The 70431-nt window shown below is 37.3% G+C and overlaps 1 protein-coding gene and 2 long non-coding RNA genes across 3 annotated transcripts in view; all 3 read right to left on the reverse strand.

Annotated features, from left to right (window-relative positions):
- The window catches only part of LOC310726392, a 10816-nt gene extending 6059 nt beyond the window's left edge, over positions 1 to 4757 (reverse strand). Inside the window, exon 1 of the long non-coding RNA XR_014533715.1 lies at positions 4334 to 4757. This is a non-coding gene — a long non-coding RNA (uncharacterized lncRNA). The remainder of the gene's footprint in view (positions 1 to 4333) is intronic.
- An 8709-nt stretch (positions 4758 to 13466) lies between these two features.
- LOC310726950 lies at positions 13467 to 14848 on the reverse strand. Its single transcript, XR_014533895.1, has 2 exons — positions 14591 to 14848; positions 13467 to 13833 (listed from the first exon to the last, which is right to left on the reverse strand). It is a non-coding gene; the product is annotated as an uncharacterized lncRNA (long non-coding RNA).
- A 31859-nt stretch (positions 14849 to 46707) lies between these two features.
- kiss1ra (KISS1 receptor a) lies at positions 46708 to 57373 on the reverse strand. The gene is made up of 5 exons (XM_083542445.1): positions 57036 to 57373; positions 56343 to 56467; positions 49002 to 49137; positions 47984 to 48222; positions 46708 to 47752 (listed from the first exon to the last, which is right to left on the reverse strand). Exons 1-5 carry the CDS (start codon positions 57259 to 57261, stop codon positions 47378 to 47380), a joined length of 1101 nt encoding a protein of 366 aa, XP_083398571.1. The 5' UTR covers positions 57262 to 57373; the 3' UTR covers positions 46708 to 47377.
- Between the last annotated feature and the right edge of the window lie 13058 nt (positions 57374 to 70431).

A 70431-nucleotide genomic window follows, 5' to 3' on the forward strand; every position in this document is an offset into this window, starting at 1 on the left:
TTGGGTGCTACATTTTCCATTTACACAGAAGCGTAAAATTAGGATGTAACATCTGACATGCAAAGTTGGAAGCTCTTTGCTTTTGTTCACTTGACCTGAGCGATATATTCCAGTGCAAAGAGATGTCACAAAAATGACCAGCAATTAAGAACAACACTCTGTAGCTCCTTATATTTTTGTCTTAAATGCTGTTTACAAAACTGTTGCAGGTTCAGAAGAACAGAGTTTCTGCTGATATGGTTTCCTTTTTTAAAAAAAAAAAAACATTGGGGTATGCATCTGGATACATGACTGAACAAGCTCCCCTTACATCATGCCCTTGTCCTGGCACGGAGGAAGCATTTAAATGGACAAAGGCAGGGAGTGCATGATTGGAAGTGGGTGGGTGGGTGCGTTTTCCAGCCTGATGGTGCAGACAACATTGAGTCTGTGTCTGGTAAAGGGGGTAAAAGGGGGGATGGTGGCTAGACAACGTTGTGATGCAGACACGCAGTGATAATCAAACAGCTGAGTGAACAAGAATCTTAAAAAATCCCCACATTCTTATTTAGGAATAAAGGACAAGAAGTTTACTGCTGACCATAGTAAACACATAATCTTGAGTTACAGACACAGTACCCATTACTGAAGTTTCTCCCCTGTACATGTGCTTCCAGATCCATTATAATAATGAAAGTATTCTGGAAATAATCAGTGCTTGTCCAGAGGGCTGGGGGGGCTATGAGCCAGAATTCTGGTTCTATTATCATAGATATTGTGCTTTGCGGTTGTATCTACTAATCTCCAGGCTCTAAGAAAAACATGGGCAAAAGTCGATTCCTGTATTTAATATATTATGGTAGTGTGTGCATTTGACAATTAACAAAAAAAGTGAGGATTTGATTTTTATTGAAAACAGGCAGGTTTTTAGCTTGTTATTGAAGTGTAATACATCCAGCAAAATTATATATATATATATATATATATATATATATATATATATATATATATATATATATATATATATATATAGTACAATATAATGTGTTGATCATATTCAGTCAAGATCTCCATGTTCAAGAAAAATACCCAAGAACAGGTAATCACAGGAAACATAATAATGTGCTGAAATTATTTAATACAAAAACTGGACCCAAACTGTTCTTTTTTCTCTAAAAGGTCCTAGGGAAAGAAAGACGATAATTGCACAAAAGACTGCCCGTGTTCATCAAATTGCATTCACACAAAAAAAGCCATTTTTTAGCAAATGTTTAACAGGCATTTTGGCCCGGCTGCTTAATCAGGAAGTAGAACAACTTTGAAAATTATTTACTGTGTAGCACAGACTGGGGGGACTGTGCTGGAGATAAGGTACAATAGGAGGAAACAGCGAGAACGGGACTCGGACTAAATGCGAACTCTTTTCACATGATCAAAAACAGGTTCATGTAAAAAAAAAATAAAAAAATATTTGAAAGACAAAAAAAGCACATGGAAGACAGTGGAATTCTGTTATCAATGTTCTTGAGACATGCTTCAGTAGGATTCTAGGAAAGGATACTGATGTATTGATTAGAACTTAATGTTTGGCATGGCAAACTTCTCAGGATTTCATATTATTACAATAAAAGTGTTTTTACGTGCCAGTTTAATGTGGCCAACAGGGATAAAGTGGCCGAAGACCTTCTTTCTTAATGGTATTAAAATGTATAGGAAAAATTTATATATATATATATATATATATATATATATATATATATATATATATATATATATATATATATATATATATATATATATAAATATCACCCCTTTTATATGTGTGTGTAGTAAAGTCAACATCCATTTTTGTACACTGGTTTGCTTTCTCAATTTTTTAATTTATTGTCTTTTTTATTGATTTTTTTTTACAGAAATCGATGAGATCTAAAACATGATCTCACTTTGCCTAAAGCGAACTACTCAGTATAAAAATAAATTATAAATAAATTGCTAATTATCCATTCATTTTTGGATGCTTTTCTTATTCTTATTCATGGTGATTTGTGTTAATGTGGATGTTCATGATGTCATCTCCCCTTCTTATTTTATTAAAATTGTCTGTTATGCACAGTCATTTCCGCATTTCTGCTGACACACAAACTCACACACAAACTCACAAACTCACAAACTCACAAACTCACACACACACACACACACACACACACACACACACACACACACACACACACACACACACACACACACACTGCAAAATTCCCATTTGCAGTACAATTTCTCAGTAACTCAAATTTTAATCACAAATTGAATTGTGCAGAAGAATTGTATTTCCTTTTCATTTTTTTTTTATTTTATTTTATTTTATTGCCAAAAGAAACGTGATTTAAGATGCAAGATGAATGTAAGATTCAATAGCATCCTATATTTCTTTTTGCTTATTAGAGTCACGTTTTCAGTATGATATGAATACAGTTAGTGTGTTAGTGTGTTTTAAATTTTCCCTGCATGCACAGTCTATGGGTTCATCATAGTTTTGTTTAAACAATGATTTACAATATTTTTTTCACTATAGCAGAATTATTTTTATAAATAAATTTGTACTTTAGTAAAAAACTAATGAAATCAAAATAAAGAAAAAACTATGTAGAAGTAATTAAAATATATGAGTTTGAACTAAAACCTCTATAAAATTTGCACTCATTTAAGTGTTTAGTAAAACTTTCTGCATGACGCCATCTACAAAAAGAAAGACATCAGTGCTCGTACTAAGACATGTTCAAAAATCTAAATTTCACTGTAGATATATGGCATTATTAGCTAATATGTGCTTTAATCCGATTACAAATGTAATACAATGCATAGAACTCTTATTTTTATACATACTGTATCAAGAGATATTAAAATGTTTGGACAGACTCTATATGAGAGTGAAGACAAGACTTCAATTCTGTTATTGTTATAATAACATCAGTGATGTCAGGTGGAAAAGATGGCTACTTCCTCTGCCTTTGCCAGGACTTGGTGCAGGAGCACTGCACAGGTCATTCTCTAGGGCTCTCTCTTAAAAATATTCGGTTTGATTATTTGTCCACCTCTTCCAAAGTGGTTTATTTCAGGTGGTTTAATTTGGCAGCAAACACTCTCAACCTCAAGGTTGCTGTAAACGTGAGACAATTTGGGGCTGACGTTTGTTCCCATTGTTCATGTTCAGTCAGAACACAACGTTTGGCCTCAGGCTGGCAGTCCTCCATGCAAATGTGTTCCCCGTCCTTTACCTTTGTTTGCCAGTCAAAATCAAAAATGCATCCTTTTGTTTACTGCACTCATGCAAACCTCGCAAATCAGGAATGATTGCGCCACGTCCAATTTTGTCTGAGCAACAGAGTCACGGCATGGGGGGAGTGTGCATTCAGAGAGGGAAAATATGTTTCTAATAATTGTTTCATCGCCTGTTTGATTCCTTCCTTTTCTCCGGTGTAAATCTTCTTCCTCTATGCAACTACATGACTTTTCAATGTTTTTTTTTTGCATAATTAGGCTGATTTAAAAAAAAAAAAAAAAAAAATCTCTCTCAGCAGAGCTGGCGTAGATGTAGTATCATAAGTAGAGAAAAATAGCTTCTATCTCTGTTCTGCTTTCATCATTTCATGATGGTGGGAAATGAATCATTTGGATGACGTAGGGATAATAGCGCTACCGAGCATGTGCACAGTTTTTCCAAAACTATACTCACATATATCCAGCTCAGAACCATTATGTTGTTTTTAATGCATTCATTTTGGCACCTCAAAAAATCCCTTCGTTTTTTTTTTTTTTTACAAAGTGTAACTTAATTTATAGAACGATCTCGACATGAGTGCCATTTTTTGTGAGAACACGTTTCTCTGTTGTTTTGCGTGTAATTGCACTTCGAAGGCTTTTCGCTTTTCATAGCCTTTCTTTGCCAAAGACATTATTTAAGGCTATCGAAAACGACATTTTGGAAGACATTTAGTCAAAAAGTGTCCATTACGTATGAAGACTCTTGAGCCATCTTAAACATTAAAAAGTTTTTCCTTTTTTTTTTCAACCAAATTTGGGAAGCTGGTCATTTATGGTCTATTTTAACTGTAATCTTTGTTTATTTTTTATTTGTAAGCATTCTGTATAAAACTGAGATTGTGTATTTTTTAGAACCTAATTCAATATGAAATTCTTAACTGTGGTCACCACCAGCAATTGTATGTGTTTCTTTAAAAGCAAATCGCAAAGTGATTCCTTTTCATTCGCCCATTTTCACTGTACAACCCAGTTTTCCAGCGTAGATGCACCAAAAGTGTAATTCTAATAAATAATTCAAACTTTCTTTACTCACAACAGTATAACCAGCTTCAGTTGCATTCCAGCTGTCCTGAGAAGTTCCATATCCAGCCTGAAGAGCCTCCAGGCATGGAGCCTTATGATTTTTTTACTCCACTGCGAGTGTGAGCGCAGGCCGGGCCCTGAGCGATACTCTGCATCACGCTCCTCCTCTAGAACGACTCAAGAACTGAGACGAATGCACACAAATCATTCAGAAGTTTGTCTTTTCGAAAAAAACCACACCCATCTCAGTGCAGTAACAGAGAGAGAGAGAGAGAGAGAGAGAGAGAGAGAGAGAGAGAGAGAGGAGGGGTTAGGGTGTCTTTTTTTTCCTTAAATAACACCAGAGACAGAGGAGGAAGCATGTGTTTTCAACCTCGGCACAGGCCTCAAAGAGAAAGCAGGAGGCTGATTTTGAAAAAAATAAAAGCAAAAAAAAAAAAAACAGAAAATGATTCCGCTGGTCATTGCAGGATGTTTATTTAAATTACAGAAGGAGCCCTGGGTAAAAAGGCGTTTGTAGGTGTGATGTGACCCTGTTGAAGGAAACGCAGGCCTTAATCATGCGCTGAAATAAGAAATGCAAGGATTTGTTTTGGATTTTGTGTATATATTTTCTGTTCTGCCTGGGTGCAAGCTCAGGTTGATTATTAGGTTGGATTTACCGCCTCCAGAGTTTGTCTAAACATTTCAGAAACGACGTTTCTACTGAAAACAAAAACCCTTATACGTTCATCCCGCAGCTCGGAGGTTCATTCCAGGTCCTGTTCAAAAAATCAGACGGCCATGTTGTTCGAGCGGTCATATTGCGGTAACCTCGTTAGGATTTTTTCCAAGGAATTCAGTCATCATAATGCTGATTGAATATAAGACTGACTCACTGGGTGGATCAGCGTTTTATAGCTTTCTGTGGCAAAGTCCATGCATTTGCCTTAATGCCTAGGCTCGATCCCATATAATCACCAATCACAATAATTCCCTCTTAAATCACAGGTTGTTATCTGCTCCAGCGAGAGGATGTCATGGTAAATGAGAGAGCTTATATTTGAAGGCTGGTTTCTGTTTACCTCATAACAGTTTATGTTGCTGGGCAACCGGCCATTACATGATCGAATTAATTCGCGCAGTCTCAATCACTGCGAAATTCAATACCGGATATCCAGCGCAAATTCAACTCGTCTTGTGTACACTGATGGCTTTGCTCAGCTGATGCACTCACGATAGGATATTTGCTACCTGATGCTGATCGTATCCCAGTGCCATCATAGAAAAGGCCTATGATTTTAGGTTCTAGAAGGTGCCTGGAGAGCAGATCAGCTCCATTCAATTCAAAATACACTAACTCCTGGATATGGCTCTCAGTAATAAGGCTGCCTTTTTTCTTTTCTTTTTTTTTATGGGCTGAGAGGATGTGACACTCTTAACAGCCCCTGTGAGGGCCGTCTAACAAAGGAGGGGTCTACAGGCAAACTATAAAAGTGTTATTTAGTCTGGCCTGTTGCCTGGACTGCAAGTGAAAACAAAGTTGGCTCTCCCTATCAGACAGCCAGACAGGCAGTTCCATACAAACACTTTCACCTGTGACTCCCTGTGAAGGAAATCAGTGGTCAAGGAAGCGGGCTGTGTGTGTGTGTGTGTGTGTGTGTGTGTGTGTGTGTGTGTGTGTGTGTGTGTGTGTGTGTGTGTGTGTGTGTGTGTGTGTGCGTATGTGTATGTGTGTGTGTAGTTTGTCCATACAGTGTGTGTTTCCGTTTGCATTCAAATAAGAAAATTCTTGACGCTGAAAGAAAATGTGTTAATGCCTTCAGTTTGCGTGTTGTGTCCATTCTCAGTGAGAGAACAAGGACAAAGAAAAACAAACCGTGTGTGTGTGTGTATGTGTGTGTGTGTGTGTGTGTGTGTGTGTGTGTGTGTGTGTGTGTGTTTGTGTTTATGTGCTTGTGTGGAGTATGTATGCTGCATGTGTTTTCATTTGTGTTTATGTGCATGCCAGTGTGAATGAAAGAAACAGAGAGTGTGAAACTCTCCTGTGTGTGTGTGTGTGTGTGTGTGTGTGTGTGTGTGTGTGTGTGTGTGTGTGTGTGTGTGTGTGTGTGGGTGGGTGCATGTGAGTCATGCTGTATGGGAGACCCCACCCTGCGTGGGAGGGCAGTTGAGTCTGTCACTTGGCCTGTCCTTGGAAGAACTGCACACACAACAGCGCTCTTTGTTCTAATGTCAGTTGATAGGCTGCTATGTGCTTTTTCCCCTCACAAATACTTCACTTGCTGGACAAAAACTAGAAAAATAAAAGAAATTTCGATTAGTGACATAATTCTAGCAATCGAAATATACTACGTGACATCGTATGTCTATAACACACACGGCAAAAAAAAATTAAACCCTACCAAGAGCTATTATAGTAGCTTGATCATTTGAAGACGCAACAATCATACACCCATTTGGAATGATGCCGTGCATTTTGTCACATGGACTTCACTGCACAACTGCAGGAACCCTCTCTCGTTGATTCTGGCTTTCGTAATGCAAATATCAGTTTTAGTTGAGGTGGTCAGAGACCCCCAAACACAGACACTCAAAACTGATCCTGTTCCCAATTATAGTAGCGAATTCGATCTAGAAATGGTCTGACGTTTGTTTTTAGAGTTGTGGAACAGAAACGAAAATTCATTGAATAAAAAGCTGATGTTTGGTAACTTGACACCAGAGCAGTGGCAAAAATCAAGCCCACGTGCTCACATGCACCTCCTAATTTCCACTGAATGGGGTGGGGGGGATGTTAGCGTAGTTCTGCTTGAAGCTGCCAGTTTGGCTGTGTGCTCAGAATCACACATGCAGTTCACTTGATGTTCAGGCCAAGTGAAGCAGTCAGACCGTCTGCTTTTATGCCATTAGAGATGAGCCAGAAAGAGTCAGATTTTGGGCTAAAATGTTTGTGAATATTTTTTTTTTTTCTCAGTCAAATTTACACACACAACACGACACACACACACACACACACACACACACACACACACACACACACACACACACACACACACACACACACACACACACACACACATTCTCATGTTTAGGATCATTTTTGTTAGTACTCAGTTGATGCTAAGCCACACAGATGGATCGCAACAAGAAGGCATTGTTGTGCAGTGTTCAGAAAGGTAGGAATGAGATCTGGAAGAATTTATGCGTCTGGTCTAAACTGGCTAAGGTTATATTGACTCCATCTTAACCCTTCCAGGCTTCTGTTCAGGCCAATAAAACCCAATTTAAATTGTTACTCAAAGTGGAGTGATGCTAAAAATTGATCGCAATAACATGAAAACTATTGTGCTTGGCGCGTTTTCTTTGAGAACATGAAACATTTTTAAAACATTTTTTATTACATTTCCATTAGAGAGATCATGTTCTGCTCATTTACATCTGACAGAAAAGGAAATATTAAACGACTGGACTTTTTTTGAAAATATGAAACAGAACAGGTTATTGTAGTCACTGCCACAGTGCCTTTGCAATTTATTTATACCTTTGCATGTAGACACGCTCACAAGATGCAGACGTGCACTAGCCTGCCTATGGAATGGTGTGTGTATATGTGTGTGGGGTGAGGGGTCAATTAAATAAACTTTAATTGATTTATTGCTTTGTATAGCAATAAAAAAAAAAAAAGGTTGTCGATTGGAGAGACTTTAACGAGTTTATTTATTAATACTAATACTACTTATTTGTATTATTATTGCTGTTTTTGTTGTTATTATTATTATTATTATTATTATTATTATTATTATTATTACTCATTAATGCACTCAAAGTACATAAAAATTACATAAACTGCATGAATTACTTCTTTAATTTTTATTTAAAATTAAAACATACATGGATAGTCTAAAATTTTAGATTAGTCTTGAAATTTTCATGAAGAAAATCTAAAAATAATACTAATTCAAAAGCTAAAATAATATAAATAATAATATAATATAATATAACATTATATATTTGCCAAAGGATTGTATTACTACCACTGTATAATTCTAAATCTTCTTTTGTATCTCCAAGTACTGAAATACTTACTACATATACGTGTGTATATATCTATATATATTATTATTATTAGACATGCATATATATATATATATATATATATATATATATATATATATATATATATATATATATATATATATATATATATATATATATATATATACATACACACACACACACACACACACACACACACACACACACACACACACACACACACACACACACCATTTGTAAAAATGTCCAGCTCAGCAGGTTTAGGATTGCTGCTCCTCTGTCATGCCTACATAGCAAAATCCCCAGATGTGAACTAACAACTGTTTTGCTGAATTACCAACTACTGTGCACAAATCCAAGAGTGAATTCAACACTGAGAACTTTGCAGATAAACACTTAATCCCTTGGATTAAGACGGATCCGGATCCTGGTGCAAATCTCTTTGTGGATCTTCTATTTGAAAGATATTCCATTGCTTTTTCCATAACACCATCTGACTTCTAATATTCGAATATTACTAATGTTGCTTATTCTATGGACTTGCATAATATTGTCTATATAAGAGTATAGAAATTCTCAATGCTGATTTAGAATTTCCCAACCTGTACACTCAGGTAACTTTCCCAAAGAGAGCTGAGAAACACTTAAGGTTTGAGTATTATCTTTTTAAAAACAATATTAATCAGATGTTGACGTTCTTTCCAAAAAAACACCAGAGTTTCCCATCTATCTCCTATGCTTAGGGTTTGCACTAATACTATTAAGGGGGGAGCTCAGTGGTTAAGGCATTGGACTTTTGGATCCAAAAGGCAGTAAGTTTCAATCTCAGGACACCAATTTTCACCTTGTGGGCCCCGGCGCAAGGGCCCTAACCCCATAGCTGCAATGAATTAGATAATGTAAGTGTAAATCTCAGCATTTGTGAGTTTTTTTGTGGAATTGTCCTACATGTCTAAAGTTTATAAGTCACATACCCTTGGTTCTTTGTGCTTTTCACTTTTACCTGCCAGCATTGCACAAGTTAACCTTAACACGTCATCAATCATTTGTAATTACCCTTTTAGAGTGTAGTATTGCCTTTGACAGGCACTTATTCATTTATGCACCTGCATATCTGACAGGTTCTGTCAATTTAATAGTCATTACAGAACTAAGTAATGTGAGGCTTAGAGCCACACCCTCTGCAAGGATGTCTGCATTTGTCTCCTTTTGCATTGAGTGGAAACAAAATAGAGAAAGGAGTGAAAAAAAAAAAAATCGTTTGGATGTTTGTATTGAGACAAAGCTCTACAAATAGAGAATGTTTGATCTGATCTATGCAGCATAAATAAGATTGAGATCGAGCTTTGGGTTAAAGTGGTTTCCATGTGAACATGCTGGTATATAAAGACACCTGGATTGCAATTATTCAGTCATCAATACAGTCACGTGAAAGGTGAAAAGGTGAAAGGTGCTATTTGCTTGTCACAAGTACCGTACAGCACAGTGAAATTCTTTCTTCGTGGCAGTCTGGGATTGGCATAAATTAAATATAGAAGGAAAAGCAAAAAGACGGGAATGGCCAATTATACAGTACAGTAGACATCGGCAGGCAGTAATTTATGTGATCAGAATCACAGTGGCTGATTGTTTAAGTTTGCGCTGATTTGACCTCTGGCACTGTGAACCTCTCCAACTGTCATTGCATGCAATGGCACCCAGCATATTGATAATTTGAGCCTCAGTTGAACGGGAATGTCTGGCTGTTTACTTTGTGCATGGCTGTGTGTGTGTGTGTGTGTGTGTGTGTGTGTGTGTGTGTGTGTGTGAGAGAGTCACATCTTGTCATCAGTCTGCCAGACTGAACCGCATTGTAAACTCTTCTGGTATCAGGGCTAAATGCACTCAGCACCCTCACTGCATTAAAATAAATCAATAAATCTTCATTTCTTAAGGTGCTAAACAAACGTCATAGGTTTTTTGGCCTGCATGTTGGTATTCATATTAATCTATTTAATTACTTCTCTCTCTCTCTCTCTCTCTCTCTCTCTCTCTCTCTCTCTCTCTCTCTCTCTCTCTCTCTCTCTCTCTTTCTCTCTCTGTCTCTCTCTGTCTCTCTCTCTCACACACACACACACACACACACACACACACACACACACACACACACACACACACACACACACACACACACACACACACACACACACACACACAACTGTTGCTGAAGAGTCAATAGGATAAGGAGGATTTAATTAGGAAAATTATTATCATTCGACCTGCAGTTTGTAAATAAAACTCAGCCATGCAAATCTGCCTGTGTGCCGCGCATAACAACATGCGGAAACAATGACTACAAGCCAGAAGTAATCTTTTATTCACACTATATCCTACTGAAAAATACGAATGAATGTTTAAACTGCATGGGTGCTGGAACTTTTTCACTTTTCAGGGCAGTCTGAAATAATTTGACGTTTCTCTTGCAGAACCTTAAGGTTTAAGAAGATAAAAGCATGTCTCGTCAGTTGCGCAATAATACCTCTATGCACTTCACTGTCAGGCCAAACTAAAAGTGACTAATCAAGGAAAAATGCAAGTGCTATAAGCTACAGACAAACCAAACCAATTATTAATAATTCACAGAAAATGTTTTATTTTATTTTATCATCCTTGCAAATATATAACATACATTTATAGAATGAGGGTATATAATTGTAAGATAATTTCATAATAATTTTCAATGAGTCTTACATTTTACAGAATGCTTAAAGGTCTACTACAATTTCTCAGGACCGCTGGTTGCGTTTAATTATCTATCAATGCGCACCTCAACAATGATGGACTGTAATAAATGAACATTTGGTGCTATCCAGGTGAGGAAGTGTTTTCATTTGAGTCTGGTTCCTTTTAAAGTTTCTTTCTCATGCCATCTCAAGGAGTTTTTCCTTGCCCTAGTCGACTCTGGTTCGCGCATTAGAGACAATTTATAAGGAACACGCTTACAGTATGTATTCTTTTATTACTGCTTTATCTCTGTAAAGCTGCTTTGAGACAATGTTCATTGTTAAATGCGCTACACAAATACAAATTAATTGATTTGAATTTAATTAAACAGGTCATGCAAAAAAATAATAATAAAATAAATAAAAGAATAATAATAATAATAATAATAATAATAATGATGATAATAATAATAATAATAATAATAATAATAATAATTACTATTATTATTATCATCATTATTATTATAAGGACAATTATGATGGTGCTGGTTAATAACTTCTACTACTAATAATAATATATTGACATTTTAATAATTGTACATTTGTATTATTCATTATTTAAATTATTATCATGTTATAATTGAAAATCATTTTCTACCTTTTCCATCTCCATTTGACTAATTTAGAACCACATAACAGATTATTTTAGATTTGTCTTTTATTGTTAATTAGGTTTTTAGATGAATCAAACTCCATTCTTTTCATAAAGAGTAAAATTGTCCACTCATAAATCTATTTGATTGTTTGCAGATGCGCCTGCATTGTGATAAAGCGATCTAAAAATAAAATAAAATAAAATCAGCGCTATACCAAAAACTATGTTCCTGGGTTCTACTGTTGTTATACCGTGCATTTTTTTCATATCACTCTACCCCTAAATCCGATGGGAAAACAATTTACAGACTTGAGCTGCTCTTTCTCAGCTCCCGAACCAGTGAAGGCTTGTCGTGTTGCTGCAGGATTAAAGAGTTACACTTCTAAGATAATGACTGTGATATTTGCATAAATGTGCACTTTCACAACCCTCAGCACACAAATGCACAGTGAAGCATTTGATTTCATTGTCCACATGTCCCTCTATTTAGACTGCACTTCTCCTTATACAGCACAAGGTAGTGGGAAATGTACAGTGGTAGTTTCGACAACGTGTTATTGCTTGTAAAGTAAAATTTGTAGAAATGTATAATTACCCTTCTTGTTTTTTACTTTTTGTGTCATTTGCACCGCTGGTCCGTTCAGCTTTACACACTCCAGGTGTCTAGTTCTTCCTGTTGCTAATCCTGTTCTGTGGTATTACTCTGTCTTACACACTGTGTATTTATTTCATGCTGCGACACTTGACTGTTTACCCGAACAGCAGTTTCACACATTGACTTCTTCAAATTTTTTCCCCCATGCTCATGATGCCACAATATTTTGCTCAGCTGTATATGAATGGGATAGCATCAGACTTGACGTGACTCGAAGTGCCTTGTCTCGTGCCCCCTGCCCTTTACAGAATTTTCTCTGGGTCACTTCGTGATTCCATCGCATGCAATGTGAGTGGCATCCCGTGAGCCATGTGTTTCTGGCTCTCAGTCAGCAGCTGGGTCTTATTTCCTCTTTTTCTCCTTGTCGTTGAGCAGAGAGGGGGAAAAAAAAGCGTAGGGAAGGCTTGTAGCATGAGTCACATATCACCTCGGGGCACTTCGTTCGAAGACTTGGCCAACTGTAAGGGCGGCCATTGTGTTGTAGGGCTTTCTTTACACAAGACGAAAGAGCTGGCACTGAAATTGGGACTGTGTTGCTTTCCCACACAGGGAAGAGCAATTCAATTTTCTCTCTCTTTCTATCTCTCTTCCTCCCTTTCTCCATCTCCCTTCCTCTCTCTCTCTCTCTGACCAGATGGTGGGTGGTGAGCGTAACTCCTACTGTCAGTCTTCACCTTAGATGGCCTCACAGTCGCTGGCCTTAATTTTATACAGAGTACAAACACTGGCTTCAGTTGCCAGAATGAGCACAGGGTGGATTGTATTCGTCTCACTGTCTGTACCATGTATTATGGCAAAACCTGCAAGGAGTTGATTCAAAATAAAAGATCCATTTGGCAGAACAATGAGTCAACTAAATGTTTTTTCTTTCTTTTTTTCCTTTTTTTAAATGAAGAGGATATTTTTAACATTCAATCAAATTCACTGCAGCTGGCGTCATTGTTATTACATTTCTTTTTGAAGGGAGTCTGTATAACTCATGGCACGAATCGTGTACTCAAGTTCATCAAATGAATCATTTTTGTATTTACGTGTAACAATTGCATTATATTGAACGTTTGAGTGTGTTCCACTGTGAATACCAAACCCATCATGCAGAATATTTTCAGTTTTTATTGGGGTGGGGTAAATGTGGCAAAGAATCAGACATACTTCAATAAATAATACAATTGACTTTCATGTGGATTTATGAGGCATTGTGTCTATTCACTCTTCACACTGACATTTTTGGCTTCTGAATAAACCAGAACTTCAAATTACAACATAATATAATTTTGTGTGATTGTGTTATTCATATTCAATGAACAGATGCTTTGGAATATAAATGCAAATCTTCTTTTGGTGTTATTTCTCCTTTTTTGTTGTTATTTGGGCCAAATTCTGTCTTGTAACTTAACTTATATGTCGGCTGTACATCGTCAAGTCTCATTGATTGATTTGTCAATGAAAATTTGGTTCATCTGTAAAACAAATAGCATTGTATTAGATATGCTGCAACACAACAAGCAATTACACAAAGCAATTCCTTTCTACACAATACACAATAAGTATATATAATGTTGTAGCTATAAACATGATATATTATACAGGGTGTGTTTCTGCCTCTAAATCCACCATGATCCTAATCAAGAAGAAGCAATTAATAAAGAAGAATTAATTAGAAAAAAAAGTAAGTAAATAAATAAATACATCAATAAGACAAAAAATTGTAGCAGAAAAAAGGTGACCATATGTTACTTGTTCTTCATTAAACACACAAACATTTGAATTGCATTTCACTTGTAAAACAGACAGAAAATGTTATAAATGCGAATGCTACATACATTTAAATAACAAGTAAAAGTGAAATATGGACCAGAGCATGACCTGGATTAAACTTTGTGCTCAAAGAGTCATTTACAATCAAGATTGAAGATAAAAACAAGTTAGTTCACAAGAAAAATAAGGGCAAAAAGACTCAGACAGATAGGCAGATAAAACTCGGAGCTAATACAGATATGGAACACCAAGCTGAACAAAATACTATGGCTGCAAACATAAATCAGAATGAGAAATCACATAAGTATAAAACAAAGAAAAAAATGGATCTTAAACACAAAATGGAGCAAAACAGAAACGAACATCACATGAATATGTGAACACATGAACACATTAGACCTAGTTCTCCAAACGGTGTAATATAATCCAAAATAATATTAGTGACGATGGAATGGTTACCTTTATAGGTTCAGGTTTCTGGATCAAGAACTGTCATCAACCAATAATCCTGACTCCTGACAGAAACAATTTCTCATGAACCAACATTTTGACAGCGACAGCTCATCTTGTTGTTATCGCGTCTTCATGCATGAAATAAAGATTACGCTTTTACACAAAATACTCCCAAACACACACACAGACAACACACACACACACACACACACACACACACACACACACACACACACACAAACACACAGGATGTTGAGCAGGATGTTAAAATCTCTACTATAAACAAGATTAGATTGGTTAAAAAAAAATTATACACCCCACAACAGTCGCTTGGAGATAAACATTTAAAGCTGGCTTAAAACCCCGAACCATACTGCTATTGGGCTTAAAATCATCCTGATTTTGCTTTAGTGTGGTTCAGACTGTGCGAGAACAGACTAGCCAAAGTAATCTAGGCCTTGATTAACATGAAACAACAGAGGCTAGACAAAAACAAGAACTAGACATGCACAGAAACTCAACACTGCATGCTCAAAGCAAAACCACGCCCAAAACAGGGCAAAGCTAGAACATTAGGACTAGTGTAAACACATGCACATGAGGAGGTGGAAGGTTTCATGACTAGCGCCGCTGCAAATGCTTTATTTAAATGGTTACTGATTGCTGTGCTGATGCAGGTGTTAATAATTAGGAGGAGGCGGAGCACTGGGTGCTGGGACAGATCCATGAACAAAGGACTGGGAAAAAAAGCGAGTGTAAAAACGCAGTGAAATAATTCTGTAAGAAACAGCTAACTGACATCTATGATGATGTGAAGTTTAGAGCTGAATATATTGATAATGATGTCTGCTTCCTCATTGAAGCTGTCTGATTTTCTGACTTTTTGTCAATTTCTCTGACATCTTGTGCTTCCTTTGTTATATAGTCAAAGCATTTCTGTACATCTAAGGTTCAGTTTCAGGTGGTTCTCGGTGAACTGAAATCGAACCAATAAAAAAATAAATCAGGGATTATGTTCAAATTTACTTCAATAAGTGTAACACTTAATATAATATTAATTAAAAGATTTTTTTATGGAGGCCTTAGGATAAGGTGACTCAATCTGTCCTGTATAAAAGCATCTTAAACATCAAGTTAAGAGAAGCATTTCTAACAGCGTATGCCTGTGACCAATAAACGATGGCTAACAGGAAGTAAAATGTCCACATACAACCATGGGTGAGTGAAAATAACAGCCCTTACCTATTGTTCTTAGTTGACAGCATGAGATACTGATGCAAAAGAAGCACTATATCAAAGTGGAAGAAAGGCTGCTCTTCTGCCCTACAGCCTTGCTTGATCCGTTGTAAAATAATCTAATGCACATATTATAACACAGACAGGTCATGAAGTCAAAGAACCTGCCTGCAGAGCTCAGAGACAGAATTTTGTTAAGGCACCAATCTGGGGAAAGATATAAAAAAAAAAAACATGAAAGCCCAAATAATTTTTTTTAAATGTCAAATTTCATATGAGTGCTTTTATGTGTCTTGCACTGAGCAAAGACTTCTGTCTGTCTTTCTCATACCTGCCTGTAAAGTGCTTTGCAGTGATGGTTGGCCTTCTGCAAGTTTTAACCATCTTTAGCTATGATCTCTGGGGCTCACAAAGAGTGACCATTGTATTTTTGCTCACCTCAAAGGCCCTTTCTCCTTGCTCGGTTTGGCAGTGTGGTCCACACTTGGAAGAATCCTGTTTTTTCCCACAGGCAGCTCCTTTGACATCAAGGCTTTCCTTTTTTCTTTATGATATACATTTTCATCTGGTAGACTTTATATAGACAGTTGTGTGTATTTTCTAATTATATCTGATAAATTCTATTCACCACTGGTGGACTCTATTAAAAGTGTATTAACATCTGAAAGGTGGTTGGGAAAAATGGGATGCACCATAGTTCTTTTTTTTTTTTGGTCATAGAATACCCATGTAAGTGAGGTATTTCCAGAGATCCAGGGGTGGGGGAGAGGGGCAATTACCCCAGCTGAAATCTTATTGTCCCCCTGAAGTGTCCCTGTCTTTTCACCCATCACTAATCCATGCCAAAGCATTACATAGCTGAGTATGTTCATTTACAATTATTTTTAATCATTAACTGTTCCTACTGCAGCTGCTGATTCTAACAGCTGGCTGATCAGTTTGTCTCTTTCTAATCATTTTAATCTGCAATGGAAAGTACCTATTCATCATTTTAACAATCATCTCAAAAGACATTAGTCTCTTCTCTTCGTCGTTAGGAAGATAGTCTGCAGCAAAACACTAGTTCTTGTATCAGCTAGTTATCTATGCTTAGCATTGTTTGATAGATTGTTCACTAGATAGTTGGCTAATTAGCTTGGTTTTACAGATTACTTCAAAGTTGCGCAGTTCAGGGAGGTAATATATATATATATATATATATATATATATATATATATATATATATATATATATATATATATATATATATATATATATATAAAAACAGTTGCTGTATAGGCTGCTGCTGGAAAGTGTACAAGGATTTTGACACAGAATTCTGAAGCTAGCCCTAACATTAATCAGTCTTCTTCTTCTTCTTCTTTCGGCTGCTCCAGTTAGGGGTCGCCACAGCGGATCATCTGTCTCCATACCACCCTGTCCTCTACATCTGCCTCTTTCACACCAACTACCTGCATGTCTTCCCTCACCACATCCATGAACCCCCTCCTTGGCCTTCCTCTTTTCCTCCTACCTGGTGGCTCCATCTTCAGCATTTTTCTACCAATATAATTCATGTCCCTTCTCTGCACATGTCCAAAACATCTCAATCTCGCCTCCCTCACCTTGTCACCAAAACATCCTACATGTGCTGTCCCTCTAATGAACTCATTTCTAATCTTGTCCATCCTCGTCACTCCCAACGAAAACCTTAACATCTTCAGGTCTGCTACCTCCAGCTCCACCTCCTGTCTTTTACTCAATGCCACTGTCTCTAATCCATACAACAATGCAGGTCTCACCACAGTCCTATAAACTTTCCCTTTCATTCTTGCAGATACCCTACTATCACAAATCACTCCTGTCACTCTTCTCCACCCACTCCACCCTGCCTGCACTCTTTTCTTCACTTCTCTAACACACTCTCCATTACTTTGCACTGTTGACCCCAGGTACCTGAACTCCTCCACCTTCTCCACCTCTTCTCCCTGCAACCGCATCACTCCACTGCCCTCCCTCTCATTCACACACATGTACTCTGTCTTACTCCTACTGATTTTCATTCCCCTTCTCTCCAGTGCATATATCCACCTCTCCAGACTCTTCTTAACTTGCTCTCTACTCTCACCACAAATCACAATATCATCTGCAAACATCATAGTCCAGGGAGACTCCTGTCTGACCTCGTCCGTCAACCTGTCCATCACCACTGCAAACAGGAAAGGGCTCAGGGCCGATCCTTGATGCAGTACAACCTTCACCCTGAACCAGTCTGTCGTACCTACTGCACATTTCACTGCCGTCACACTGTCCTCATACATGTCCTGCACCACCCTCACAAATACACAATGCAATTCCTTCTGTCCTTCTCTATACTTCTCCATCAACATCCTCAAAGCAAATAAGGCATCTGTGGTGCTCTTCCTCGGCATGAAACCATACTGTTGCTCACAGATGGTCACCTCTTCTCTCAGCCTGGCTTCTACTACTCTTTCCTATAACTTCATGGTGTGACTGATCAACTTAATTCCCCTGTAGTTACTGCAGGTCTGCACATCTCCCTTATGCTTAAAGATTGGTACCAGCACACTCCTTCTCCATTCCTCAGGCATCCTCTCCCCTTCCAGAATCCTGTTAAACAATCTGGTTAAAAACTCCACTGCCATCTCTCCTAAACATCTCCACGCTTCTACCGGTATGTCATCTGGTCCAACCGACTTTCCATTCTTCATCCTCTTAATCGCTGCTCTCACTTCCTCCTTACTAATCCTATCTACATCCTGCTTCACCAACTCCACATCCTCCAACCTTCTCTCTCTCTGATTTTCCTCATTCATCAGCTGCTCAAAATACTCCCTCCATTTTCTCAACACACTCTCCTCATTAGTCAACACATTTCCCTCTCCATCCTTTATTGCTCTAACTTGCAGTACATCCTTCCCAGCTCGGTCCCTCTGCCTGGCCAATCGGTATAAATCCTTTTCTCCTTCCTTAGTGTCCAACCTCTTATACAGTTTCTCATATGCCTTTTCCTTGGCTTTCGCCACATCCCTTTTTACCTGCTGCCGCATACTCCTACCTACTTTTCTCATCACTCTGTCGATCCCACTTCTGTTTTGCCAACTTCTTTCCCCTAATGCTCTCCGGCACTTCCTCATTCCACCACCACGTCTCCTTGTCTTGCTTTCTATTTCCAGATGTCACACCAAGTACTTTTCTAGCTGCCTCCCTCATCACTCCTGCAGTAGTTGCCCAATCATCCGGCACCTCTTCACCACCACCAACCCCCTGTCTGACCTCTTCCCTGAACCTCACACTACACTCTTCCTCCTTCAGTTTCCACCATCTTATTCTTCTTTCAATCCTTACTTTCCTTCTCTTCTTCTTCGCCTCCAAAACCATCCTACAGACCACCATCCGATGCTGTCTAGCTACACTGTCCCCCGCCAACTCCTTCATCTCCTTCAGGTTGCATCTCCTACACAGAACATAATCCACCTGTGTGCACCTTCCTCCACCTCCTTCTTCTTAAAATACGTGTTCACCACTGCCATTTCCATCCTTTTAGCAAAATCTACCACCATCTGCCTTTCCACATTCCTCTCCTTAAAACCATACATACCCATGACCTCCTCATCACCTCTGTTCCCTTCACCAACATGCCCATTAAAGTCTGCCCCAATCACCAATCGTTCTTTCCTAGGTACACCATCTACCACTTCATCTAATTCACTCCAGAATCTTTCCTTCTCCTCCATCTCACAGCCCACTTGTGGAGCATAGGCACTGATGACATTTATCATCATCCCTTTAACTTCCACCTTCACGATCATCACCCTTTTAGAAACTCTCTTCACCTCCACTACACTCTTACTGTACTCTTCCTTCAGAATCACCCCTACACCATTTCTCTTTCCATCCACACCATGATAAAACAGTTTAAACCCACCTCCAATGTTCCTGGCCTTACTCCCTTTCCACTTGGTCTCCTGAACACACAGCATATCTACCTTTCTCCTCTCCATCATATCAGCTACCTCTCTCCCTTTACCCGTCATAGTACCAACATTTAAAGTACCAACCCGATCCGCCACTCTCCTACACTGCTCCTTTTCCTGCCGTCTCTGTAGACGTCTTCCTCCTCTCCTTCTCCTCCTTCGGCCAACAGTAGCCCAATTTCCACCGGTACCCCGTCGGCTAATGATACCTGTGGCGGTCGTTGTTAACCCGGGCCTCGACCGATCCGGTATGAAATTCTCATTTGTGATCCGCATATTTGATTTGCCACATGTTTTGCGCTGGATGCCCTTCCTAACGCAACCCTCCCCATTTACCCGGGCTTGGGACCGGCACTAAGAGTGCACTGGCTTGTGCCCCCCTAATGGCTGGCTTCCTAACATTAATCAGTGAAGGAAGAAATTTTAAATAGGCAATTTTGTGTTAACTCTAATGATATATTACATGAAAAACAGGCAGAAAACATGAAAAGAAAGGATGAAAGTAAATTCTTTGGTTTTTGTTCTAAAAAGAAATCCAGCCAGCATGTCACTGGCAGTCACTGTGAGAAGAGTTAGAAAGAGAGGTGAAATGAATTAAGCACAGCAAGATAAGGACACAAGTAAAAATGACTGTATATTCTGTATGTGACACTTAAATTACAATTGTTCATCTTCTGAAGTGGAAGATGAACAGAAAATATTCCTTGTCATTAATTCTTGTTCCGTATAGTGAAGAAATCCAATAGCTTTGCCATGCTGTCTACCAGAGCTCTTATTATAATTAAACATTTCACCCATCAATAGTTGTCAAACATTTTCTGTCAATTCGTGTAACACGTATTTGTGTTTTTACAAACGAGTCATCAAATAGTCATTCTGGCCTAGTTAAGAATGTGTATTGTGTCAAGGCACTAAAGCCAGCTGCAAAGAGAAAAGGGGTTAAATACATGTAGAACTCATTAAATTAGGAATTGCACGTGATTGAACCTTATACATATATACATTTGAAAAATCACAAATAAATTTTTTTTGTTGATTTGTCATTATGGGGTATGGAGTGTAGACTAATATGAAAAAGATGGGCTCTAAAAACTTTTTGAACGCACTGTGTGCACTGTATTGTACTGTGTGTACAATAATATTTTTACTGTGCGTTAAAATGCTATAGTTAATTCCTGAACTTTCCAAAACGAACACATTATATTTAACATAAAGATGAACATTACTTATAGGTCTACTTGTTTTTGAGTGATGTAACTCATTCAAAACTATATAAGAACTCAGCAATACATATAATAACTTAATAATAGTAGGTGGGACTTTCTTTCCGATTTCCAAAACTATAACGCTATATTCCTGTTTTTCCCAATTAACTCGTGGGCTTTGTAGAAATCTGCAGAAACAGATTTAGATGTTGTATCTTTTACTATCGCACTGAGACTTCCAAGAGGCGTCTCTTTTGTTTGTTAGCTGGATTAAAATGGCATGCTGATGATTTTGTCATCCTACCTCAGGTTGCTAATAAATAATCAGATTTCCTGTTTTATAATTTTGTGTGTGTGTGTGTGTGTGTGTGTGTGTGTGTGTGTGTGTGTGTGTGTGTGTGTGTGTTTTATATCCATGACTAAAAGAATGTCATTTGATAAGCGGGTACAAAGAGATTTCCTTCTAAATCTTTTCCAATCACCCGACTGTCCTGTTCATTTGTTCATTCCTTTTAGACCATTTGACCAGCAGTGCAACTGAACTAAATGCCTTTAGCTCAAGGCATTTTGATGTGATATGGTTGTATCACATGCTTCCTTCTGTTCCATATGGCAGGATACTTGCTATCAGTAGCTAAAGAATCAGTCATGGTATTAATTGTGGATTTGAGTAGGTCCTGATGTTTAGGGAAGCGACTGTCTGTAACATATGGCAGCCAGACGCTGTTGGAAGTTATTTTTATTCAGGCATTGGCAGAAATTATGGTCCACAGCAGAGGTCATATTGCAAACAGATCACATGCGAGCCTAGCACAAAAGCATAAAATACCACGATGCACAAAAGAAATCAGGGAGGCATGAAAACAAGGAGTAGATTGATAAGAGATGCAGTAATTTATAAGTGATTACTGTACTTTCTTGCTGTAAGCAAATTTATTCACCGGTAACACTCCACTGTTAAAGTAGGATCATTTTAAGAAAACGTGATCAAGTGCATATATACAAACTATTTTCCTTAAGCTAGTGAAAGGAAACATGAAATTTATATTAAACAGCATAAAAACATGACTAGATTTCTGATCATGTGGCAATTAAAAAACTATAATTTAGATAGTCGGTCACAGAAAAATGGATAAACTGGTTTGAGCTGGCTGTTGCAGTGGTGAACTAAAAAACATCACAGAAGCTGGATGATGTGGGTTTAGGAAGATTTTCTTGACACACATTTATCCTCTTAATACAAATGAATCATTGTTGATTGCCACAGTTTATTTGAGTATAATTACTGACTACTAAAAATTCCTTTAAGGCCACTGATTACCCATCTTATTATTGCTACTTTTAGCAGCATAATGCACCATGTCACAAAACTCTCATGGTTTCATAAACATGGTTGTGAGTTCAACATACTTCAATTGCCTGTCACAAAATCAGAATCTATTACCGAACCATATAAATCTTAAAATCTCATGGAGGTCGTTCTGTCATGTGACAGATTTGGGTCTCCTAGTTCAAGTGAAGGGAAAACTTAATGTGAATGTATTCAAAGACATCCAGTAAAACAAAAGTCTGGAAAAGTCAGTACTATATAGTAAACATATAGTTTATACATATGTATACATATGTAGAATATATAAATACAGTGATGTGAAAAAAGCCCCTTCCTGATTTCTTGTTTTTTTGCATGTTTGTCACACTTTAATGTTTCCGATCATCAAACTAATTTAAATATTAGTAAAAGATAACACAAGTGAACACAACATACAGTTTTTAAATGAAGGTTTTTATTATTGAGGGGAAACAAAATCCCAAACTACATGGCCCTGTGTGAAAAAGTGTTTGCCCCCCTGTTAAAACTGTGGTTTATCACACCTGAGTTCAATTTCTCTAGCCACACCCAGACCTGATTACTGCCACACCTCTTCACAATCAAGAAATCTCTTAAATAGGACCTGCTTGACAAAGTGAAGTAAACCAAAAGATCCTCAAAAGCTAGACATCATGCTGAGATCCAAAGACATTCAGAAACAAATGACAAAGAAAGTAATTGAGATCTATCAGTCTGGAAAAGGTTATAAAGCCATTTCTAAAGCTTTGGGACTCTAGTGAACCACAGTGTGAGCCATTTTTCACAAATGGCAAAAACATGGAACAGTGGAGAACCTTCCCAGGAGAGGCCGGCCGACCAAAATTACCCCAAGAGCACAGCGACGACTCATCCAAGAGGTCACAAAAGACCCCACAACAACATCCAAAGATCTGCAGGCCTCACTTGTCTCAGTTAAGGTCAGTGTTCATGACTCCACCATAAGAAAAAAACTGGGCAAAAATGGTCTGCATGACAGAGTTTCAAGACGAAAACCGCTGCCGAGCAAAAAGAACATAAAAACTCGTCTCAGTGTTGCCAGAAAACATCTTGATGATCCCCAACACTTTTGGGAAAATACTCTGTGGATTGATGAGACAAAAGTTTAACTTTTTGGTGCCGTTTACGCCTGGCGTTTTCAGAAAAGAACATTATACCAACAGTAAAATATGGTGGTGGTAGTGTGAAGGTCTGGGGCTGTTTTGCTGCTTCAGGACCTGGACAACTTGCTGTGATAAATGGAACCATGAATTCTGTTGTTTAACCAAAAATCCTGAAAGAGAATCTCCGGCCATCTGTTCATGACCGCAAGCTGAAGCAACTTAGGTTCTGCAGCAGGACAATGATCCAAAACACACCAGCAGGTCCACCTCTGAATGGCTGAAGAAAAACAAAATGAAGACTTTGGAGTGGCTGAAATAAAGTTCTGACCTGAATCCTATTGAGATGCCGTGGCATGTCCTTAAAAAGGCTGTTCATGCTCGAAAACCCTTAAATGTGGCTGAATTACAACAATTCAACATAGATGAGTGACCAAAATTCCTCCACAGCGCTGTAACAGACATATTGCAAGTTATCGCAAACGCTTGATTGCAGTTGTTGCTGCTAAGGGTGGGCCAACCAGTTATTAGGTTTAAGGGGCCAACACTTTTTCACACAGGGCCACGTAGTTTTGGATTTTGTTTTCCCTCAATTATAAAAACCTTCATTTCAAAACTGCATGTTGTGTTCACTTGTTATCTTTTACTAATATTTTATTTAGTTTGATGATCTGAAATATTAAAGTGTGACAAACATGCAAGAAAATAAATCAGGACACTTTTTCACACCACTGTATATATACATATATACACTATAACATATAATATATGTTGTCCCCACTGTTTAAAGACCATTATAAGTTTGGTTAGCAAACTATTTAAAAAATGTGATCAAGTCTAAGTTTTTAAGGTTACTCTGAGAGGTGTTTATTTTAGAGAAGAAAGCGCTTAGGTCTCTGAAGTGACAGTAGTTTTGTGATTTATGGAAGCAAAAGCATAATATAACAGATAACCTCTGACTGGGAGGGGGATCTGGCTCAAGTAATTACACTGAATTCTTATTTGTGTCAGGGTTGTAAAGAATGAATGAGACTTGTGAGTCTTGTCAAAAAATTTTACTTTAGAATAAATAACCTTAAAATGTTTTCTTGCAAGGTTTTGGGAAAAATGTCATTAGATTGCTTTAATTCCAGCTCTATTCACTTGATAAAAGGGGAAAAAAAGTTTGTAAATGTAATTTCTTTTGACTTAATTGTTTGTCATTTGTCTGTCTCTGCAAAATAAATTTGTCCCTGTCTCCTTTTAAGAAAAAATCCCTCTAAAAAAATATGAACGAAAAAAATACTTTTGTCAGTGATGGGTGTGTAATTGGGTATTATTTCAACCCATTGAAAATAAACAAAAACTAAACAAATAAAAACTTGGCTATCCTGGTCTACTTTTTAAGGGCCATCAAAATAGGTTAATCCCTTTAGAATAAGTTAATAATTAGGTATAAGTATTGATGTGTATTAAAAAATATGATTTATATTCATAGTCAGGATTAGAAAAAGGTATATAGAAAATATCACTAGTTTCTGATATGGGGTTTGTTCAAAAAATCTGAATGAACTCATATGAAAAGTGAAATTGGACGAAGTTCTCTTTTATTGGAGACCACTCTGTACAGCTCAGGATGGTTTCACATCAACAACCTAAAGATCCATGATGTTATTGAGCAACTCAAGAACTTTGGAGATAAATTTAAAATGTAATTAATATCAACAGTCTACTACAGTGGCTCAGGACCACAGGTTACATGAACGGTTCTGCATTCAAGGACATTTTACTGAACATTACACCTCAGCAATGATGGAAGCATAATAAATGGACATTCTGTAAGGATGGCTCCCTTTTGAGTCTGGTTTCTCTCGAGGTTTCTTTCTCATGCCATCTCAGTGAGTTTTTCCTTGCCACAGTTGCCACTGATTTACTCATTATGAATAAAATTATAAGGAACAAACTTATAAGCAGTAAAATTATACATTCTTTTACACAACTTTATAAACTCTTGATCTCTGTAAAACTCCATTGAGACAATGTCCATTGTTAAACTCTCTCTACATATACAAAATATTTTAATTGAAATTGATTATGCTATGAAATAAGTATTATTGGTTACGATTTCCAATGATGTTTCTTCTGTGTATTACTTGGATTAAATCAACATTGTGTGGATATCCATTTGCATATTCCATGTTCTTATTTTTACCTTCAAGTTTTTGCAGATTTGGCAGCATTTAGTACATTTGTCCTAGCCAGAGATGAGAAGTAATGAAGTACATGACAGATACTTTGTTACTGTACTTAATTGGATTTTTCTTGTATCAGTACTTTATTTTTTTTAGACAACTTTTTACTTTCACTCATTGCATTTTTTACATAAATATCTGTACTTTCTACTCCTTGCATTTTCAAACTAGGTTTGTTACTTTAGTTCTATTTGGTTATATCTAATCTATTTGGTGACATGATCAATATGTTTTCTTCTCATTGCGTGCCTTTATCAGCTCATACGTAGTCTAGCACACAAAGCTAACAACGAGCAAGGCAGAAGTATGTAAGGCTATGGGGCTAACGTGGATGAGACAGAGGGAGTTAGCGATGTAAACATGACTGGAAACAGAGACATTCCTGATCAGCTGATCATCATCATCATAATCATTATCATCTTTGCTCTGCTTGTGTTCTATATGGTGAATGTTCAGCCTGGATACATTCATTAGGTAACAAAATTCGAAATTCTTTTGTATTAATATATTAATATGATGTGAGGTCCAGTTATCAGAGTGACACTAAAACAGGTAGTAATAATGGCTACTTTTTACTTAAGTGCATGTCAGAGCCCAAACTTCTTTACTTTAATTTGAGTGAAAAAGTGTAGTCAGTACTTTAACTTTTACCAGAGTCTCTTATAAAACATGAGTATCTGTTCTTCTACTTCAGTGAAGGAAGTGTGTACTTTTGCTATCCTTGGTCCTAGCTCAAGCTAGCAGGTTGGTGTAATCAGATTTCCTCATTTTTTTCCCTCATCTTATCATCATCAAGCAGGTACTAAATTTGTTTTTTTTAAAAGTGAAATATAAAATGGTGTCACCTTCTGATTTTTATCAGTCATTCTGTTTGGGTTGTGATGTGCTGTTAATATCATAAACAGCAGCTACGCTAATTTCTCTCCACTGCTTCTCTTTCTCTCCCCATCCCGAGGCATCCTGAGGTTTGGCCGGCTCCAGTCACCTCCCACCTCATGAAGATTATGGACTTTTAAAGAAATAGATGCGGAACTCGCAAACTTCCCGTAACCACCCAGAGATGTACCAGTGCCAGCTGGATCCCATTTTATGTGTGGAGTTTTGACATTGGACCTCCTGGAGTGTTTAAAGGCTCTGGCATGGAGAAGCTGGTGTTGGATCCTTGATGATCGCAAATGTTGGGCTATTTTAAGTTGCTCAGTAGCTCCTAGTTTTATAACCATAATGACTGTATAAGACTGTAGAAAGAACATTACTTATAATCTTATACTCCAGTACTCATGTTAGTTCTCACTCTCCAATTTCTGTATTGTTGAAAGATTTATAATCACACTCTTGATGTCACCCAAATGAGGATGGATTCCCTTTTGAGTCTGGCTCCTCTCAAGGTTTCTTCCTCATAACATCTAAGGGAGTGTTTCCATTCCACAGTCACATGGCTGCTCATCAGGGATAAATGCACACCATTCACCTTGACTGTTGATTTCTGTAAAGCTGCTTTGAGACAATGTCTGTTGTGAAAAGCGCCATAAAAATAAACTTGACTTGACTTGACTTGACTTGACATGTAGGTTGGGTTGGGTGATCGCCAATTAGAATTTCAATATAGTCTTATTCATATATGTAAAAAAGTTAATGTAATAAAATGTAATATAAAATATACTAAGAATAACGTGAATAATAATTATTATTTAATGATAAGAACAATATATTTGCACTAACACACATTTGCTGAACTGGTCGGTGCCGAGTGTCTCATTATGGTGTGCTGTTTGCACTGGATGTTGTTTGCACATATGCACTTTATGTGGTGTCCTTGTTAGTTTTGTGTTTTGTGTCATCTTGTGTTATGTCGTTTTATGTGGCGCCTTGTTCCTGGTGGGAACGTTGTATTTGTTCACTGTGTACTGTACTCTATATGGCTAAAATGACAATAAAAGTCGCTTGACACGACTTGACTTGAAACAAAACCAATATTGGGTGTAATCATCTCTTGCCTTCAAAATTGCATTCAAATTAACAGGTGCTTAATTTGGTTGACTGTTCCAAGCAATTTGGAGAACAAAAAACACAGTTCTTGTGCAAACCTGTTATACACTGTATGATATTCTACTTCTTTTAACAAAGCACAAACGCTGTTCGCTGTTTGTAATATAAATATTTAGCAATCTAACGTGCTATTTTTTATCGATGCCCCAATGCATTCTAATACAGTTCCAGCATTAATGCATTAATGCATTAAATAAGTATTTATTGCCTGAATTCTAACCAAATGTTGCCTAAACTTCATTCATTTATGAGTATTACTAATACCCTGACTGGAGTAAAATGATATAGCAAATATAGTAAATAATTACAAATTAATCCTTAAATAATTGTTAAATTCTACTTTATATTATATTGAGTAATTTAATGAAATATTTATACAATAAAGAAAAAAATATTAAATATTATGATTTTTTTTAAAATCTATATAAAAATTTGCAAAGGGGCTGTAGAAATAAGGTTGTTCATATTTGCTCATCCTTTTAGCCCTAATTTGGCTTGTAATATGAGCTTTGAGGTAAATAAATGAGTCACGGGAGAAATGCCAATCAAAGATATCATCAAGCAAAAACGGTTAAATGATAGTGGTGAATTTCTGAAGCATCTCTCTCTCTCTCTCTCTCTCTCTCTCTCTCTCTCTCTCTCTCTCTCTCTCTCTCTCTCTCTCTCTCTCTATATATATATATATATATATATATATATATATATATATATATATATATATATATATATATATATATATATATATCTTATTTTTACATTTGTGTTATTGTATTTTTTAAACTGTATTTTTATTTACTGGAGCATTAAGAAGAACTTTTCCACAGAACTTCCCCCACTTCATTTGGGTTTCTGTCCCCCACTCATTTCCATGCCACTGAGTCATCCTGTGGTTTTGGAGCAGGGATCCGGCTCCGGTGGGAAAAGGGGAGGAAACCTTATTGAGGGCCTTATGTAAGCAGCAGAGAGTAAACATAGTAGATTGGGTTGCACTTTGCCGGTGGTACGCAGTGTGTGATCTGAGGACTGGACATGTGGCGAGAGAGTTAACAGGAGACATTTAGTGTGAGCTTTCATGTGGTTGACTACCATCTTACATCCATAGTCAATTACATGCTTGTGAAACTGGAAATTGACCTGTGAGACTATTTTCTATATATCTATATAATCTTCTATATAGTTCTTGGCATAATAAAAAAAAGAGAAAATATTTTGTATAATTTGCATAAATACTAAATTATATACCAAACACATAATATTTACAAATTATATTTTCCAAGAACAAACACAAATATGTAAATAAATTTGAAGAATAGAATATTTTGCAAAGACTTAATCTTTTATATAGTTCTTAGCATAATAAAAAGAAAGCAATAAAATATTTTGTATAATGTATATATATATATATATATATATATATATATATATATATATATATATATATATATATATATATATATATAAACACAAAAATTATGTTAACAATGTTTTAATGTAATTATGTATTAAAATAGTCAGTACTGTATTTATTGTCTTGAACCTTTCGGATTGATTATGAAGTATGTTTAGTCCAGCATTATGTTGAAAGCCCTATCTATAGCCTATCTACAGTGTATATCCATCCAGGTTTTGGGATGAATTATCATGGTACAAAATCAAGATGTTTTTCATTTTCACAAAAAACACCTTCCTCAAAACTGCCCCAAAGCAAAACTTATAAATTCACATAATTGAGTGAGAATCAAGGGCTATTTCTATATACAGAGTCTTGTTTGATCACCAAACATGCAGATTTTAGTTACATCTGACCACAGGACATAAGTCAACTGAAGTTCTAATGACACTTGATGAATTTCATGTGCTGCGTTTTGTGAGATGCTCTCTCACGAAGCTTTTCTTTATTGCAATGCTTCCAACAGATTGCGTTTTTTACAAAACCATCCGCAGTTTTGGGTTCTCGTGCTTATTATTATATTAATCAGTCAATAGACAGCAAAGGGAAATCATATCAGAATTATTCGTTTGAAAAAGCTTCTGTCTATCTGCGAGTGGATCAATTTGTCATCTGTGATACATCACTGTTTTTATTATATCGTCGTGGCAGCCGGGTACATCACGACTGCTAGTTCATTTCCTCTTAATTGAAGATCCAGGAGGTACGCCAGTTGTAGAGATCATTAGTCTTTCCATGTGCTCAGAAATGCTTGTGTATTATTATTATTCTTATTGACTTCTTATAAGGATTTGTATTGTTATATTTAACCACTGGTATAATCTACAATGTTTCTTTGCCCTCATTTTTAAAAAGAAACCAATATTGGTTTCTTCTGGGGACCAGAGAAATGTGCTTATATAAAAAAAAAATAATAAAAAAAACTCCCAACAGAGTACACATACACAATTTATAGGCAGCTTCAATATGCTAACAGAAAGCAGAGCCTGATGCTCCTCTATGTGTCAATGTGCATTACACTGAAGCAGAGAAGAGCAGTTCCAGCATCCCCTCCAAATTACATTCCTGCCATGAACACACCCATCACACCAACGCTCCTTCTGGACGATTTCAACATTAAGCTACAAAAATACTGCATGTATCATGCTGGGAGTTTTCCTTTCACACCCAAGCTCTTAACAGTAGTAATGTTCCAGCACATTCTATAAATCATCCACACTAGATATGACCACCTTCAGAAGTGCCACTTTCAGCACTCTGGGGCTGATGCTTAATGCCCATGCTGGGTGATGCACATGGAAATTCTCCTGCAATGGGGCCCAAAAATACACAAAGAATTTGGTGTGCACTAGGTATTTTCATAAAAAGGCCAAATAAGTGTACAATAAGCACTCACTTTAAGATTTCTTGCCACCAATATCCTCCCTACTGCACAGTTCAAATACATTTTATTTTATTTGTATAGCACTTTTTAATCCATGGACTTTGACCTGAATCATCTTTATAGAGATTTTAAAGTTATCAAATATAAGGTTTAGTGCCCATAAATTTTATAAGTTTATTCCTTATGTGCAATGGCAAGGAAACACTCCTTGAGATGATAAGAGGAAGAAAAGTTGCAAAGAACCAAAAGCAAACCTCATCCTCATCTGTCTGGCACCAAACGTCCATTGATTATAGCAATTATACCATGATAATTACTCACACATCCTGTACAAAGATCATTTAGATCATTCAATCACTTCTTTATCCAAGTCAGTATTAAGGTGGATCCATGGCTTATCCTGGGAACACCATGTGCAGAGTGGGAACACAGGCCATTCCTTCACAGGGTGTCTCACATACGTATTCACACGCTCGTTCACACCTAGTAGCATTTGAATCCATCCACAAATATGCTTTTTGGAAGTGGGAGGGAACCTGATAGAACTCAAAAATGCCTCCTGTTGAATAATGGATAACACTTTCACCGGCATTAGCTCAGGATGGCCATAGATATAAGACTGAGATATAAGATCCACATTTTTCTTATGACTACTATAGTAATGTGGACACCTTTTTTAAAAGGATGATTGGTAGATGACGGTTTGACTCTGCTCATGCCCTGCCAAATGCCTAATAGCTTTTGTACGCTTGTCTCACCGCAGGCATCAGAAGGCTGCAGTCTAATTGGCTCTCCACATGTCTATACACTCAAAAATGTACTTCTGTTATCCATCTGTAACTGGTCCTAGAGTGCACTATTTGCGCTATAGTTGACTCAATTGTTGAACTAATGAGATAAGGACAGGAAAATTAATATAAATAAGCTTTTTGTATCACTGGATTGGACAACCTTGGACAATCATTTTATATATAGATATATATAAAAGCATTATATTTGACTTTTTTATAGATAAATTGCTCGGCTATTTTTTTTTTTCAAAGGGAACATTTGACTGTGCAACTCCGTGGTTCTTGTCGAGATTTTGTAAGTAGCAGACACTTTAGGAATCTGGCCCCTGAGACTACTGTCTGGCTAAATTAGGCTTGCCTAGTCTTGTTTTGCTATGGCTGCTCCCATGTTATATGTTTTCCCAGTGCTGAAGCTCTGAGTTCCTGGTTAGCTCAAAATAAACAGGTGTTCTTGGTGCATTGTGAGCACAGTTTGTCTTCATGTAAATCTTTGAGAATAAAAAAAATCGATGCTCTTTCACAAGTCCTCAGTGCTTGTGAAAGGTATCAGTGTTTTGGTGAGTGATGAATCATGTGCGTGTGATGATGAAATGTAAAAATTTCACAAAGAGCAGCGTTGTTTGGAGACGGCAGCTAACTCTTAAAGGATAGAGATCAGTTTTCTCCCTTCACCGCTTTAAATTCTTGCAAATTGAGCATATTAAATGTTGAAGAGTGTGAATAAGGAATAACTTTTGAAACTCTGTATAGTTTTTCTGCTGAGGTTTTTTTTTTTTTTTTTGAAAAATGGCATAATATGTGGTTTTCCAAGGTCTCAATTACTTTTACAGTAGTACTGCTGGGAAACCAGGAGGGCAAAATAGAAAATGAGCTCCTTAGTGGTAGAGCAGATGGAGAAGCTGACCCATTTATCGCAACCTTGGTTGCCCTTTTCTCTGTGTGATTTCTCGACTATCTATGCACAAGAGTGGCTAAGATGCCAAGCTACAGCTGGAAAAATCATCAGAAGGTGGGTAACACAGATTTCAGTAAGTGCAAAGAATGAGTCCTTCTTCCTTTGGGCAAAGACAGACACAACCCTTGTCCTCTGTTGAATGCTTTCAAGTCATTATCGTGAATTTAAGACTTAGATCAAGGCTGGGCATTAAAGTCAGCAAGGCTTTCTGCACGCTGTTAGTCATTGCAGGATAGGTGTGTCTCTAAAGGGAATTTGTTTTCTTTTCCTGCATTGTATGCAAGCATAGTTCAACAGGATTTTTTTTTTTTGAAAGTGCTCCTTTCAACACGGACCCAGATATAGAAAATATCCCAGGCAGCAAATTAATATGAATTGAAAAGCAATAAATGGCTGTTTACACCACTGTTATGTAAAACCTATCATAACGGCATGCTTCATGCAAATAGCTTTACTAATAGTATTTGCATGTGTGTAAATGTGAGAAAAATTTCCACAGCAGTTCCATATCTGCAGAAGTCACTGTGTAAGCAAAATAATTACCTACAGTATACCTGGAGACATTTCAGACATTGTACCACTATTCAAGTGAAAAAAAAAAACACTGCCCTAAGTAGGTGTAAAATAGCTTTTATTAATTTATTTACCATGTACAGAATTAGTTTAATTTAATAAGTGTTAAAAAAAAAAAACTTTTATCAACGTTCAACTGGAATGGTGCACAAGAACACCTCAGTGCAAGCCAAAATTTCTGTGAGAAAAGCTGTGAGGGAGAGTTAAAAAGTCAGAGATAGGTTTGTGCATGCGGGTCCAAAGAATGGCAGAGATGGTGGAAGAGGTTGAGAAGTTGATGAGAAACTGGTTGAGTGACTGTTGCGGAGGGCGTAACCCCGGGTAACTCATCAAATGGGGTGTGACTGGTGTGACTCAGGTCACAGCTATGCATTCGACCAAGGTGGATGAGTCACTGTTTGATAGCCTGTTCTTCTTTCTACACTCCAAACATGGTGGATAGCATTTCAATGGAAAAACCTCTCTAAGGACTTTCTACATTCCTACATGACACAAATGCTTTTTTTTGTGCACATGTAGCTGAAATGTATTAAAGATACACAAATAGAACGCAGCAGCATGAACTCTTTCCAGTTAAACACAGGTGAGCTTGCTGGAAGTGACAAATTGTCTGTTAAGTGCACAATAAGCGGGCATTTCTGTGAACCATGGGCAAGTAAACCTTAAATCAGTGGGACTGGAATCACTATGATTCATTTAATCCAGAGGGCAGATGTTAACCTGTGGCTTGTAATGAGGAGCAAAGCACAATGCCACAGCTTAATGAGTCACACAGGAAGGAACAAACCGAGAAACACTGAGCGCAAATCCTTTCTGCTAAGGAGCTAAGTATCGAACCTGACCCAATATATATATCGAATAAATGCATGCAATCCAATTTTACACAAAGCAAAACGAATCTGAATCCCACATATAGACACACACAAAAGCGAAGACAATAATCTTAAAAAAAAAAAAAAAACCACTTTTTAACACAATCCACTGAGGATCTTAATGTTTGTTTTTGTAAAACTATAGATATCACAATCAGTTTTCTCTTATCAGTTAATTGCTGATAATATTTGCAAATATTTGCATTTGTACTGGGACTTTTTCAAAAAATTTACATTTGTTCATTCATATTTTCTCAGCCGAATGAGCTATAATACATAAAACATTTATTTTAATTGTAAACGTTTAATTATGAAAATGCACGTTCCATTGTTTAAATCTGTTATTTATTATTTAAATCAATATAAATTAATATTTAAATAATTATCATGCTAATCCAAAAATTTTTGTATGTAATGTCCATCTAATAAGAATTGTTTTTACTTTCATCATTGAAAGTAATTTTGGATCTATCTATATCTATCTATATATGCAAAAGTTTCAGGCAGTTCTGAAAAACATGTTGCAAAGTGAGGATGCTTTTAACCTTTAATTGGTCCTTGGGGTCTATATGACCCCAATCGACTTTTCCTTGATTAAAAAAAAGGGTTCCCTTCATCTGAGTGGAATAATATTTTGTGACTTTTCCTACATAATCTATCTATACACACACAAAAAAACTGGGCTTGATTCCGTTGTTCTGAAGGTATGTAAAAAAATTTTTTACACTTCTGGTCTTCGGGGTCAATATGACCCCACATTGAAATGAATGGGAAATGTGAAAAAAACTCAATATTTTTTCTTCATTTGTCAAAAAAAAATCTATAAATCCAGCATAAATCAGAAATTTAAATCATAATTTAAGTGATTTTTTCATAAAAAATGTATATTTCATATGCAAGCTTATGGTGTAGTTGAGGAATTGTGTGGTAAATAGGTACAAAAGTACTTCATATCTCTCAAAACACAGCATTAATGAATAGATGAGAAGTAAACAAAAAATATATATATTATTTGTATAATTAAAAATGTATATTTTTTGTATAATTTCTCTATCAATTGTTGGGGTCATATAGACCCCAAAGACCAGATTTGTAAACAGGAAACGAAGACCTTATGAGGGTTAAACAATATAATATTTTTTAAGTAAATGAACAGAAGAAAAGTTCCAAACCTTTGGCTTTCAAATCTTACCGTTGCACACTTTGTACACTTGCACAAATTCAGGGAATTTGTAAGGTCAGGTGTAATTTTTAAATATTATACTGTACCAATCAATGTGTTAATAATCATCAATTTTATATGTCAGTTGAAGCCATTAACCGATACAGGAACAGCTTTGTAGTTGCTTAAATCTGGGTGAGGAACAGCCAAACTGTGCTACTAAGGTGAGAATGTGGAAGACAGTCTCGTGTCACAGGTTATACACTAGGGCAAGATTGAACACAGCAACAAGGTACAAAGTACAAGTTATGGCATCAGCAAGGTCTCTCCCAAGCAAAGATTGCCAACATTGCCCATTTCTTTGTGCTTCTTCAAAATAGCTCGAACAGCACATCATGAGACCCAGAATTTCATGATGTGCTGTTCGAGCTATTTTGAAGAAGCACAAAGAAATGGGCAATGTTGAGGATTGAAGATGCAGCGGTCAACTAAAGCAACTAAATGCAGCGGAGAAAAGACACATCATGCTATGTACCTTTGAGTGTGGAAGATGTCCAGCAGTGCCATCAGCAAACAACTGGTGGAAACCAATCTGACCCAGGTACAGCTATTTACTGTCTTAAGAAGTCTGGACAGAAGTAGTCTTTATGGAAGAATTGGGGCAAAAAAGCTAAAATATTTGTCTGTAGCAAAAATAAGTTTGCTGAAGGGCTGGAGAGAGGGTACAATAATTAATGTCTGCAGGCAACAGTGGAGTTGCTGCAAATAGATTTGAAAATTTGGTCAGGATAATGCATATTATATTTACCACGAAACTACCACGAATTCTCCTTGTAAAGCTCGTCTCTTTTTTTCTTTTTTTTTTTCATTCTTTTTTTTTTTTTTTTTTTTTTTTTTTTTGGGGTGGGTACATTCAGTTCTAGCCTTGGCTTAACTTCAGCCGTTTTTTAAGTTTTCCATCATTTGCGCCAGCATGAGGGTGACTTACTTTATTATCTTTTCAACTGCAATGATTCATAACATGTTCTTTGTCGCTATTAGTGAAAAAGCCATTTCATAGGACCACGTAGTAGACTGCGTTTTAAAGATCTGCACTACCTTTATTTGATTTCCCAGAAATCGATTGCATATGTGGTGGAAAAGTGGCTGTGTCCTGTTACCATTTACTGCTTCGCTTTATTCCTTCCCATCACCGCACATGCAATAAGTATGTGACATAGTATATAAGTTTCATAATAGTACTGAAATAATCCCAATGAACAAGTAAAAAACATTACATATATATATACTGTAGAAATGTAGGCTATAAATGTGCATAGCATTATGAAACAATAGAATCTGATGCTCTACTAGAAAATATTGAATGTAATATTAATATTTTACAAATATATATTGAATTTGATCTTATGATACAGAAGGCTTACAATACGGATTAGCAGTTTTTAAAAGGAAAAACATAAAACAAAGTATGAGCACTTCAACGTTATTTTATCCAGTAAATATTTCATAATAAATATTTATTCTCATTCAACACTACCAATTTTTTTTTAGGTTTTTAAATGGGTGAATATTTTGTAATTTAAAAAAATACATTACATTAAAAAAATATGTAATTATAGTTGTACAAATACATGGACTTTGGACATTAACTTTAATAAAATTAATGATCATAACATAAAAATTATGATAAAATTAGTAAATGTGCAATTATTTCACAGAAATATCAAAATAATTTCCACTCATTTAAATCTGTAATGAAAAAGATACTTTTTTATTATAATAAATTATAATCATCATTTTTCATAGTAGTCATTATTTTCCTGGTAAAGATATATGAATTATTTTATTCATATAAACTATTAATTATCACAAATCATACAATAACTAAATAAACCTCAGGTCTGTTTAAATTCATTCAACACCTCCCCTATGTTTTTTTCATGGCTCACGATTTATTTATGAGCACTAATTTGTTTAAATTCTTTTATTCATAGTAAGGAAAGATTACTTTCCTCCTTGTCGTGCAGTCTGCTGTCTCTTCACTTGGCTGACTTTAGACTGCACGTTACAAATCGGCAGTGAGTGGAAGGAAATACTGATCCTAAAACACCATGTGCTTCTTGAAAATGCGTTCTTATTTCTCTGACACGTGTCTTTATTGTCACCATTCAACAGATATAAATTAACAGTCCTTCTTCTGTCCTGGGAGCATTTTATTCCTTTTTTCAAAGAAGAAACCACTTCCTATTATGCATTGCATACTTGCTTGGACCTTCAAATAGCTAAAACAAACTTTAGTAGCAGCATTTCTAATTAATATAAGACGTGTGTGTCATTAATCTATGATATGCATAAGGTATTTTCAGCTTTGAAAGAAGCTGGCAGTTCTGCAAATATACAGTTTACTCAATAATAATAATAATAATAATAGCTATTTAATCTTGTGTAAAAATGTGCTTTAATTATGTAATCCATACATTTTTGTTTCCATAGAAAACCTATTAGAATAAAGCAAATGCTTCTGGGAACATAGAGATTTTTAAGATTTTCTAGTTCTGTAGAATGAAATTTTTTTTTTAAGACACTGTGACACCTATGGTTATTCTTACTTGTCTGATAGTGAAGGAAAGAGCTTCTGTTTTCATTACAAGGTGTGATTGAGGAATTTTCTTTTCCTTTTTTCCAGGGGCTTCACTCTTGCCCTCACTTGGCCCCCGTCGGGCAGTCATGTGTCTGATGTACACCCAAGTGGACGTGTTGGTGCTAGACAGAGAGGCTAGGTTTTAAGTGTCTCTTGGCACATAAAAACAAATAATACCTGCTCCAGGTGGCTTGGCAGCCTCATGGAAGCCTATACACATGCACACACAGGAAAGGAAGAAGACTTTGCATCAGGAAGAACTAGTAAAAAACACTGGCCAGTGTGGTGTGAAAGACAGACAAGCTTTATGCTGGCGAAAAAAAGCAAAACTATGTTCATAAAAGCAATATGACATGCAAACATCAGACAAGTCAGACATACGACGTGCATGTGTTACATGGGGGCTCGGGACCCACTTAAACTGACATTAACCATGAGGAAGCAGAGCCAGAAGTGCATGGTTTTTGAACCCAAATGACTCTTTTCAATTGCCTGTTCTCTAATGTGTCCCTGAACCTCTATAAAGCCTGATGTGTTCCAGCCACACATCAGAGAAAAAAAAGCCATGATATTGAGCAGTTCTGGAAAAATCATTACCAAATTACAAATCAGACTATTGAAGCTCGTTATAAACCTATTTATAGCCTGTTATAGTTCTAACAGATCATCACAGTTAATGTACTAAACGAAATGAAATTTCAAACAATTAGGAATAAACATGCAGGCTTGCAAATGAGAGACAAAATGTGCACATTTGACTTACACAGGATTTTCATGTTTCATATGATTTTTTAAATAATACTATAAAAATATTATTATTGTAGTATAAAATAATAATCATTATTAATATTAGTAGTTATTACTATTATTGTTTTTTTTATTATAGGTTGAGTTTCCAAATAATATTGATAATATTATATCATTTACCATTACACTTAAACCCCTTATTGTATAAAAAAAACTAAGCATCCATTCTGTATAACATTGTAATATTTTATACGAATCTAATTTAATACAATACTTCCTACATGATGCTGTTTTTTACATAATAACAATATAAATTTTATTTGAATATTTTAGTATTTTCTATAGTTGTGTAATCATTGTTTCGAAGTAATGCAACATACTGGGAAGGATTACACAGCATGCAACATATTAAAAATTATTAAGAATAAATGCAGCAAGATAACATCAAAAGACATACTATACAGAGCAATCCCAGCTACCAGCATGTCTCTGGTGAGCCAGTCAGCCATGCGAGTCCTGCTGTAGCTGCCCCAGGAGTAAAGCGCATTCATTTTTGTCTGTCTTCTGTCCGCATGAAAATTTCAATTCCTTGCTGAAAGGATCCTACTTAGAGCCTTATAAACTCATTGTACAAGACGAAGCATGATTTTGTATTTTAGTAGACTTTTTGACAATAAATAAAAATGACCCCATGTGTTTTTCCTATATGTCAAGTTTTTATTAACAATAATGTGTCAAATATGTACCAATAAATATGTTTTTACACAAGAGCATTTTTTTACATTCTTTTATTAGTTATACATCACAATTTTATTTTAGATCCAATGAATAGGAAAAGGTTTATTCTGTGAGTGAATTTCCCACAAATCCACAATCAGGGAGACGGATGGCGGTATTGTGGCCGGAATGAACCGAACTTGCAGACATGCCTGAATAAAAATTGAGTGCGGGATGAAAGAAATAAATTCCTATTCCTGCCTTCTCTAGCGATATCATGTCTCCATGTGGAATAATTTCTTTTATTCGTTTTACCGAAAGAGTCATGCTAATGAGACACGTGCCTGTCTGGAATTTTTCAAAACGTTGATCTCGTGTCCTTGTGGATTTCTTCCTACTCTGGAAAACATATAGATATAGACCGGCTACTAAAATCAGGTGTGAACGAGTGTGAATGAGAGTGTGAATGCGTGTAAAAGATTCCCTGTGATGTCTCATCTGGTAATAACGGCCGATATTTGGGGTGTATGCTCTGGCTCGGATAAAGTAGCTATTGAGATGCAATTTAATAAAATAGCTGATCAACTTTTTACATGTTCAACACATATTTCCTAGACATGCAGGGAAAAGTTAATTGCATACTTAAGACTTGACACATTTACAGTTGTTTCAGGCAATGACATTAGCAGGTCAATTTGCCTATTCCAGTTGCCTGCTGCATTTCTGGTAACGATAAAAGTTGTAAAGTGGCCTTATCACGGAAATCGCACCAAAAGTGAACAATATTTGTTTATGGATCAAATAAAAAATTGAAAGCCTAAACCTCCTTTTCTTCCAGTTCGTATTGTTGTGTTACTGTCCCGTATTGTAGAGTGTATTTTTAGTTAGTTGTACTGTTGGGTTTTATTAAATCAGCTGCGAGGGCCCCAGACAGCCTGTGCCCTGCCAGAGGCCGAGAGCAGTTTCCTGCCCATGTTGTGACGCAAGCCGGTCAGCCACACATGCTTTGCGCGCATACACACACACACACACACACACACACACACACACACACACACACACACACACACACACACACACACACACACTCGGTGCATAGAATGGGTTCTTTGTACTGATCTCAAGCACTGAGACTATTTTTCCCCTCCACACCCACAGATGCTCAAACACACAAAACTGCCTGCCAGCCTGCTTTACTGTCTGTGTCTCCTACAAACTCTCCACTTTCGGCAGCTGCTGCCGAAAATACTGCAAAGTCGGGGTTGAGATTTTTTCCCCAAGCAATTTCACACAGCAAGCCCCTCACAGCCACGTCTGGTGCTGATGTGGTTTTTGTGCAAGCGTGACTTCAGAGAAACGCTCTAATTGCCATGCCTGTGAAAGGTGCATGCTGGGAGGTTCGTAGTTAATGCTTCGACTTTCTCTGCCACAGTTTTCACCTCTCATTATGGACACTCTAGGCCAAAGAAAGGCAACTTTGGTGGATAAGGTTTCCCCACGAAGGCTTTATTCTCTGCATTCTTGGACAAATTGAATGCTGTGGGGGTCGGTGAATTGGCAATCTGGCTCACTGGCTCCCTCTTCAGGGTACAGCCCACAAACAGATATATATCCAAGACTCCTACAAATTGATGTGTTGATGTCTCTTTTAACCCCTATTAATAAATTAATAAGCAAACAGATGGAAATATAAGAGAGGGGGAGTGTAAATAAACAGGATTCACATCTTAAAGAAGAGGAAGAATAGGAAAACTGAAAAACAACATGATATAAATATTGATCATTAAAATAATTGTAATAAAACCTATTTGCCTCTCAGGCAAATCTATATTTATTTACAAATGCTGGTTCTTATATGATCTTTGCGGTCATAACAAGAACTTGACCATTACTAAAACAGTAATTATCAATAGTGTGTGCATCAACAAGGTTGCTCAACAATGTGAGGGACTAATTATGGGTTTATATTTATCTCTATAATTATATTTTATGAGTTTGACAGCAACCATGGAAAAACAATGTTAGGGAAATCATAAAAGTGACACCATTTATGATTAGATTTATGACCAAACTTTTGATGTCACCCATATGAGGATGGGTTTCCCTTTGAGTCTGGTTCCTCTCAAGGTTTCTTCCTCATATCATCTAAGGGAGTTTTTCCTTGCCACTGTCGCCACGGCTTGCTCATCAGGGACAAACGCACACCATTCACCTTCACTGTTGTTTTCTGTAAAGCTGCTTTGAGACAATGTCTGTTGTGAAAAGCGCTATACAAATAAATAAATAAATAAATAAAAAAAATAAACCATCATCTGCACAAACTGGATCTGTTTTTCATACAAAGTTCTATATTTCTCACCTTTAGTTTTATGTATACAGCTTGTTTAGCAATTAACAATGCCACAAAACAAGTTCTGGATGTAGTTTAGGTCCTTAATGAGAAAACTAGCAGAGAAGCACATTCTGGACTTTCTCTCACCCTTTCAGGAAAAAAAAAGCATATAAGAGCCCTGGCCATCATGCAGAGTGTAAGAATATCAGCCAATACTATTAATTAGCCATGTTTCTCTTTGAAGAAAGTCCAAAAAGACTTTGTTTTTTTAGTGTGATGTGGACTCAGAGCAGTTGCACAAGTAATTAGGAGCTGGGTAGCTTGTTTCCAGAAACAGAGATAATGACTGGGTGTTTGTGTGGGTAGATGTGCAGAATGACTTCCAGGCTATTAAGGCGCCAGCTCGATTAAGCACCAATAGCCTTGGTGGACATGTGAACCATGTGATCCTGCCTTTTCCATTTTCTGAATATGACACGCTTTCATATTTATGACTTTGATTTACGTTAATATAACAATGTTTTTTTTTGCCTTAAAATGGTTTATTTTGGTTAATAATTTGTTAATGTCAGACATTGTCATCTATACAGCAAACTAAAAATAAAAACAGAAAGACATGTTTTTATAGCAGTATATTTATATGAAAACAGAGGCCAATATGATAAAATATTATACTCATATTATTGTCAAAAAAATAAATTGTTATGAGCATTGTAAAAGTTTCACAAGCACCCAATTAAACTGTCCTCTATTCTTAAAAGAAAACTAGGGAAATGAAAAAAGAGAGAAAGAATTGCGGTTTGATCAAATATATTCATGGTGGCATTTCAAGCACTGCAAAGGCTGTATATTATATTATATATATTATATATACAGTACAGACTTTATCATGCTGCATGATAAAGCTGCACTACATACAGTGAGGAAAATAAGTATTTGAACACCCTGCTATTTTGCAAGTTCTCCCACTTAGAAATCATGGAGGGGTCTGAAATTGTCATCGTAGGTGCATGTCCACTGTGAGAGACATAATCTAAAAAAAAATATCCAGAAATCACAATGTATGATTTTTTAACAATTTATTTGTATGATACAGCTGCAAATAAGTATTTGAACACCTGAGAAAGTCATTGTTAATATTTGGTACAGTAGCCTTTGTTTGCGATTACAGAGGTCAAACGTTTCCTGTAGTTTTTCACCAGGTTTGCACACACTGCAGGAGGGATTTTGGCCCACTCCTCCACACAGATCTTCTCTAGATCAGTCAGGGTTCTGACCTGTCGCTGAGAAACATGGAGTTTGAGCTCCCTCCAAAGATTCTCTATTGGGTTTAGGTCTGGAGACTGGCTAGGCCATGCCCGAACCTTGATATGCTTCTTACAGAGCCACTCCTTGGTTATCCTGGCTGTGTGCTTCAGGTCATTGTCATGTTGGAAGATCCAGCCTCGACCCATCTTCAATGCTCTAAATGAGGGAAGGAGGTTGTTCCCCAAAATCTCGCAAAACATGGCCCCGGTCATCCTCTTCTTAATACAGTGCAGTCGCCCTGTCCCATGTGCAGAAAAACACCCCCAAAGCATGATGCTACCACCCCCATGCTTCACAGTAGGGATGGTGTTCTTGGGATGGTACTCATCATTCTTCTTCCTCCAAACACGTTTAGTGGAATTATGACCCAAAAGTTCTATTTTGGTCTCATCTGACCACATGACTTTCTCCCATGACTCCTCTGGATCATCTAAATGGTCATTGACAAACTTAAAACGTGCCTGGACATGTGCTGGTTTAAGCAGGGGAACCTTCCGTGCCATGCATGATTTCAAACCATGACGTCTTAGTGTATTACCAACAGTAACCTTGGAAACAGTGGTCCCAGCTCTTTTCAGGTCATTGACCAGCTCCTCCCGTGTAGTTCTGGGCTGATTTCTCACCTTCCTTAGGATCATTGAGACCCCACGAGGTGAGATCTTGCATGGAGCCCCAGTCCGAGGGAGATTGATAGTCATGTTTAGCTTCTTCCATTTTCTAATGATTGCTCCAACAGTGGACCTTTTTTCACCAAGCTGCTTGGCAATTTCCCCGTAGCCCTTTCCAGCCTTGTGGAGGTGTACAATTTTGTCTCCAGTGTCTTTGGACAGCTCTTTGGTCTTGGTCATGTTAGTAGTTGGATTCTTACTGTTTGTAAGCCTCAAACATGTGCATCTAATTTAGGATAATAAATGTAGTGGAGGTGGACATTTTAACAGGTCATTGACTAACAGGTCTTTGAGGGTCAGAATTCTAGCTGATAGACAGGTGTTCAAATACTTATTTGCAGCTGTATCATACAAAAAAATTGTTTAAAAATCATATATTGTGATTTCTGGATTTTTTTTTTTAGATTATGTCTCTCACAGTGGACATGCACCTACGATGACAATTTCAGACCACTCCATGATTTCTAAGTGGGAGAACTTGCAAAATAGCAGGGTGTTCAAATACTTATTTTCCTCACTGTATATTATAGATGAGTATAGATGAGAGAATGAGTAGAGGTTAGCTTTTGGATGTACATTTTGTATATGTCCTAATTTACACATTTACATTATTTCATTTGTACATATATGTACAGAAACTGATTATATTAAAACGTTTTTCTTTTTAAATTCTAAATACAAAATTATTGACACCTCTAATAGATGGAAACAAATGAACCCTAGATTTTTACCGGCACAATTAAAAAGTATTAAGCACCATACAAATGTTTTACTTAAAACTATAAAATTATATTCAGTGTCTGTCAAAAGTTTGGAAACATCTATTCTTGCCTGTTAATTTTTTGTATATGCAAAAAAACTCAAGAATTGGACTGTAAATGACTGGAAGAAAGTTCTGTGCACAGATGAATCCAAATTTGAAATTGTTGTCTCTAACAGAAGAACTTGTGTACTGTAGGCCAGCAAACAGGAGCGAAGATGTTAGCAGACTGGCTTACACACACAGTCAAACATGGAGGTGGAAGCTTAATGTTTTTGGGTTGTTTGTGGGCAGGGAATGTTGGAGATTTATTCTTGGTTAAGGAATACTGAATAAAGGGGGGTTCCATTCCATACTAACATATACAATGAAATTCTGTTTGAACTGCAGCTAATTAGAACCAACTTCACCTTACAAAAAGACAACGACCCAAAGTATAACTTATTTGTTATTTGGGACAACGTGTTCTCTATCATTAAATGGCTTGCCCAGACCCACACCTAAATCCTATTGAACTGCTCGAGGATAAACTGGATCGCAATGTCACAAAGAAATAACTGGTAAAGAACACATTTAGCAAGTTTTACAAAAGGTATGGCAAAGTATTTCCGCTGCATGTTGTCCAGTTGTCATTGAAGATTTTTCACTGAGAATAAAGTTTAACATCTGTTCATTTATATATTTGTTTTTTTCAAAGTAAATCTTCATAGTGTTAAATGTTGGATATATACAAAAGGAACATGCATGCGCCTCTCAAAAACAATTAAAGATTAGGTGTTTCAACACATTTGACAAGCACAAATTTCCCTAAACATTAAAGCAAATGGAGAAAGAAGGGAAAGAGAAAAAGACCCTTGGAGATCACAGGTCTAGAATTGCACAGGTTAATTTTGATTACATTCAAAATCAACTGCTAAACACTACATTAAGGTGTTAGAACGCATTACACCAAAGAATCTCTTCCTGAGAGTATCACAAAATGCAAACTTCAGTAATCATCAATAGATATACTGTACAAATGGTATTGATGTAGTCAGATGAGCTGGAAGTTAAATGTTCTGATGTAAACCTTGAAAAAAATTGGATGGCATACTTTGGAAAAAAAGCACCTGATAGCTCAGTAAAAAATATGCAGGTTATGCAGCGATGCGCTGGTGCTGTTTTGTAGCAGGTATACTTCAGGGGCTCTTGTGAACATTAATGGCACTAATAATTTCGTTAAGTGTCAGGACATTGGAAAACCTGCAGGCAGAGCTGGCTGTATTTTGAGTTTTTAACAAAATGGTGAGCCAAATATAATTTAAAATCAACAAGGTTAAGTTTAAAGAAACACAAAACCAGTTATGTGACCGTCTCAGCCTCCAAATCTGAATCCTTTTGAAAAGCTGTGGCATCGGATTTAAACAGCAAAGCTTGTTAAATGTATGAAACTTTGTTAAAAAATAACAGAAAGACGCTTGGGGCTGTTTTTCTTCAATGCAGGAGTAAAAATTTAATTTTTCAAGACATAGGCACTACTTAAAAGTCCCGAGCAATGTCCCTTATGTCAAGCAGCAGAGGCAGCACCAGTTGTAGAGAATACTTTTATTTAAAAAAAATAAATAAATAAACTGGCATGCACAAACAAATCCTAAACACGAGTCAGGCAATGGGTCAGGTGACGTACAAACAGGTATTCAGGAAACAAGCTTGGGTCACACCCCAATATAGCAACCATGAACTGTGAGTTGAAATCCATGGTTGCCATGTATGTAGTCAGAGGTGAATTTGGGAAATGGAGTCAGATGTGAACAATGTTGTTGACAGGACAGAACCTGGTTAGAGTAGCTCACTCTAGGAGTAGATTTGACTCCCAGGATGAGGCTTTGGTTTCTCCAGATATCAGGGATGGAATTTGTGAAGATCACGCACGCCGTGGGCTGGGATTAGGTAATCCTTGCAGTCAATCAGGCACTGTAGCTTTCCACATATGCAGTCAAAGGTGGTTTTAATTCATTTGTGATATAGACTCAATCGGTCCATCTCAAAAGTTGTGAACTGGGAGTTAAAGTCCGTTGTGGCCATGTTTTTAGTATGAGTTGCATTTTTGGATATGGAATCAGATGCTCAATTTGGCGCTGACATTCAACTTTTATGATTGAGTTTAAAATATCAAGTAAGTGCATGTGCCATTCTTTTGATATATTTATTTTCAGTCATGGTTATGAAGCATAGCAATAATTCCTATAGGACTCTACATATCCACCTAATGATATATGTACATTGATTTATATTTTACATAACCCCATCTATCCATGGAGTTAAACATAGACTTTTATCATTTTGATAATGACCTTGAAAAATCTATTACTTTCAAAAGAAAAAATCACAAAGATATATATATATATATATATATATATATATATATATATATACACACACACACACACACACACACACACACACACACACACACACACACTACGTATATATATATATATATATATATATATATATATATATATATATATATATATATATATATATATATATATATATATATATATATATATATATATATATATATATATATATATATATATATATATATAAATATATAGTGTGTCCATCAAAGGAACCATTTACCAGCATTGGAAACTAAGTAAGAGTGAAAACACGGCCAACCCAAAGCTGTAAGTGGTAACATTGCAGTATGCTCTGAAATGTGTTCAGACTTGCTGTCAAAGTAAAAAGACTCTTGGCAGAATTAGGAGGTAAACTGAGAACATCAGTAACACCTATTAACATAAAAATGATCAGGGTTTCACTAGGCGGCAACCTACTTCTCCAACTTAGTCAATGAGTCATGGGTCTCCGTTGATCATCAGTTAACATCCTCTCTGGCAGGTTCCTGCATATCCCTGTTGGCAGAACATCCATTCATCTGGCAAAGCTTATTGGCCTCACTGATTTACATCCCATTCATATTACTGCTAACAGCCACAGATTAGGTGAACTTATAACATTGTATTAAATGTCATTTTATCTAATTCTCATTTCATGTTGCTCATGTGATACACTTCACAATGGTTAAGTGCGTATCAAATAATTAACATGCAAATGTGCTTTTCCATGTCATTGTACATCTTCTTATTATGCACATTGGAGCTCCCTGAAGAAATCATTTCATTTCCAAATTCATCAGTTTGTTTTGGTGCAAGATGTGCCAGCAATTAAGCATTTGCCTATTGTGCAGATGAAGGTACTAATTTCTCTTTCCTGCCTGCTGCTCATTTCCTTTCTGTGTTGCTCTCGTCTGTTGCAACGAATTTGATTTCTGCGTTCACTGTACGAGAAGTTACACTGCTGTCCCTCACCGCGTGTCTGAAGAGAAAGGGGAACGTCTTCCTGAAGGACTTTCTGAAGCTGGCCCCCATAAAGCCATACACGATGGGGTTAATAGACGAGTTGGCATACGACATGCAGTTGGCCCACGTCTTGATCTTATACGTGGCATAATTGACCTTAAAGTTGGGGTAGAAAGACTGAAAGAGGACAAAAATTTGAATAGGACCCCAGCAGATGGTGAAGAGCACCACGATGACCACCACCATTTTGGAAACCTTGCTCCGGATGGAAATGGTTCTCTCTGAGAGCAGATGCACCTGAAAATAGATCAGTTTTGTCTTTGGCAAGTCTTGATCATACTTAAAATAAATGGAGCAGTATGTGGCTTAAAAGGCTGGTCTAACGTATGACCCTAAGAGCAAATGAAATTATGAATTATAGACAACGGTTTCTTCATGCAATATCTTTTCTATTTGAGTTGCAGGACAGGCTCTACAAAAAACATATATTAAAAAATGAATAGCAATAAGGAAGTTGACTGCTACTACCTGGTGGTTATTATCTACAGGCTCTACAGTTGGCTGGCCCACCCTCTTCAACATAAAGGAATAGCAGAATGAGATGGTCAGAACAGGCAGCAGGTAGACAGCTATGAATTGGTAGAGAATGAAGGCTTTTTCATGTGTCTTTGAGGGAAAGCGCTCCATACAGTACTGTCTTGGCCCATACCAGTACCCATCCTCAAGCCTTTGATACATTAAAATTGGGGTGGACAGAATGAAAGAGCCTGGATCAGAAAAGACAAAAAAAAAAAAATTATATTTTAAAATATATATTGGTAAATATTTTAATTTTTTTATTTATATTTGAATGACATTATTTTGCACATTAGATAATAACATTAACAAACAAACGTTAGTTAATATTTAAAAATTAGCACTTGTGTTAATTATTTGTTAACTGTTGTGTTAATTTTAAAGTTTTTACATAATAAACTAAATAAGGCAAATAATTAACACCCACATTAATTAATATTCATACAATCAATTAATAAAAAAGCCCACATTGGCCATTATGAACCAACACTGCAGTTGGTAAGTAGCAAGATTCAGAACTGAGGATGAAGAATCTTTTTTTTCACCTTGAGTGTAATTGTGTTAATTATTTTTTTTCATTCCCAAAATGTCTTCTGAATGATAAGCTTAATATTTGGATATGTTAATTAATGCGGCAAAAATGGCAGTTAATATGAATAAAGTAAAGAAACAATCAAACAGATACCATCAAGAATTTGTAAGCTAGTAGTATAGGAACAAATGACTTATTACAGTAATTAATTACATTTATATTTTTCGAGAATTTAGCAGACACCTTTATCCCGAGAAGGTGAGGGGAAGGGGGCCTTGTTAAAGGACCCAGGAGTGGTGGCTTAGTGGTGCTGGGTTTCGAATTTACCATTTTTTATTATTCAATGTCTTACCCACTATTAGTAAACTTTACATTAAATAAATGTAATATTTTACAAAGATTTTACAGAGATCTTAATAACAAAATTGTATGACATACCAATCCAGATGCAGATGCTTACAATCATGGCAACCCGTGAAGTGCGATGTCGTAGAGATTTCAATGGGTACACAGTCACGTAGCAACGATCTCCACTCATTGCTGTCAACGTGATGCACGTGGCCTGGACTGTCACCTGCAAACAACCACAGCCATGCTTTCTTTAATCGTAGATTATAATAAAAGCCATTGCATCGAGAAATATTCCAAAAGTTTCACAGAAAAGAGATAGACAATCTATTCTTCCGACAGACAAAAAGAAGGCTGACGCATGGAACGAGGATAATGCAACCTCTTTTTGCACAGTAGACAGAAAACATGTCGTGTTATTCGTCTTTTTAGGGGAACTTGGAAATTGAATGGAGGGTTCAAGATCAAGTCTTATTACAGCTCAGGCAAATATTTAATTGAACAAGAGGAGCCAGTGCTTCCATTGTTAGGGCTGCAAATTAGTCATACTAAAGTACCTATCAGTCTGTAGTCAATGAAGTGCTGAATAATATGATCTGAAATAGTATTATGAATACTATTTTAAAGGTGGCTTTCAAGCAGACATTTCCAAAGTAATGGCCTTAATATACCACAACACATGAGCTCTGCCTAATTATCAGTTCTAGTAGGATATAGCATAATGAATAGAATAAACCCTTTCCACTCAGTGTCGGAAAGATCAATGCCCACAATCTCCACCTTGCTTTTAACTAGATTTAGTTGGATGTGCTAATTCAAGTCCTCCCACAGAAGCTACACTAGACAAAGACTTTAGGGCATAGGGGTGTCTGTTGTTTACCTGCCTGACAATTAATTATGTTTTTCTACCATTATAACTACCATGGACCTTTTAATAGAGAAGACAAAAACACAATGCAACTGCCCATGCAGTGGCTAGCATTGTTTGTTGTCATCGTGTTGTACAGTCCACTTATTTTCAAGTGCACAGCAACACTGAAAGGACACAATACCATTGAGTAATCTAACATGTCCTTTTGTTCACCATAAAGTTAGTGTGTGCAGTGAGAGATTAGGAGGACAGTAACACATACTGTGACGTTTTTCCTAACCAAAAGCCATGGTTGAATAAAAATCTGGGTTTGAAAAGGGAGATTGGGGGAATTGCTTTTTGTCAGGGGGAGAAATGTGTATAAAATATCTACATATATAAGAGAAGACTGTTAAATTAGCCAAGAGGGACTATAGGGCTACAAGTCCAGGAGATTGGATTACAACTAAAGGGGTTGAAACTGTATCACAAATAGTTGTTGTTTTCACAGAGATTTCTAAGTACTGTGCATCTATCATTCTACAATGTTTTAATAACATTACTATCATCAGGTTCCAAGAAACTAAAGTAACATGCAATTACATAATATTTTGCTAAGGACTTACTTGTATCCTAAATTGTACAGTATCTATAGTGTTGGTTTTCCCTTAACAGTTTGTTTACTAGCTAAACAAGTGTATAGACGATGCCATTACTCTGCCCTTCACATTGCCCTCCAGAACCTGGACAGGCCAAACATTTATGGGCAGATGTTGTTTACTGATTATAGTTCAGCATTTATCACAGTCCCTGATCTTTAATCTCAGGGTGCTGAACTGGCCCACCTCCATCTGCAACTGGATTTTAGATGTTTGACACCAAGAATCCAGATGCTGAAAAAGCCTCACATTGTTGCTGTTTACAATACAGATTGTATTCATGGTTCAATATTGAGTGTGTAGCCAAGCATGATGTTGAATACATCATAAAATTAGCAGACACTACCATGTCTTAGGTCTTGTCAATAATAATGATGGGGCTCCACATTGACAGAAGATTTGTGTTTAGGCACTGTGCTCCAATACCAACAATAACGTTAGGCTATACCTTCAAAAACCAAACATAGAGCAATTTATACCCTGGTTTGTATTAATAAGGTAGTAGAGAACAGAGAATAGATGATTTTACTTGTTTGAAACTGCATGTCTCTGAAAAGAATGAACTGAACATCAGAAATAGGGGGAAGAGTTCTACAAAAGATATGAAAAAGCACAATGAATGACTGCTTCTGCTCTACCAACAATTTATTTAATTTAAACTGATTGCTGCATTAATAGATTTCTTACTATTATGAGTGACCTGACTCACCTTGTCCAAAGATTATTGAATAAACTGAAATCATGTAGCTATAGTAATCTTGGCATGGGCACTGCCAGTTTCCAGAAAATCTTTTATCCTTTTGCACACTGAAAGATCTATGCATTATTAATGCATTCAAAGCATGCAACTTATTTATAATCTTTTTTTTTCCCTCAGATTTTATTGTTTCTATGTACTTAAAATACAAGATATATGAAAAATCTCATGTAGTTCATTCACTAAACTTGTAATGTCCTTTAATTATTGTGAATGTCCTTATTGGAACACTTGCCTCAGACAGACGGAGATAAGTAATTTCAGTAATTATGTCTTCTTTATTGGCCGAGACAATAACATGCCCATTTATTCCTCTTTTCTCCAGAGAATTAATTGAATGCAAAATTCACAATCGATTCATAGATTCAGGTGACTCATTAACCAACTGCTAATTTCAGATCGAGATCAATCTTCTGAAGGTGTCTACTGCTAAAAAGTTCCTCGTTACTTTATCTCAACACGTTCTTGCTTCTAAGCTTAAAAGACATTACAAGTATGTAAAAGTATGTCCCATACCATTGTATAAGATAAGGAATGTTACATTTTTACCAAACATAGTTCAGGATTGTGTGATATTTGTAAGGAAAGAAGCCAATGCTGTCAGCAATGAAATAGCTGCCCACTCATCCCCAGCTTTAAATTGTTCAAGTTATTTTACTCCACAAAGCTCTGTGAAACCCTGTACTGTCATATTGTCATGGCAGGCCTGGATAAATGTCCTCAATAAACTGATTTACACACTGAGTACAGTGCTAATGCCATGATTACTGGTTTGACGTCCATGGAGGATGACAATAAAATGCACGTCCTTCCAAAGCTAGTGTAACGTAAATTTCTGTAAGTCACTTTGGAGAAAAAACAAAGCTGCGTATAAAGACTCATGTACTCAGTGAGGCCAGTGGGTTAGTAAGCCAGAGACAAAAATCTGTGTGGAAAAATTACACCTAAATTTTATATATTGATTGATATAAGGGATATACATTTACCAGCCACATTTGCACCATAAGTCAAACCCAAGAGATGCTCAAACCAGCCTATTTGTCACCAACAACCATCCCATACACAGTGTCATTTTAATCATGTTTGTTTCCTATTCGTGTTAGAAGTGAAGGTTAACTAATCACTTGACCTGTAGCTGTATGATTTCATGCATTGCAATGCTGCCATTGGAATATTGCATTAAGTAATTGAATAACTGCATGAAAAAGCAGGGGTGTAGATGTTCCTATTAAAATGCAGAGTATATACATTATCATGGCAAGCCACAGAAAAATAAAGATATTTGTCCTCACACAGGAAGCCAGAATTGTTAGGGATTTATATCGATTGTGGACAAAATGTTATACTTAAATAAGTAAAAATACAAATTTTACTGAAAATAAAGAAAAGGAAAAAGATTTTCTGAAGTTTAAGGAACAGAGATGCAACAGGGCTAAACAAAATGCCATTTATTGAGCACAAAGAGCAAAAACAATAAAAGACAAATAGAGAGTGTTTAAGAAGAAATCCTAATCCTACTAGCTTCAAAAGAAATGTGTGTGTGTGTGTGTGTGTGTGTGTGTGTGTGTGTGTGTGTGTGTGTGTGTGTGTGTGTGTGTGTGTGTGTGTGTGTGTGTGTGTGTGTGTGTAAGAAGAGTGTAAATGCTGTTATTCCACCTATTTTAATCTTTAGGGACCTTAGTGAACTCTATGGCTACTTGAATTAAGTTCCCTTTTAAACGTGCTGTTATATTCCAAAGTTAGCTATGAATTGTTCTGTTCTTAAGGTCAGGACTCATCTTTTAGTCCCTGACTAAGTATTCAGTATTTACGACTCCTTCACAACAGCTCTGAATGAAGAAGCATGCTTCATAATTCATTATAACACTCATGCAGGCATTGTGCCTATGCTCCCAGGAGACAAACACATACTCCAGCTTTGTGTCCACTGCCTCAACACTGGTCTTCCTAGAGATGCAGTGTAAGGTGTTGTTTGCCCTGACTGTGCAGTGATGCCCATGTTGAAATAGTGTGTGTGGCTGGCAGATTTAGAGCCTGATTCAGACTTGAATTAGACCCAAGGTACATGACAGATTATAAGCAGTTTGGTGTAGGCTGCATGCCTGATGTTTACCCTTGCATCATGTCAATGTTTTTTTTCATCTCATTAAATGCTTTTGCCATGTTTAGGCAGTTTTACTTTTTGCATTAAAACTATCACTCTACAATCTGCTGCCTGTCACTTCTCTACAACTAAACTGATCAAAACCTTGGAAAAAATCCCCCCCCCCCCCCCCCCCTCAGCACCTCTCTACCACCATGGGTGTTTTGAGGTGTAAACAGATGGTCTAGGTGCCAATTATAGCCAGAGGCATAACAATCCTGCTGTTTTGCGATGACTGGGTCCAATGACACTTTCCTGGCTCCACCAAGGGAAGTGTCCTCCCTCTTTACATACATTACAGCGTTAATTCTTACTGTGCTTTTGGAAAGAAAGCTCAGCATGCAGCAAGTCTTATTTTAGTCACCTTTCACCCCTGTGTGTGGCATACATAAATGCATTTGCCAGTCAAATTCAGCCAGGTATTGACTTTCAGGAGTATCAACACCTGCTGAAAATGCACATAGATATTTGCAGCTGCATCAAAAGTCCCATTGGACTTGTTGGAATTAGCCTAAGGCTAAAGCCCAAATTCTACAGAGAGATCATCGGCGTCTCATCCAGTGAGACACAAGATTTAACTCGTTGTAGAAGTGTGGCTTTTGCCACAAAAGAGAAATAGTTACCATAAACATCTCACTAGGGAAGTACGGTGGCCTAAAAAGAAGAGGAGACATGTGAAGGCACAGTGTGAGAGTAGAACTCATGAATGTGAAACTACTAGAAATTGAGGAAGGGTCAAAACAGCCCTCACAGTCATCTTCCCGGTTGTAAGTCATCGCTAACACCACACTATTGCAGATTCCTCCACAGTAAATATTTTTTCCACAAAATAAAAGGAAATAGCTCGCACCATAGACATGGTTACAGATGCCTTTCGGTTTGGCTTCATGGATTGAGTTGATGATTAAAACTGTGACCCTCTATTTGAACCTGGTATGCCTGCGGGCGGAAACTGTTCTATAAACTTTATCGGGATACAAAGTACTGCATGGTTTCTAAAATACTAACATTCCTACTAGAACTAAAAGTCAACAGAATTTCCTGTCTATAAAGAAGGTGTATAGTGTTTCCCCACATTACAGTACCATGAATGGTGTCTCACTGGGGTTGCAAAAACTAGTCACTGCCTTTCAGAATGGATCAAGGCAGTCTGATCCTTAACAGCATCCCTTATAGCCCAATTCTGGATGTCAAACCGAAATCCAACAGACTGTGGGTTTTTTTTTTTTTGGTAATCACTTTAGCAAAAAATAAGAGTGGGCAACCTAAACACCATAAAGATATTCTAGCCCTGATCTGCCCAAATTTTCATCACTTACTATTGTACATAAATTGTACACTGTTACACAAACCAGTTGAGGATTTATTTCGCACAATGCGCACTATATAATACTCAATATGAACTCGATATGATACTATTAGGATGGCAGTGATTCAATTATCAGATTGGTTTCGATTAGCAACTCTCAAGAAGTGTACAGGAGCAAATCGCTCTTTATATGCCAATGGCCATAATGTGCTACAATACCGGAGCTGTGCCTTATGAAACATGTTAAAACATTTGCAGGTGAGCAGGAAAACCATCAAAATGAGTGAAAGACTGATTACTGCACACTCTAACCCCATGGACTGATAAAAAATCAATGCCTACTATCTCTAAACAGCTTGTAATTAGCTTCATTTGAATTTGTTAATTCAGTTCTCCCACAGTTAAGGATATGGTGAGATCTGTTATTCAGCCACTATTCTTTTTCTTTTAGTGAAACTGCTAGGAAGTGTTTTGTAAAGATGAGCAAAATCACAAAAAGAGATGACTATACATCATTTCTTGTTGTTGTGTTTTATGGTTTTCTATTCTTCATATGCACAGCAAAATTACAGCACTGCAGAACAGTAAATGCCATGTATTGTATAATACAAGTCGGCTTTAAGAAAGTCCTCCGCATGTTGCTTTAAACATAACAAGCATGTGTAGTCCAGTACAGCACAAAAGACTTTGAGATATTTGTAATATCGTATAGTTTTAAAATATGTTCCCAATCATAATAGAGGAAAGCCTGACATTTTGCTATTTCATGCACCCCTAATCGTTCTTTCTCTTGGCCTGGCAAATCCGTTTTATGAATTTTAAACTACTGCTCCCGAAAAACACCCTGCTGTTAGGCTGTGACTAAGAAGTGACTCACTTATACGGATATCTACACAAGGCAGGTGAATCACAATCCACTAAATCCTCCAGAAGACATAAATGAATAACCCCACCGTTCACACACTTATTTATAGTTGCTGAAGATTGTGTGCTCATCTGTCATTCAATAACTGTTAGCTCTGGCCTGCCAATTTGACTGGTCGAACATTGTTTTAAGAGAAGCTTTATTTTCCATACAGAGATTTTTTAATATGTCTATCACTTTGCTTGTCTGAGCCTGCTACATATAATTTTCACCACCAATTTCAGCGTTAGAGTCAGTGGCATCATGGATATGTGAATTAAGACTTGTCATGAATATAACGTTTGACCTCAAGTATGAAAGCTTGTTGGAAGAACAAAAAAATGAAAAACGGAAGCCAATTTCCAAAACTTATTCTTACGGCCAAATTGGAGAAATGCTGATATTTAGTATATTTTTTTATTTACTTAACATGCTTAAATAACATCACAGAATATGTAGATGATGCAATTCAAATTGAGCACAGGTTTACTTCAGGTTTTGTTATCATATTAGAATTGCTTGCTATACCAACTCTTTTCTGAAAGCAATTATTGTCATGCAATTTGCTGTCAGCTGCATCACAATGGTGGCAGATGGCTCAAAAAGTGCCTTAGGTAGTCTGTTAAAAATACTCAGCATAATATGTTGTGGATTTCAGGGAGAAAAAGATGATGAAAATATTGCTTCTGTAGAAAAACATGGATTTAATTCAGCACTGATTCAATAAGAAAAACACAATAACAATTTAAAACCATCCAACACTATTTTTTTATTTTTTTTAGCCTGCTGAGAGCAATGTGCGTGCATACCTGCTGCAGAAAAGCAACAAATTTGCACATGAAGTCACCGAAGATCCATCCAGGAAGAGGGTAGAGGGTAGCCGTGAATGGCACGCAACACACCAGGAAGATGATGTCTGTGGCAGCTAGGTTAGCTGAAGAAGAAAACAAAGATTTAATGAGAGTTTCTTGTGTGTGTGGGTGTGTGTGTGTGTGTGTGTGTGTGTGTGTGTGTGTGTGTGTGTGTGTGTGTGTGGTACATTTGTTCCTTTGATAAACTTGACCCCAGTATGCAACATTTAGTATGCCTGTGTTATTTTTTTTAAATGCCAAGAGCAATCATTGCTGTAAAACCTTTTACATCCAACGCTCACTTCAACAGCACTAAATACCAAATCTTTCTTGTACAAATCCACTTTTTCTAATGATATTATTGCGATTCTCTTCATTCATTTTGCTTCTGTAAAAATCTAATAGCACTGCAGATGTTACAGTAAAGGGTAAAGTACAGTATAATTTAATTTGAAATGAGGGGCCACAGGAGCTGAAAAAGTGTGCAAGATTATTTTCATAATCATATCCTGTGCATGAGAAGAAAACAAATGATGCATTCAAGATTTTGGAACCATTAACAAATTGTTGTGTGCTGATCTGTGTTGATGAATAACACGCAGAATTATTTAAGACTTTTTTCCACTCACACTGCTGTGAACTAAAACTTACCGATGTAGAAGTTGGTAGCGGTCCTCATCTGCCTGTGCTTGGAGATCACATAGATGACTAATAAGTTCCCTACGAGTCCAACCAGCATGATGAGCGAGAAGAAGAGTGGCACCAGCCAGGCGTCAGTCAGAAAAGGGTGCTCACCTTCTTCCACCTCCTCCAAGGACAAGTTCCTTGAAGAATCGTTTAGCATCTCGGAAGAGTTCCACACCTCACTGGAGAACATGGTGGCTTGTAGGATGTATAGCAGCACGGTTCACAAAATGGTTTATCTGAAAACTTATCTGCTCTTCTCTTCATTTCTCAGCTTCCTAGGCTGCATCTACTCTTTGCACTCTGCGTCCAGGCAAGTTTGCATCGGCTTTATACCGAGTCTGAATACACGTGGGCATCAGCAGGGCTGGAGAAAAGAGAGCTAGGGGTCTCCTAGCAACAGTTTGGGGATAGGCATTGCATATGTAGTGCCCAATTCGGAGAGAGTGGGGTAGAGGGAGAGAGAGAAAGAGTGAGAGAGAGAAAGGGGGGGCATACAAATGGCAATACAATTGTATTATATACACAGTATGCAAAATATTTCGATGACAAACTCATTTATTTTGGATTAATAGCAAGGTTGGCTGATTAATGTTTACCATGATCTGAAAATAGACTCGGTTTTACTGTTAGCACTATTATTGCTGTACTACAATATTATTATGCTATACCTGCTAATGACCGCAAAATACAGATGTGTTGGAAATTATAGGAAAATCTAACCTGCTTGTTGACAGACCATTCTTGTTGACAGTCTGATCACGTCTTTCACTGACATTCTCACCTGAAGCATGGCTGGGGTTTTTTTTTTTGTTTTTTTTTTCTTACATATTACATACTACTGCACAAGCCTTATAGTTTTTACTGATAGATGCAGATGTCACTTTAATCACAGTTCCCATCAAAACACGGACTTTGTGTGGATCCGTCAACCAATTTTCAACAACCCATTGATTTTCTTCTCTTCTTGTCATCTACATCCAATGTCAGCATGCCTCAGCGGACAGGGAAATGCTTTATTCTTAATTGTAGTATCCAGTACACCTATTTGGAGGAATTTCTGAATTCGTTATGATCTGCGATCTTTTCAGTGCGAAAAGAAAAATCCTCTCCAATGACGCCATACAGAGGAGAATACAAGGATGTTAACCCGCATTAAGGCAAGTCATTATTATACACTCCATCTAGACGAATCAACAGATCATCCGATCATGCCAACCTGTTTTTGAAACACTTTTTATTTCTATTTATACAAAACACTATTTATTTCAGGCCTCAATAAGGTCTCCTGGTGGTCTAGTGGGTAGGATGCGGCGATCCCCGGTCAGGGAACCAACCCCAGCCACTCTTAGTGCTGGTCCCAAGCCCGGATAAATGGGAAGGGTTGCGTTAGGAAGGGCATCCAGTGTAAAAACATGTGCCAAATCAAATATGTGGATGATCCGCTGTGGTGACCCCTGATGGGAGAAGCTGAAAGAAAAAAATATTCAGTGCCTCAACAGTAATTATGTAAATAAAACCTTTGTACTTTATGAACGGTGTACATTTCTTTAACTCATTTTCCTATGTACAGGATACAACACAAAAGGAATAATAGGTAGGTTGATTTGTTTTCTGTTATGTCAGTTAGTGAATGATTATTATATTTATTATCCAAAGTTAATATTAATAACATTAATATTCATCCTTAAGTTGTCTAGAGGAGAGTGACCTCCAGGCTTATTATCAGCGCTCAGTAAAAAGCCTGTATTTCTGATAGTATGAAGGTGCATTAGTGCCTATGAAATGAGCAACTTGGACATCTGAAAGGCACCATCAATGGTGAAAGATATATCCAGGTTTTAGAGCAGCATATGCTCCCATTCAGACGAAGTCTTCCTCAAGGAAGGCCTTGCATATTTCAGAAGGACAATATTAAACCGCATACTGTTTCTATGCAACAGCATGGCTTGATAATGGTTTGGCTTTCACCAATTTAAAATATTTGGCACATCTTGAAACAAAAATATGTCAGGACTAGTAAGCAGTTAAAATTTTATATAAGGCAAGACTGGGACAACATTCCTCTCCCAAAACTCCAGCAACTGGTTTCCTCAGTTCCCAGTGGTTTTTGAGATAAGTTGTTGCCATCGATTTCAAAATGACCTAATTTTTTCCCTTAAATTCTTAGTTAAAATTAACAGTAACCACTTAACATTTGTGTTTGTTATGTTAAATTGTTAATAAGATATGGCTTTATGAGATTTGCAAATCATTGCATTTAGTTTTTATTTACATTTTGAAAAGCAGCCTAACTTCATTGTAATTGGGTTTGTAGTATTGTGTGGCAAATTCTAAGATAAACTGTATTATAATGACTATTATAATGACTATGCCTTTAAAGCTAAATGTTTGTTAATTTTTCATATTTCAAGGTGATATTATATACAGAAATATTAAAGGTCATTTAACGATAAAGCAGCAATATACCTGTGGTGGCTTGGCTGTATTTTTCCACAATTTACATGCTGTTATGTTTCTTACCCATCACTCACTCTTACTGCTCCTGCTCTTATGCAATGGCTATGAACTACATTTTTAACAAATATTTCACAGAACAATGTTTAATTGTTTACTTCCTTTTTAATTCATGATAAATGCAAAAGGGAACATAACATTCAATGTGACTTTTAGCAGGAGAAATAAACACTTAATTTTATTTTTAAATTACAAGATGTACAGCACAACTATTAACCACTTTATTAGGAAGACATGCAAAACTGCACATTCATGCAGTGATCTCTTTCATCTTGAAACCGCTAATCCCTTGGGACATTCACACACCGCAGTCTCAAGAGTGTACGCCGAATGGTGCGAAAAACAACAACAAAAACACCGAATGTGTGACAGTTCTGTGGATGGAAACACCTTGGTGATAAGAGAGATCAGAGGAGAATGGCCAGAGGTGCCAGGAAGGATATAAGAACTCGGTACTGTACAACAGCATCTCAGCATGGACAAAACATTCAACCTTGTGGTAGATAGTCTTCAGCAACAGAAGACCACATCAGGTTCCACTCCTGTCAACCAAGAAGAAGAATCTGAGGCTATAATTGGTACAGGCTCTTCAAATTTGGACAGATAATGGTCCTTTTTCACTCTGGTCCTGTTTTATTCGACTCAAACCTACCGTTTTCTAAGTCTGTGTTTTGGATATTCTCAGATTACTTGACTGACAGGAGTCTAATCTGATGTGGCCTTCTGCTGTTGTTGCTCATCTACCACAAGGTTTGACTTTTGGTGCATACTGAAATGCTTTTCTGCTCAGCAGGTTGTAAAGATTACTTTCTTGACTTACTATTGACTTCCTGTCAGCCCAGATCAGCTCATTCTCCTTTGACAGCTCTTAACAACAGTGTTTTAGCCTTCAGACCCTCCAATCACAGGATGTTTTTTGTTTTCTGCACCATTTTGTATAAACTCATGCAAATGTTATGTTTTGTTACCAAAATCATGGCACGATTATCACAGTGTCACAGAAATCACACCCCCATTTATCCCCATTCTGAAGGGTTTTTTTTGTTTGTTTGTTTTTTTTTTTGCATATGCACTTACACATAGCAATTTACAGTAATCATATTTAGACAACTGAGCTGTTGTGGGTTAAGGGCCTCACTCGGGGGCCCAGCAGTGGCAGCTGGGATATAAACTCAAGACCTTTTGATCAGATGTCCAATTTTCCTAAACAATTGTACCTAAATCACTTAATTCCTATATGCCTGATTTAATGCATTCTACTGCTGCTGCCACATCACTTGCCAATTAGAATGAATGTGTGAATGAACAAATGTTCAAGGATTCCTGCATATGCGAGTCAGTAAAAGTATGAGCCCACTTCTCTCAAGGTATCTTGTAATCTGCTGCCACACTTGAATAGAATTACAGTATAAGGTATAAGCTTCTTGAATATAAATAAGTTACTATTCCTGCTGTCACATATAATAAGACATGACAAGAAAACTGGAGAGCAAGTACAGGAGTCCAGATAGTTCTGTATGTCAAAGCAGTTGTGAAACAATTCTCAGACAAACCTAGTATGGCAGGCCCGATTATAAAATATAATATTTGACCCAGCAAGACCACCCTTATTAGTTTATGTCTGCAAGGTCTTTTTGATCTGTCATTTTCTCTTTTTTTGCAACACCATTTAAAGCTTGAGCCATGTAATTATAAAGGCATTCATAAAGAACAATTTAATGAACTAAAAGAATCATTGAATTGTCATTGCTGTATTTTTTCTAAGAGCTTGACTTATGACTTGTTCCTCTTACAGGTGCATTAATTTTAATACCTTAAATTTCTTCAGTTATTCCTTAACCACAGAAATTGTTGCTTGCACCACTGCTTTTGATGTTATCCTCTTAACAAAACTCTGATATTGGGCTAGATGGCTATTTTCAAGAGAAGTTTTCATGAATTTTGTATAAAGAGATGCAGATATTTCCCCCCATGCAGAGGTGCCAAAAGTACACACATCCTTCACTCAAGTAGAATATACTTATACAGATATGCATGTTGTAAAAGACTCTGGTAAAAAAGTTCTGACCACACTTTTTTACTCAAGTTAAAGTTTGGGCTTTGACATGTACTTAAGTAAAAAAGTAGCCATTACTACTACCTGTTTTAGTGTCACGTTGGTAACTGGATCTCATATTAATATATTAATACAAAAAACTTACAAATTGTGTTATATAAATTAATGGATCCAGGCTGAACAACCACCATATAGAACACAAGCAAAGAAAAGATAATGATGATCAGGTTATCAGGAATGTCTCTGTTCTCAGTCCTGACTTCCTCTGTCTCATCCACGTTAGCCCCATACTCCTTTTTGCCTTGTGGCTTGCTCGTTGTTAGCTTCATAGGCTAGCCTACGTCTGTGGTTTATGATAGCCAGGAAATGATACCAAAGTGGTAGATTGAAAAAGCCACGCAATCACAAGAAATAGGTTGATGGACTGAAAGCGCCAAGAAATAAGAAGAGAAATATCGATCATGTCACTAAATAGATAAAAAAAAAAGTAAAGAGTCTGTTTTGAAAATGTAGGAGGAAAAAAGGAGAGATATTTGTGTTAAAAATTTTATGAGTGAAAGTAAAAAGTCTGAAAAAAAAATAGTGGAGTAAAGTACTGATACCAGAAAAATAGATTCAAGGTCATGGAGACAATTCCTAATCACAGCTGAATGCCTGAAGATAAGAAAGCGAAAGACAAACTGAGAACTATTAGAGAAAGGATGGAAGGCACACAGACTAGCATATGGGGCAAAGTTTAATTACTTTCTTTAAATACAAATTTTTTTACATAAGTGCATTAAATATTTTTATTCTGCCTTTGCATTAATCACTCTCAAATTGTTTCCTTAGAGCGGTATGATAAAAGTGGTTAACGGTTCTTTAGTTAGTCCATCTATACCTGCACAGCAGTAAGATATGGGGTGAGGTTCTAAAAAAAAAAAAAAGAATGGAGATTTATCTTGAAGCATGAAGTGTAACATTTCTGTAGTGTCTTTAACCCAGTCTCAGAGGGAACATTTTTTATTATGTCAGAATTGCTAACCCTTACATTCTCAAACTGAAGAAGCTCATCTGATACCAAATCATGCAAAGCCCAAATAAAATTGCTCACGGCACAAGGAAGCGAGGAAATTATTTCAACTTTAAGACAGGCGAGACGAATCAGAGACACGAGCTGTTAGAGAAAAGTGCAATCTCTCATAAACACTGTCAATAAAGATAGTTGGGCGGAGTGGATGTCTTGACATACTGTCTTTGTATTATTTGACAAGCGAGATTTGACTGCAATTTGTTTAAAATCAATGTGCAATTGATGTGCTGGTGCTGTCACAATGCCACTATAGACAAGTTTGAATTTCATTTGCAGTTTGCAAGTTTTTGCCACGTATTAATCGAATCATTTTTGTCATGTTGGTCAAGTCATCAATCATGTGAATTATTTGCTTATAATTATTCAGTTATCCAGTGGTGGACAGTAACTTACACTGTAACACTACTTATCACCAACATACAGTTTAGAATCATTTTAAGAAGAATAAATGATCTCCTGATTCTAACTTATTTGTGCATTTTTTAAGTAGTTGAAAATAAGGTTTTGGGATCATGATAATTGCATTAGATATCAATCAGTGTCTGACTCATTAATATCATTCCATTAATAGATTGGCGTGCTGAGAGTAACATTAAAGTCTTTTCACTATAGACTGAGTTAATTAAGCAAGAATCTGGCAAAAATGATAACAGGAACACATATAGACATAATTGAAGGCAAATACTTTTGTTCTTTTACTCAAGTGAAATTTTAAAGGGAGCACTTTTACATTTACTGGAGTATTTTATCGAGTGTAGTTCTGTTTTTACTCAAGTACAGTGGTACTCCGCTTATCGATCTGCTCGGACATCAAACAGTTTTTCGACCGAACTTTGCGCCCGCTGAACGACCAAATGCCCGCTTATCGACCTTTTTTACCCCGACCCACGTGGATAATTTTTTTTTTGTTACTTTTGTAATGTTTTTAATTTATCTTTTTTACTGTATTATTGTCAAAAATCCACCTGCCACGTCCCCGTCGGCGGCTGTCAAAACCTCCGCTTTGCCTGAAGCCCCCGGCTTCAACAATACACACCTGGGGCTCATTATTCCCTCATCCCCAGCTCCTATATAAACCCCTCATTCACCCACACTCCTTGTCGGTTATTGTTGGTATGTGAAGGTGTTTGGTGCATGTTTGTCTGTGTTTTCCCTGTCACACGTATTCCTATGCGTTTCTTCCTTTCCGGACTCCACGCGCTCTCCACGGCTGCGCTTTCTTTCCAAAGCGCACCCGGATTACCTTTTTCCTCCCGTGCATTCGCCCGTTGACCTTGCCCCTCCAGGGCATACCATGGATATCTCTCTCTCGTTTGTCGGGATTCTATGGACTGCCGTGTGTGTTTGTGTGTTTGTGTTAAACTCTCCGTGTTTTTGTTAAACCAAAGCAAATTGTGCTCCGGCTTTGCCTCCGCTCATTAAGCTACATAACAATTATATACAGTATTATTTATGTACCTGTATTATTTAGTATTAATACTGCTAAAAACAGGGCAAAAAAAGTTAATAATCGGTGAGGTCGGGAACGGATAATTGGTTTTCCATTATTTCTTATATGGATAATTACATTCGCTCTTTGACCTTTTCACATTTTGACCAGTTTTAAGGAACGGATTAAGGTCGATAAGCGGGGTACCACTGTATATAGTGGTACCCCGGGACCACTACTTCGTCCACCACTGCAATTATTTAATATTCAGATTTATAAAGACAGTATTTAATGTTTGTACTTGAAATATTGGAAATGCAGTATGTTATTTAAACAGCTTTGGTCCTCAGTTTTCTGAGGCACAATTAAGCAGACAGAAGCTTGGAAGAATTTACATAATGCAAGCATAAATAACCACAAATAACATGGACTTCTGCGGAAAGTCGACATGATGCAGAATTACTGAACTCAATCAACCTGCTTGAAAACAAAGAAAATATTTTTAAACTAATTGCTCTTTATTCTAATCTGGAACTAATAAATGATAACGTAGCCTTGTTACCAGGTTACACAGATAAACATTTTATTTGTACTGACATTTTTTTGCTGCTATATTTGTGTGTAAGTGTTAGTGTCAGTTCTGTTTCAGGGGGATTCAGCTCTGCAATTGTCAATGCTTTTAAGATGCAGTAAAGAGTTGAATTTTGAAAGCCTTGCATGACTACAACAGAGAGACATCACCAAGCCCTCAGAGTGTACAAATAAGTTTCTGCATAAATAAATTATAAAAAGTATTATCTGTCAATACCAAAAGTCCGTAATTACTCAAGAAGGTAAATTATTCATCGAGTTTAGCACAGAAAAAGCAAGCGTAAACAAACATAATTTGTTTTCCCTGTAAAAAAGCAATCTTTTAGAATAATAAGGACATTCAGATTAAATCACTAATGAATACAAGCATTAAAACACTCATACAAATGGAAATCAGAGGCAGAATTTCAGCCTCTCCAGGTTTTCTCTTCATTTCTTTAGTTATGGCATTTTCCAATATAGAACATCTATTCACCCTAAAATCTATAATGGCACCCAATCCTCAAATTAATCAAGAGTCGAATATATAATATACAACACAGCTAGCAACACACACACATACATTCACAATCTGACATGTGTTATACAGATACAGAGAACTACAGCATAAAAACACGACGGAAAGTATTCCGTGGCATAAAATAAAATATATATTAGGTTCAAAGTATCGGAGGCAAGTTTGCCGAAAGCGTGGGTGGCTTTGAACAGTGTGGTATTTATTAACATTTATTAATTTTGTTCCTGCAAAGAAGTGTAAAGAAAACTATATTATCAAACTGTATTACAGAATTCCAGGTCTTGATTTGTCATTCCATTCTTTCTTCTATTATTTATAACTAGTGGATATTGCCATTTTATTATTAGTCGCATCGTTGCTTGATCAACTCCCTCCTTTTTAGAAATGAAATCCCTGGGAAGCATGATTTAAATTACATCAAGTTGTTGTACGGCTGAATGATGATGATGTGAGTAATTAGACAAATCCCACACCACACATTATGTTGCCCTCAGGCTGGCCAGGCACATCCGCAGTGGCTTGGTGACCTACAATGCTTCAACCACATCTCCTTACTCCTGAATGGTCATGCTTAAAGCCACTTCATCCACATATACAAAATGTGTGATGTTTTATTTGCCTCCGGCTATAGTCTGTCTGAGACAGTACATCTCCCTACCCTGTTGCTTAAACGCTATCACTCACTGCATTTAGATGTTGACTTTGATCTGGAGCCTACTCTCTACATTCAGCATTCCTCAGAGGCTCTTTCTTATTTAATCAAGCTAATAAAGGTTGTTCTATTTGAAAGTGGTATTTTTCTGGGTTACTAATAACCCTTTTAAACTTATAAGAGCGTTTCTATTTATGTTGACAGTTTGGTGTCCTGTTAACAGGAACGGGAAATAGATTGTGGTGACTTTTTTAAGGCAAAATTCAGAGATATAATAATTGAAATGTTAAATGCCATGCACGGTTTGAAATGAAGTCGCAATCAGAAATTTTAGGAGTTTAGCAAAATACTTGAATAAATAAAAACTATAAAGCAAATTCTACCATTTATGATAATTTATAATCACCTAAATATTATATTTTTAGGCAAAAAACTAACTAAGTGCATTAATGTCTACTCTCTGGCTACCAGGGTCCTGCAGTTAAGCAACCAGTTATCCCAACTCCAAGAGCAGCCTCAGGCTCCACCTCCTGCTGTTGAACCATATTTACATAAGCGTAAACTACCTCCTCCCCAGTGCTTCTCAGGAGATCTCAGTGCATGTCATATGTTTTTGACACAGTGCTCTCTTACTTTCTAGTTACAGCCCTCTTCATTTCCCAATGATCATTTCAGAATCGCATATATCATCACTCTTTTTACAGGCAAGGCGCTGAAGTGGGCCACGGCCGTGTGGGAGTCCCAGGCTGTTTCAGTTATGCCGCCTTTTTTGCCGAATTTAAGAGGGTTTTTGATCACCCCACGGCCGGCAGTGGTTGGAACAATCAAGCTCTTAGGACCTGCTTTCAAGACGGCTTTTCTTCTGTACTTCAGGACGAACTGGCACCCAAGGACATTTCTGATTCCTTTGAGGAGCTAATTGAACTATCCACGGGCCTTGACAATCGGATCCGTAAACGAGAGTTCAGATACCGCGCCTCACAAAAGCCGAGTACGATCCCACTCAGTAAGAGGGTACTTGGCAGACACAACACTTGCCTGACCCAGAGCCTATGCAGTTAGGCAATGCCAGGCTGGTGCCTCGGGAACGAGAGCATCGTCTTGCTGTTTCTACTGTGGGAAACCCAGTCACTTTCGTGCCTCATGCCCAGAGCTTTTGGGAAACGCCAGGCCTGCCATAGCTGGAAGAAAGCTGTGACGGGGCCTTCAGGTTTCTCCTCATGCTCAGCACAAGGAATGTCTTTGATGGTTGAAATCAACTGGTCGTGGAAGGCCAGGTACTGGTTTTGGTGGATTCGGGGGCTGCAGGTAATTTCATGGACCTCGTCTGGGCCAGGAGCCACCAGGGAATCCCTCCCGGTTCCCCAAGTTACCACTGGTCTGAATGGGTGTCCTCTAGGACCGGGAAGAGTACTTCCACCTCTACAACTCACTATAAACCAACATCACAAAACCCTTCAATGGTACCTTACCTAATCCCCGCACATTCCCCTCATTCTTGGCTACCCCTAGCTGGTCCTCCATAACCCGCTCATTGATTGGTCTAAAGGCACCATTTGCAAGTGGGGTCTCTGGTGTGAGGGTACCTGCCTCATCAAGAAGCATGAGACGGTTGAACCATAGAAGTCGTAGCCCATCAACCTTACTCATACCTATGCTGTATCACTCCCTCATAACTGTTTTTAGTAAGGACGGGGATCTACCACGGATCTATGGATGAATATATCAAGGAAGCCCTGACGCTTCTTGGGGTTTGCCAATTTTATCAACGATTAATCGAGAATTTCAGAGAGACTTTCATAGTCACCAGAAGCGTCCACAGCCTTTGGCACCCTCAAGCATCTCTTCACGTCTGCTCCCATTCTAACTATCCCGGATCCAGAGAGACCATTTGTCATTAAGGTGGATGCCTCTGATGTAGACGTGGGGGCAGTCCTCTCCCAGAGGGGGTCAGACAACAAGGTGCATCCTTGCGCCTTCTTCTCAAGAGTTTCTGGCTGTAAAACTGGCCCTGGAAAAATGGAGACATTGGCTGGAGAGGGCCCAATAACCTTTCCAGGTGTTCACTGATCAAAAAAACCTAGAGTTTCCTGCAACAGTCTTAACCCTCACCAAGCCCATTGGTATCTTTTTTTTCACAGGTTCTAATTCACCCTCACATACCGCCCTGGGACCAAGAACCTCAGGCCTGATGCTTTATCTCGTGCATTTTCTTTCCCAATCGAGGAAAAAAAAGTTTCTACCATTCTCCCCTTGACCAAGATTGTCACGCCGCTTCAATGAAATATTGAGTCAACAGTCAGAACTGTGTCCCCACTGAAGGGTTCTAGACTAAGCTGTCACCCAGGGGTGGCCCGTACCCTCGAGTTTATAGAAAGAAGATTTTGGTGGCCATCCATCTGGAAAAACTTTAAGGGTTTTGTGGCCACCTATGTCAACTGCTCTCAGTCCAAATCATCCCATCAATCGCCCCAGGGAAGGCTCCACCCATTACCTATTTCTTATAGGCCCTGGTCCCATATATCTATGGACTTTGTTACTAGACTTCCCCGGTCTCAGAGGAGTACTATGATCCTGGGCATCATGGATAGGTTCTCTCAGGCTTGCCGTCTTTGTGCTCTACCCAAGCTGCCTTCAGCCAAGGAGACGGCAGAGTTGGCCTGCAACAAAATATTTCAAATCTTTGGCATATCGGACCGGGGTCCGCAATTTGCGTTATGATTTCGGAAAGCCTTTTGCCAACTTATTGGAGCCACTGCTAGCCTGTTCCACCCCGAATCCAATGGTCAGATGGAGAGGGTCAACCAGGACCTGGAGACAACCCTGAGGTTCATGGTTCTCCTCCTCCCATATTTCCCAACCAAGAGCCTGCGGTTTATGTCCCATCGGGCCAACAATTCGTCCACCATTGCCGCCTCACCTGGAAACATGCTCGGGCCAAGCTACTTCAGGTCGAAAAGTTCAGAAATGGACAAAGAGTCTGGCTATCTACAAAGAACCTACCCCTTCACCTCGAAAACCGCAAGCCGGACCATTCAAGGTTGTCAAGGTTGAAACTAAACCCGGTTACTTGAAGTCTACAACTACCACGCTCCTTGAGAATGAATCCTACCTTTCATGTCTCCTTACCAAAACCCTTTCTCTCGTGTGTTTTCTCATCCACTGTTGTAAGTTCCTATTGCCCTCCTATCCTGTTTTTGCTTTGTGTTATTTTGTCCCTGTGGTGTGTTGTTACTTTGCCTGAGGTTTTTTGTGTTTTTTCTTTCATCTCTTGGGATATTGGCTCTGAGTCGCCTTCCACTTCCAGGATCGCGTTCGGCTTGCAAAATATGCGCTCATTGGTGTTCTCTCTGTTTCTTCAATAAATATTCTATTTTGCATTTCTGCGTTTGTTTCCTCTCTGCATGTGAATCCTCTGCCCCGTCCATGGCATATCTCTAGAGCGTTTGACTCTCACTCTGATGACCCCGGTTCGAGCTTGGTCATAACAGATATGGCAATGCAAATGGATATAGATAATGGGCATTTCTTTGATCAGATATTTTTGGTCTGTGCTTCCACAAACATAAGTTAGTTATCCAGTAGCACAAAGCAAAGTAAACATGACCTGATTGATTATTACCATTTCCATAAGCCACCATTATTCATTTTCATTTATTGATTTGTATGTATGTGAGAGAGAGAGAGAGAGAGAGAGAGAGAGAGAGAGAGAGAGAGACCGTTTTCTATGGTCCAGATCTGATGCTCACATGCTGATTAAAAGTGCAATCATGAGTCGACGGGGTAAACATGGGCACTCTGTCTGTTCTATAGCTACACCATCCCCGTTTGCAGAAAGCTGAGATGCTTCTAAATCCAATCTATTCTAACCTGCATGAACAATTACATTTATGACCCTGATGCTGGTTTACCGGTTGTCCTTCCTTGGATTACTTTTGATAGCTACTAACCACTGCATATATGAAGTCATGCCATTTAGTAAATGCCTTGATCAAGCTATTACATTTGGGTCCATGTCAAAGTCTCTAAGATCTTCATGCTTGCCCATTTTACCTGCTTTCAAAACATTAACTTAAATAAAACTTCAAACTTCAATAACATATTGAAACTGTCATTGACATGGAGTCAGATTTCGTGGTTATTTTTCCGACAGTTCCAACCAGAGAATAGTGACTGCCATGGTTTACACTGAGAGAGATGAAGAGCATCACACTAACGGTCTGAGGAAGAGTGTTTACTCAGAAGTGCTACAGCCCTCAGTCGACCTTTAAAACAAAACAATCTTACAAGGTAAAGTCTAATTCACAATGGAGTGTCAAGACCTCAAGCAACAATGCACACCTATTTTCTTCTGAATGTCTAAATTACAGATAACACTGGAGACAAACTCCACTCTGACCAACTTTTGCTATAGGGAAAGTCTGATTATATACATGGTCTCCAGTTGTAAACTATATTTCTCTTGAAATGCCTTTGCCTCTTTCACCTCTATTGCCTTGATTCTAATATTACTTCCTTTGCATTGGCAG

This window comes from Silurus aristotelis, assembly GCF_946808225.1.
Source record: "Silurus aristotelis genome assembly, chromosome: 5".
Classification (NCBI taxonomy): Eukaryota; Metazoa; Chordata; class Actinopteri; order Siluriformes; family Siluridae; genus Silurus; species Silurus aristotelis.

Bases quoted from the DNA above. Each gene is read 5' to 3' on its own strand.
- kiss1ra (XM_083542445.1), bottom strand. From the start codon at position 57,261: ATGTTCTCCAGTGAGGTGTGGAACTCTTCCGAGATGCTAAACGATTCT. The intron at 48,223-49,001 runs GTATGTCATACA...TTTCTGATCCAG, and splicing joins AAGCATCTGCATCTGGATTG to GCTCTTTCATTCTGTCCACC. The intron at 47,753-47,983 runs GTAGTAGCAGTC...ATCTATTTTCAG, and splicing joins CTGTAGATAATAACCACCAG to GTGCATCTGCTCTCAGAGAG.